This window comes from Lichenostomus cassidix, chromosome 2 (assembly GCF_008360975.1).
Source record: "Lichenostomus cassidix isolate B80296 chromosome 2, HeHo_3.0, whole genome shotgun sequence".
In the NCBI taxonomy this organism is placed as follows: Eukaryota; Metazoa; Chordata; class Aves; order Passeriformes; family Meliphagidae; genus Lichenostomus; species Lichenostomus cassidix.
The window spans coordinates 30,802,872-30,874,960 of NC_139482.1; the positions used below are offsets into that span (position 1 = coordinate 30,802,872).

General features: G+C 42.4%; 1 protein-coding gene and 1 long non-coding RNA gene across 2 annotated transcripts; one reads left to right on the forward strand and one right to left on the reverse strand.

The window, feature by feature from the left end:
- Positions 1 to 9,482: 9,482 nt before the first annotated feature.
- On the forward strand, positions 9,483 to 19,528 carry LOC146441058 (uncharacterized). Its single transcript, XR_014850395.1, has 3 exons — positions 9,483 to 9,546; positions 18,805 to 18,876; positions 19,428 to 19,528. It is a non-coding gene; the product is annotated as an uncharacterized LOC146441058 (long non-coding RNA).
- A 27,407-nt stretch (positions 19,529 to 46,935) lies between these two features.
- On the reverse strand, positions 46,936 to 50,138 carry SP8 (Sp8 transcription factor). The gene has a single exon (XM_085050896.1). The coding sequence runs from the start codon at positions 49,908 to 49,910 to the stop codon at positions 48,468 to 48,470; it is 1,443 nt and encodes a 480-aa protein (XP_084907022.1). The 5' UTR covers positions 49,911 to 50,138; the 3' UTR covers positions 46,936 to 48,467.
- Between the last annotated feature and the right edge of the window lie 21,951 nt (positions 50,139 to 72,089).

The following is a 72,089-nucleotide window of genomic DNA, read 5'->3' on the forward strand; positions in this document are numbered from 1 at the left end:
AAGGGATACCGCTGGGATCCAGGGCTGCTGGCAGTGCCCTACTTGGGCCTGCTGAGCAAGCCTTCCCATGGCTCTGAGGGGGAATAGGGTCATCTACGTTTTCACCTTGATTTCATATTAAAATAACCCAACACCCAACTTTCTAGCAATATTAAAGCACCACCTTTCCTCCTTTTTTAACCTAGGCTCAAAAACTCTCAGTGCCTTTTAATACTTCAGCATATAGCCAAATATTTTTAACTTGCCATAAATCCATGTTTTTAGGCAAAATAGGTCTTGAGCTATGTTTTCACAAGAAATTCTCTGGATCCCCAATACAGGATATGTCTGAGATTCCTGAAGAAGGGCAGTATTCACTGAGCAAGGTGATGATACTCAGTCTGCACCTCCAGCTTTTCTTATTGGTATGAGAAATGTTTCAAGGCAGCTTAAGTTTAAGGAATTCTGGCTTTTGATGTAAATTCAGTAGCTCACATGTTCCAAGACTTAAAATCTAATAATTTACCAGAAAGTCTTTTTTCATTTGGACAGCAAAAAGAAGAATTGGAAATAATAGCCCTAACTTAAATTCTCATCTATTTTTTTCCTTTTATTATTTTTAAGTATATAACTTGTGAGTTGCATGAGATATGATATGAATAGGGAAGGAGAGAAAATGAAAACAAACAAAAAAATACAGGAGAACAAAACCTTCCCACCTATTGGGCATTTTTGTGCCATTTACAATGCAAATTCCTCAGGTCAGAGTCTCATCTTTGGGGATTTTCCATTTCCCCACTCTTGAGGAGTGCAGGGGCTATTGCACATCAGCACACACTGACCCCCACAGAGAAGTGAGCTGTCAGATAAGAGATTGCTTCGGTTCCCTGCAAGCTCCCAGGAAGGTCCGCAGTGCACAGAGCAATGTTTGTATTACTGCAGAAGGGAAGGATTTTGGCCAAAAGAAGCTGGCAGCCCTGGCTTTCTAATGAACCGTGTGCTGACAGGCCTGCTTGTGAGCTGTTACAGATGTGCGCTGGACAGTCTAATGAGGCACAGGAAATTCAGGAAGCCAAAAAATCTCTTTGGATTTTCTGATTATGGTGGTAGTAGCAAAACTGCTTGTGTTCCACCTGGCATGGCCAAGCAAGGGGTATGTTAGCTGTCCTTAATCAAAACATTTCCATTTGGGGTAAAAGCACCGATGTGTGTTTGCTGCCATAAGGGGGAATAAAAGAAGGGCTGAGTCACTAGTCAAGAATGAGAGCAAAGGCAGGACAGGATCCTGCAGTGGCACATTAATTATAGTAACATCTTCTGTGATTCCCCTGCTTCGTAACCACAGATGCATGAGTGGGGGCTGCAGGGTGAAAGGAATTGTCCAGGATGAATGATGTGGCAAGTAAGGGAAAACAAACCCTCGGTGAGAGAACAAAAACCCCTGAATAATTCTTCCTGCAGAGCGGAGTCTCCCGCTGATGTGTCCAGCATGGAAGAGGCACCTTTTCCCAGTGCTTTAGCAGAGGAGTGCTCTGGTATTTCTCTTAAAGCATGAGTCAGACCCAGGGATTGCCAAAAATACATGCCAAGTCCTGCTCTCAGTTACATGTGCCCGCAACAACTTGGCACATGAGCAGATAGTATCAGCACCAAGCAGCTCTGCAGCTCCTCCATTTCACCTCTGCTCTCCCTCTGAAGTCTGATTAGCAGCTGGATTGCAGATGGTATTGCTAATTGTCAGGCCTGCAAATTCAATCAGATTGATGTTAAAAGTCTGCTTTTACTGTTATTGGACAGATAAACATTATTTATAACTATTTAACTGATGAAGCACTATCCAGAAGATGCTCCAGTTCACTTGCCCTTTGTCATATGGACAGGCTTAGATATAAAAAAAGCATAGACAAGAGTCCATGAAAAGAAACAGGACACATACATAGACTTTCCCAGCAGAGCTAGGTCTGATAGCACTTGCCAGAACTGTAAAGCTACATAAGACATGCAACACTGACACCTATTGGCACATAAACTGGTTTCTGCTTGTTTATTCTCTGGCAATATTTTTAGCCTTGTTCACAGTGCCGTGAGTGCAGGTCCCACGCTGCTGCAATAGCATCCTGCCAATCCAGGGCACAGCACCACAAGCTGGTAGGACTGCCCTGTAAAGAGCTTCTGTGATAACTTGCCATTAGGACACTGAAAAATTCAGTCTAGACTGCAAATGCACAATATGAACTGCAGAGAGTCCATGCTTCTGCAATCTCCACTCACAGTGGGCCCCCTCTTTTTGAAGTGGTTTTTTTTTTGTTTTTAAGACATTTCCACTCGTGTAAACATTCGTTTGTAGCAAAAACATGGACTTGTGACATGCTGCATTCTGAGGAAAGACTTCACTTCAAGAATTTCTTCCCTCTTGGAAACCCAGGGGGGTTAGGAAGTTAGGAACAAAACTGTTAGTAAAACTATTTCCTCTCTTTAGCTGTGAAGTCCTTGAGGCTGCATGTAAGGCCAGCCTCAGGGTACTATATGATCTTCAACCTCCTGATTTCCCATCCCAAGAGAATTGTCTGTCACCTTGTGAGTTTTCAAAGTCCTGGGTTGATGCTTTTAGATCACTTTATTTGCCACTCCAATATGTTTCAATCTGACAAAATTTGCACCTATGGTGTAACTTTCCTGAGGAAGAGTCCCAGGGAATTTTGAAGTCAGTTCCTGGGCCACATCTGTTTGCTAATAAGCCTGTTCACTGAGAGGGCAAGTGAGATTTAGTCAAGGTAATAGTTAATATTGTGGGCATTAGGGACTTTATCTGCTGCTCCTTGCTGGGCTGCAGACAATAAGCAAGTGGTTTTATTCCCTTTCTTATCATTGTAGTCTCAACTTTTCTGATTTAGAGTGGCATGCTTTGAGTGTTTAGAGGTTTGCATCTAACTGAAGCTGCCTGCTGACTGATTCACCAAAAAAAGATTCTAGCTGAGTATGTGGTTTTATAACTATTATTAACTCCTGGTGATCTTTTCTCTTTTTTCCCCATAATTATATCTAAACCGTACAGTTCAATGCAAAAGGGTAAACTGAGTTCCTGGAATAAAGTATGTTTTAGTATTTCAGGAACATTCTTAAATCAGTTTAAATCTCCTATTCTGATAGGATTTTTGGGGTTTAATACGTCAATTGGAGAGTTGGCAGAATTGCTCTAGAGTCAAGAGTATTAATCTTGGGGAAAGGTCTGGGTGGAATCTCTTCAGAAAATAAATATAATTTACTGTTATTTTAAAGAAAAAGTGCAAAAAGACAACAATGCTCATTAGCCAAAAGCAAGCCTGTAAGCACAACATGGAAAAATAGATCACAGCTCTTTTTTCAAACAAGTTAAACTTTAAAATCAAGAATTTAATTAATTCATTAAGAAAATATCATATGCTGACCCAAATCTCTGTACTCTTTCTGAAGAAACACATGTATGTATATCACCAGCCAGAAGAAAATACTAGTTTTATAAGGCATACATAGTGTATAAATATATATATCACATGAAATTATGCATTTAGTACATTTAATACATTACATGTGATAAAAGTATATAATAAATATGTATTAGTATTTAATTGCAAATACATAAAAATGTGTAAGTAGGTTTATAATTTCAAATTTAAAAAAAAATAAGGTAATTTACAGAATTTTCATAGGATCGTAGGATCAGTAAGGTTGGAAAAGACTTTTAAGGTCATCAAATCTAACTGTCAATCTAGTGCCACCACCATGTTCACCATTAAACTATGTCCTCAGGTGCCATATCCACACATTTTTGAACACTTCAGGATGGTGACTCCACCACTTCAAATAAAAACCTTTTTCAGAAGAATATATTTCTAACCATAGCTCTTTGCAAATCAGGTTGTGTTCTTGACATCTCATGTGAGTGGCATCATTTACATCATTATGATGTTGTATTTATATGTGTGTAATTTATAGATTAGCAGTCCTAGAGGTGCTCTAATATCAGGTAAAGGCACCAATGAAATAATAATTTCTGGTGGGAGTGTCTTTTTTTATATACAAGATTAGTGGCATGAATCAGTAGCTTTAAACATGAACTTCATATACCATCTGAATTTAAAAGAGTTACAGATTTCATTTTGACATGCCTTATGACTGGGATATGCTGGTGGTGGTGGCCACCAGCATTGTATTGTAACAGTAATTTTTTTTTCTGCATTTCCAGGTAATCTTCATCCTTGGGCTAACATAGAAAATTTGCACCAGAAACTTTAAACAAATCCCATTACATATTGAAAGATTCTCTATATTTAACCTGCTGATTTAAAATTAAATTTTTGCTGATGTAGGAAGAGTTCATTAAATTAAATTACTGATTATCAAATTGGATACAAATTTACTTTTGGATACAAATTTACTTTCCCTTGATTCCTTTTACACGTACTATTTATTCAGTAAAATAAATTTAAGATTGCCTAAGTCATTCACACAAGCCTAGAATATGACTCAGTCACTTCTAATCAGTTTCTTCACATCCAAAAAAAAATTTGTAATATCTCTTTTCTGCCAAGTAAAGCACGCAATGTACCTCTGATGCACCCAGAATGTCCCAAACTGGCTGCCTCTGGGCAGAATCACAGATGTCATTTCCTTTCCGGAACAGAGATTATCCAAGCTGAGCCCACGAGCTCCCTGACCAAGGTCATTTCCATTTCCATGCTGTCTGACCCCCTAGTGATTCTGCCTTTCCCACATACATGACATCATCAGCTTCCTGGAAAGCTGAGACAAGGTAAAAACTTTGTAGTTACCTAATCTCTATATTATGCAGTCGTGGTGGAGGCAATTATACACAGTGGCCTTGCTGCTTCTTTCATTTTCTATCTTTCTGTCTTGAGAACCAGCTAACATTTGTTTTAATTTTTTGCAATATCCCAATCTGCTTGATTTACCATTATTCTCACTTATGATCCTGACATCTAAAATGCATCTACATTTGGTGATAAATATATTTTTCCCTTTTCCCAGGTTCTTTGTTCACCTCTAGTCTTTTTTTGAGATGAGTAATTGCCATGAGGCAGTTGAATTCTTGGTAGTTTTTGCTTCTTCTAAACATAAAGACCTTTCAAATTCAATCCCTGAGCTCTATAGCCCAGCTGACATCACTGGATATTCAATCCACCTGAATAAAAACTCATAATAAACTGTTTCAGTTAGCATACTTATCATCCTGATGATGGGTGAAAGCAATGGAAGAATGGGCTATGATGGTTGGAAAAGGATTCAATTTGTCTTTCAGTTTTAAAGACATATGCCATCTATTGCTAAATTTGTGTTGCCACTCATCCTAAAATTAGTTCAAGAAAACTTTTTCAAGATTACAGCCTTTCCTGTCTTGGTATGGACTGCACTACTTAGATGCTGAAATTCATGGATTGGTTATAGTCATAAATTTTTTAAAGGATCTTCAACCCCTTTTTAATCTCTGTCTTGGGCATTTCATCCCATGCTCATTTCCCTGCAGTAGAATTGAAAGCAAAGAGGTGTACCAATTTTTCTTACTCTGCAGTGCCTGTCATTTTTTATACTGACACCCTTACCCCTGTCATACCTCTGACAGCTCTTTTCAGCTCACAGGTGGCGGCAGCTGGTGGCGTCCTAGCACGGCTTGGATAAGAATACTCCATGAAACAACTCTGTAGAGTGGTGTTGGGGTTTTATTTGCTTCTAGAGGTAAAACACAGAGGTAAGAAAATGCAGATCTGGAGGTGCAAAAGGTCTCAAGAGGTTGATTTTGAGGGATCATTCAACCCTCAAAGCTACATTGACACAGGACAGCCTCAGTGGTGCTTGTGGGACTCTCAACCACTGTCAGCAGCAAAGGCTCAGGGCCAAAGGAGCAATCCTTGTGAGTGCCCTCTTGTCCACCACATGCAAAGTCAGCAGCTTGACTCTGATTTAAACTGGGATTTCCTGGTATAGATAGCACAACAGACCACATCTGCCTGTTCTTCCTTTATGTTTTTCTTATCAGCTCCTAAGACTTCACTTTCATAATGTTTTGCACCAGCTCTTTCAATATGTCTTTTGCCATGATTTTTGCTTGTACAAAAAAAGGCAACAGTATTATTTCTACCTTTATATACAGTCTGAATAAGTCCATTTTTCTAAGTTAATGTTTGCTTTGATAAGCTGAAGAGTGTGCTCCTGCAGCTATCACAACATAGTAAAGAAATAATAACCAAGTTAAAAATAGATTCATGCAAAAGAGTGTCTCAAGGTAAAGGAAAGGAAATTGGTTGCAGTTGAACTAATATTTCTCTTGAAATGATCTCTAGCTGCTATTTGCTGCACAGCTTCTTCTCTCCCCTGGGCAATTCCGGATGCCTTTGGAAAACCCTCTGAAACTTCATGCTGCGCTGCCTAAATATGGTGTGATTCCTCATGTTTGTAGCCCTTTGGTACAGGAGAAATATATGTCTTTATATGAGGCATGTAGAAAGTGCCTATTGTATGAGATGACTCATTCATAGTATTTCCCCTCTGAGTGAAGAATAAAGGAAGTGCATTCCAAAAATGGGAACTTGCATTCAGGCTTGCAAACTTTTCTCTCTTGGATGTTTTAAATAGATAAACAGAGGGAAAATTACACAAAAATACACTAATGGCTCAGTTCAATGTAGACTACTGTACAAATTTGAAACAATTTTTGGAAATAGATATCATGATCACAAACATAAGTGAAACTTTGTTTACTAGTTGATGCAAGATTACAGATGAAACAGTGATGTTTACAACATAGCCAATGCAAAACTTGCTGTAATCATAACTACTTCTGTTAAGCTAATAAATATTTAATAATTAACTTCTTGCTGTCTTTTTGTGATAATCATGTTTTCTCCACAGGAGATGAATTTCCTTGAAAGCAATCTATTCATCAGTCTCTAACATTTCAGCCTATAAAGCATTCTTAGTTTAAACTTAATCATTTTTACAATTCATGTGGGCATTATTTTACCTGGCTTTAGCCATCCATCCAGAAGTTTGATGTCTAACTATCTGCAGGCATATTTGAACACCCACCTAAAGCAGACAAACCATTACCTAATGATTTGTTAATCTGATATCAGATTGCCCTATCACACATATCAGTCTGATTCAGAGGTGAGAGGCTATAAAACGGAATCTTGCACCCTGATAGAGAGTGGGATGTTTTCTGTAGCCCATCCTGGAGGAACATGACCTAAAAATCATTTAACTCAAGACATTTCTGAGAACTCATAGGCATGGTCAGCCAGGCAGCCATTGGTTTTGGAAGACTATTAGAACAGGTGTAAGGCATGGCAGAGAAAATGCAGTGTATTAAAAAGCTGTAATCAAAACAAGGGAAGAATCTGTTTGTGTTAACCTAATGGATCTTCTGTAATGATATTCAAATTTCTTTCTTCCTGGGAAATGAACTGACACAAAGTTCAATACTGAATAGGAGCTAGGGGTTTTGTCATGTGTGTAGTGGAGTTTTGTGTGCTTGTCTATAAACCATTTTATCACTAAAATTTAACTTTTCTCTAAACTCAACGAAATGAAAACCAAGGGGTTTAGAAGCACACTGGGAATAGAGAAATTAAGATCAGCTGGGTAATAAGAACAAAGTCCAAAACTACAGAGCGGCTGAGTGAATGTAAATGCAGTAGAAATATTTGAGGCACATCAAATATTACATCATATGATATAGAATATCAAAGGAGGGGGAAGGAAGGTTGTATGCCAATCTCAAGTGGGTCACATCTGCCTCCCTGCAAATCCAGTAAAAGCAGAGGGAGAGCATGTGTGTTCCTAGGAATTTAAACCAAACACTGATTTTCTGCAGCCACCTTGTGTCGAAAATGGAAAACGCATCTCTCAAAATCTTGAAATCACAGTGCCCTGCTTCAGCGAGGTGCTGCACTCAAGGGACTCAAGGCTCATAAATGTCACTGCTATTGCCAGGGGACCTGCTCACACATGGAGAGTTATGTCAGTGGGAAAACACCCTGAATTAGGGTGGATTTTCACTGATACTCAGTTTCTAGGAGAAAATGTCTCATAGCAAGAAAACATTACTTTTAGATCCCACTCCTTTGAAACTTTAACTTTGCAGAATCAAAGGGGATCTTGCCATTTATCTTAATGTTCAGTTGGGTCCTATTAAACATTATTTGTTCACAATGCAAAAATTTATAGGTCTTATGGCCATCTTTTCAAAATGTGCTAGCATTGTGATTGTAAGAAGAAATCTGCAGAATTCAGGGGTCAGAAACCTGAAATGGCTAATGATTGAGCTTCAGTGTGCAATCCCAAAATTCTCTTTCTAGACAACACTGCATCTCCTCAAGACACAGGCAACACATTACTAGCTCACATTGGACTAGGAAAACTAAGTGCTTTTTGTCATTGATACATCCCTCATTTCTCTTTTCTCCAATCATGCATTTAATTTAAATTCAGAGAGAAGACACAAGTGACAGGTATCATTTTGTATGACAGGTTTGTAACGAGGACAAGGATTATTTCCCATTCAGGGCAAAAAGCCCTGTTCTTCTGTGACAATATTCTCATCTCTTCCACCTCACCACCACTGAAACAATGATTTCCACCTGGCTCATCTAGCTGGGGGCTGAGCTGGCACCATGTGATGGCCTTCAGAGCAGAGGAGTCCTTGCTGCAACACCCCAAACAGCTTAACTGCACTGAGCACTTAACTCCCAACAGTTCATTAGGAAGAAAACTGATTCAGATGCATTTTGGAAAAGGTCTTGGTCTCTGTTCTTTGGTTGGATAAGCAATCTGCAGGTACTAACCTGTATGCTTGTTTATTCCTGGAAATTTGGCATTTGTGCTTATGTGAGGTGAACAGCTTTCCTCCATAAATTACCAAACTGTAACCTCTTTATTTTTTGAGTGGCAAAGGAAGCCCAAAGCTGCCCATTTAAGGCAAACAGATTGCCTTTATCCAGATAATACTGAGCAACCTTTACCAATGGCAAATAACTGGTGTCATGCTGTTAGAATCAGTGACACTGGGAGCAGACACATGTCCTTCAGCAGTGAGCCATTCTCTATGGAAATGCCCCCAACTTTGTACACCATGGCTGGGCTTTTCCATGGCATTTTAAACAGACATACTCCAAGAAAAGCAGGAGCAGACAATAAGCCAAAGGGGAGAACAGGTGATGACTCCAGAGTGCCAGGGAAAGGAGCAGGTTATTGGTTAAATCAATTGAGAGAGAATCACGGATTATACGGATATTCAGCAAATGGGATCAATGGTATTTAACAGCAGTATCAACATGACAAATTAGAGGAATTACTCCAAACCACCAAGCAACAGGGGACATGAATTACAGTTTGGTGTTTTGTTCACAGGCCAGGCAAGGTCAAACTACTCTTATTATTGCTCGTTGGCTCTCCACTGCTCTGACTGCTAATGTAATAGTGGGCATTGTGGATGGCACAGTTGTTGAAATGGGATCACACACAGAGCTGATGGAGAAAAAGGAGCCATATTATTCACTTGCAACCTCACAGGTATGTTTCTTTTCACTGTATAGATATAGTATGCAGGATAGATATATTATGGATCAAATCCCCATTGAGCCATATTTTAGATATGGGATCTGGAAATATGATCATGCACAGATACACTTGCTACTCAGCAATTTTACAGGTGCTGGTTTCTTGTATGTACCACTGTGAATTTGTTTATTTCTGAATGTCTCACATGACCTTTAAAATGCAACGTGACTCATGATTCAAGCACAATCTGGCATGTGCTTTAAAGTGACACATGCACACAGATGTGGACACACAAACCTAACACCCACATCATGGCCATCATCAGGAAACCCCCTTGGTGCTCTGCCATTAGTGCTGCCTGGTACTGAGATACCAAAATCAGTGCACCTCCAAATAAGGTTGCACCTCTTTATATCATTCCTCTGCAATCTCCTGGCAACAATTTTTCCTCTAGTCTCAGTTAGAAGTGTGGGCAAAGTTTTCCACAGTTCAGAGTGGGCTTAAAGACAAGAGCAGTAGCTGAGGCTGTAACTCTGAGCCCTGTATGTGTGTAAGACCCAAACTGAAAACAAAATCTATAGGACACAAAAATCATTCCAGCCTTATTTTGTGCAGAAATGTTAACAATTTGGATCTCTTTTCCATGCTGATCTACCACCAACAACAAAATGAAAAGTACAAATGAAAGTATTGGAAAGGGTTAAGGAGGCTGGTTATGGGCAGGATCTCCACCACTCCATCTAATGAAGTTTGAGTGATTGTCAACTCTGACAGGCAGAAAGGTGCTGACAGCATGATAGGGGAGAGAGAGACAATGTCTTGACCTGGCACATTGTCAGTTCACATACTATTTGTAGGAACATAACTTGAGACACTTCTTTTTAGCACAACCAAGTTAAAATGGACAATAAAAGCAGCTGGACTGGATTTCCAGAGATTGCTAAAGCACAGTTTAAAAGCTATGTTCTGGAAAATTACTTTAAAACATATACTGATCTGGGGCTGCCCAGGAACGCTGTGTGAGCCATTTGATAGGTGTGGCTCTGCCATGGCTGGCAGTGTGCTGTGGCCAGGGTCTTTCAGGCATACTGTCTAGAATTAATTAACTTAGATATTTGTGGGTGGAAAAGGTAGACAGAACTAGAAGGGTACACAAAGAAAATGACTCCAAAATTCTCAGGGTGAAATCTTGCGTTACTTGACTTAATGTTAGCTTGGGTAAATGGTAGACACTGATAAAAATGTGCTTGCAAATTGCAGCAGCCACAAATGCATTTCATCAAGAATTTAACAAAATTCCAGAAAATGGTATTAAAAGTTATGCATAAATATAAAAATCTTTTGTTTGCTTACAAAGATTGTAATTTGAAAAGGTACTAAGTAATTATTACATCATTGTAGTCAATGGATATTTGCAGGAACCTTTCAAAATCACACAGAATTAATATCACTGAGGAAACACAAGCACAGTTTTCCTAAGTCTTTAAAAAACATATTTGCCTATTTTTTTATGCTGTAGACTTGTATGTGGATTCTTAATAACTAAGGGAAATGTTTATAATGTTACATAGAACCATGGAATTTTTAAGGTTGGAAAAGCCATCTAAGATAACCAAGTCAAATAAGAAATACCTTTTAGAAATGAGGCTAATTTGATGAGATGAATAAATCTAAAGCTAGAGTACCAGAGTACTTATGTGAAACTACAAAGAGAAACTTATGCACTTTCCAGAGCCACAGTGACCAACATAATACATTTCTGACTGAATTTTTTTCATGTCTTATCCTCCTTGAATTAGTTTGAATGGATGTTACTAGAGGAACAAATGACCACAGAAGATCCTAAGGGTGGATCAACAGTTTGAAGCCAAATTGAGCAAATGAGAAGTCATGCTCCATAATAAGAAGACAAAGAGAAAGAATAAACCCCTCAAAAAATAACAAATTACACAGGCTAAAAAGTCCAGGGATCTCACTGAACCCTAAAACTACTAACATGAAGAGGATAGACATTTGTCAAACTGTGTAAATATGGACTGTCCATCCATGGAGCTGGTGAAGACTCCAGAAGTGAGGCCCCTGGCAGCTGGCTCTGAGCATAGAGTGGACTGGATGACCTCGAGATTCTTTCTGACCAAAAAGGTTCAGTGAACTTATGACAGCTGGTGATAGCTCCTGCACACCACTTCCCCTTTCACACTGACATCACTTCTTCAGAAGAACACGTCAATGACTGTTTCTGTAGTGATCAAGAGGACTGTTTCCTTATTCTAAAGTTAGTGTCACTGATGCAGCACAGTTATTAAGGTCTATTCTGCTGTTATTTGTGGTCCTGAGGTAGCATTACAGAATGATTCAGACCTCTGTCCTCATCCTTGTTCTCTGCTGCTTCAGGTTTCTTCTGCGTGATTCCTCCTGCACCTGAAGACAGCACTGAGAGCAGCTTATCCTAAAAAATAGAAATAACTGTAATTTCAAAATATGTTTTAATTTCTTATTTCTGAGGATAATAAAATTAGAGCATGAAGGTTCATTTACTGGTCTGTGAGCACTGGCCACAGTTTGAAAGTGGCCTGGTCCCCTGTTTTGCATCACACTTTCTGAAGGTGTAAAGAAATTACTTTTATTCCCATGATTTATTTGAAAAAATAAATTCAGTAAAGTGACATGGTAAGTACCTTTAACAGTCTTTGATTATCGACACTGCAGGAAAATACCAGTTAGAGTTGTTTCTTAGACTGATTATTAAACATTATTGCCAGCTCTTCCTTGGTCTTTAATCCCCCAACTTAAAAAGGATGCAACTTTGATTTCCAAAATGGTCCTGAATGTGGCCCTGCTTCATTCAGGGCAAGAATGACTGGGTTCTACTACTCAAAATAGTTGCTCTTGGCATAGTTGTTTAATGGTGTATTGAGTCTAGCACATATATGGCACATTTCCCATCTACAAAGCTTGAAGAATTAATGACTGATCTTTTACAGTATATTTGTGAATGTGTTTTCCCAGGAGTACACTTTGCTATGTCTCAGAAACATATGAGGCTTCTGCTCATTTTATTTACTACTACAAATGAATCCTGGGAGTCTCTGACTTTCAGTTGTTGTGTTTACATCTCTAAATCATTCCTTTTTTCCAGCATTCCCTAGAGCAAACAGAAGTATTTCTCAACAGAGAGAGGCTCACAGCCCCAAACCTAAACTATTGTGTGATTTTATCTGATGCAGACCTTGCTCAAAGCAGAGAGAACTGTGAAGCAAGGTCAGGTTCCTCAGGGCTCCTGAATGCAGTCCTGAATAGCCCTGGGGCTGGCAAACCCACAGCATGTCTGGACAGTCTGAGCTACTGCTTGGCCACTCCCCTGTGAATATTGGGCTCCCGTTACTCAGTCAGCATTTCCTCTCTGTAGTTGGCATCTTTTGCTCATCATCCTTTTTCTATGCACCCCTGAGAAGAATTTGGCTCCAGCTTCCCTGTATATTCCCATTACCCAGTTGTAGAAAGCAACCACTGTGTTTATTTTCTCCAAAGAGAACACACATTTCTCTCAGCATCTCAGCAGCTTCTCATACACAGTGTGTTCCAGAACCCTCTTTATCTTTGTAGCCTTCTGTGGGGCTCACTTCAAGTATGTCAATGTCTTTTTTTTTTTTGTGGTGGGAAGCCCAAGGTTTGACACGGTGGTCCTCACATGCTTCCAGTTTCTGAATGGAGGAAAATCATTTCCTCCCTCCACCTGCTGACTGCACTCCTCCACTAGTCACAACCCCTGTGCCATTGCCCTCTTTTCTGGAAGGGCACCCTGCTCATCATGCCCACTTTGTTGTCCACCAGGATCCTCAGATACTTATAAAATAAGGCAGACTGATGATCCAGTAGCGAGAAGCTGAAAACTGGCAGTAAGACAATCTCACTTAGGATAGTCAAAGCCACGGTCAGGGAACCTTAAAAATTTAATACAAAAAAATATGTGCATTAAAAGTTTTCTTTCATGTGACTGAAATGTGTACCTATATGTATATCTAAGTGTATTTTAAATACATTTACTCAGTGTAGGTAAGCCCAAAATATCCTTGGGAGGTCTAAGCAAAACTATAATAACTGCATATTTTGAACAAAGCTACATATAATCATTTTTCCTATGAAAATACTCTATGTAAATATAATCTGTTTTCAGAATCAGTACCCTAACTTTCACCAGAACATCCTACTTTAATACTCCTATCAGCAAGGGTGAACTAATTTTTTTGATCAGTGTATTGGGGGGGAAAAAAGCAAAATTAATCTTAATATAAACCTATGAAAAAAATTCCCCAATACGTGTTGTACATGATCTAGAAAAGTCCTTCTCATTTCCATTCTCATTTAATTTGGGCTTCCTTTTTAAGATTTCATCTAAATATTCATCCATGGGAAACAATTTCCATAAAAGTACTATATATAAATCTTTAATTCAAATTGCAAGTTTCTCCATTTTTTCTAATGCAGCAAACAGCCAAACCCTATTACCCTGAGCAGTTTGAGATCATAAATATTTATCTGAGCCCAGTGGTGATTTGTTATAGTGAGGTTAGACTGTGTCTTCAACACAAATTTATTTCTGCAGTTGCAGTTGGAGCTAATGAAGTCCATATTGTCGCACTGATGATGTTCTTTCAAAATGCACATTAGAACCCAATGTCTTTTACAGAGTTTTCAACGCAGCTGCTTTGGAAAATTTTATACTGAGTGCTCATTCCCAGTCTGGAAATAATCACTCATATAGTATTTTCTTCCCTTCTCTATTCCACTGTCAAGACTGTGACTGAGAACTGCATAAAATCCATGAACTACAACACTCTTTTTTGAGTTATTAAATATAATTTTATTGTCTTTTTTACTTTTTGTATATAAAGAATGATAACTGGGGGACTCAGAATGAACCCAGTGCCTTTTCTACTACATTAGTTGTACTTTGCTAATCACTTAAATTTTGCAGAAAATACTTAGGTTTAGTAGAATAACATTTAGAAGAAGCAGTTTCTAGTCTTCTTTTTTAAATTGGAATAGATTCAGTTTTCACAGCTGAGGGATCATGACATAAGAGGCGAGGAAGTGTTTGGCTGTGCAACTGTCCTTATCCAGTCTCTTTAGGATTTACCTGTAATGTTCTATTCTTAAAGGCTACTGCAATAACCTGTACAGAGTATGCAAAAAGGCAGAGTGGCTACAAGTGTAAAAGGGGAATATAGTACACAGTTGTTTTCTTGAAAGGATTTCATAATAGGAAAATGAGAGAAATTCTAAGAACATTGCTCAGGTGTATAGAATTTAAAGTCTTGCTTAAATGGGTTGTTGTCAGGCATACTAATGAACTCAAAGGTTCTTTTATTACAGAAAAACTTATTTTATTACAGAAATTAGTAAGAAATAGGTCTATTCACATTTTACTCTTGTCCAGTTCAATTTTATTGTATCAACTTCTATGGAAAAAAAAAGAAAATACAGTTAATACTTCAAGCATTTGCTAATTACCTATCTTTTGGTGCATCTGCCAGTCTCAGAGCAGATATTTGCTAGGAACACCCACAACTAAACATTGTCTTCTCACACAATTTTCCTGACCAATCATGGCACTAAAATGCAGTGGGAATGGAGTTCATCTCTCTTTTAATAATTGATTTAACTAGCCAAACATGTTGCATAAGGTTTTGTATGTTTATCTCCAACACACACCACACACATACTTGCACAGAAAGTTTGCAAGAACCTCCACTGTTTGGCCACCATCCCCATTTTGCTGATTAAGACACAAGACATTGTTTCTTATTTTTAGCAGTCGTAACTCTGCCTGCCAAGAGCAAATGATTAATCAGGTCCTTAAAATGACTTAACAGCTGTAAATCAAGTAGTAATTTTAAGAAGCAGAGCTCATGGACAAAATAGCTGTTTCATTTGCCAGGGAGCAGAAAGATATATTTAGTCACCTCTGGATGCTAAAATTGCCTCCCCATCAGATCTTTTAGAAGGTCAAGTTGATTATTCCTCAGGTCTTGTGTGCATGTTTCTCCTGAAAAAAAATCTCACTGCAACATGCATAGATTCACAATTTTTTTCAAGATTTCTGAGTATCACAGCCACAAGTCTCTTTGAACTTGGTCTTGCCTGGGAAAATAGGAGGTGTTTCCATGTATTTTTGGCTGTGTGTCCTGGACTTCGTTTTTCATGTCTCTTGGAGGCTCTGCTTTCCATGCTGCTCCTTGCATCCTTACTTCTGCCAAATCTATTAGCTAAGATCAAACAAGAAAATCTGGCTGAAAGTCATAATTTTTGTCCAGAATTACCTGTATGTCTCCCCATCTTATATCCCAGCAAGAATGATTATTCTGGGAGCTCATTTCTGGCCATCTCAGTGCCAGATTCAGCAGGTTATTTCAGGGCACTTAACTGAAAACCATTTCCAAGGTGTTCATGGTACACTAGTGGCATGCACTTCCCTGGGTGGGCATGAGAGAGCTTACAAATGTGACCAGGGTAGCAATGTAGGCTGCACATTCAGAACGGTGAATGGTTGAAGATGGAGAAGTATTTCTGTGTATTTACTGCCCAGGAGTATTTGCCAAAGCCAAATTACCTGCTACAGTTGATCCTCAAAGGACAGTTTATATCATATTCTGGTTATTTTACAACCAACTTTTGTTTGAAAGGCCTGTTTCTCCATCCAGTGGAGCCAGTGCAGCATCCCTGTAGTCTTTAGGGTCAGACCAATGTTATCTCACTTCAAGAAAAATGGCATTTTGTATTTTACAGGCTCTGCAATACATCCACTGCAAAGCCTTTAAGAATGATTTTGAAACTATTCCTTTAAACCTCTAGAAGGCTAAAAACCTAAACAACCTTAAAAGCCTATTTTTCAGACTATGTTGATGTCATTTGTACCACAACATTCCCTTATCAAAGGCAACATGGCCCGTAGCAACACAATGAAAGAAGTCTCAGTTGGAATCAACACCTGCATCAAAGTAGGCTGTTCACTGTTAGAGTGGAGTTTAAGCTGGAGAAATATTTGAAAAATTAAGCATTTTTCAGGGCTTCATTTTGCAGTTACCTTCACTCCAGCCTTGGAATCAGACTTGCAGGTTACAGGACATGGTCTGAACTTATAGGGAGAAAGAGGAGCTTCAGCATCTTGCAGACAATGCAAAATCCAGACCATCATTAGAGTCAGATACTGTCTTTATTAACAGTGCCAAAAGTCAGCTTTTTAAAGCAAGCCTGTAACTGCATCTATAAATCTCCAAGAATGAAAATTGGCTGAAAAAATACCATGGAATAATTCTGTAGTGAATATAAACCAGCATAGTTTGACTGAAACCTGTGGAGTTATTCCAGTTTAGTTAGTTCCACTAGGTTAAGATCTGGCCTCAGCTGGACATTTGCATGCATAAATCAAGAAATTGTATGCACAAACTGATAGTTATTTTGATTTGCATGTGTAAGTGTTCACACTAATTAGCAAGAGCACTATTGAACTAATGCATATCATGGGTTTTTCATGTGCAAACAGATGCATTTGCAGACACTGAAGACTTTGTTAATAGTAACAATGTGGGAAGGAGAGAACAGGCTTCTTACACACCAAATAACCTCTTCTTTCTCTGCCTTTGCTTCTAAAGTCTGTTCTTATATGAAACTCCCTCATTAATTAAAAAAATAATATTGGACCTTTGGGGACAAGGTTAGCCGGAGAAAGAGAAAAAAATTCTAATGCTGTGTCTGTTTATGACATTTCTCTGTCAGCTTTACATTAACATTAAATACGGGTCAGTCTTAAAGGATATTAATCACGACAAACTTACTACAGAGTGCATATTTCTACGGTGAAGCATTGCAAAGCAAGCAATGAGTCACACTAGGGAGAGAAAAAGAGGCGGGTTTTAGACAGGAGGGAAAGTAATCAAGTGAACCCAAAGTGTACTTGCAAGAAATGAATGTAAAGCACATGTATTTCAACCAAATTCTAATGAAACTCAGAGAATGAAGAGGCAAAACTCATCGAGCTGTGAAGTTAAGACATTTGCACCACAATTTGGCAAAAGCTTGAGTCTTCTCAGATCTTTGATTAAAAGGTCAGGCAACTGCAGTGAAGGATGCCAAACGTCAAGGTTCTTCAAATTTAAGGGTACCAGTTCCAAAAAGTGCAAGTTATCAGTGAAAAGGAAGGAGGCAGAATGCCTGAGTTAAATGTGTTTCAACTGAGTTGTTACAGAAATCCATCCCAGACAGGGGAAAAAAAAAAGGCAAATTGTAAATCTGCCCATCCAGTCACTTTTCTCAAGAATCCAAACAACTTCTTAAATTCAGCAAGGGGTAGAAAAGGGAAGAGAGGAATTTGCAAAGGGCAAAACATTTTATTTTGTTATTTTCAAGCTGAAACATTTTGTTTCAAAACAGTATTTGCAGTTCAAGCTGAACTTCAACTTTTCAAATATCACTCAAGGATGGCCGAGTATTTAAAAAAAGGAAAAGAAAGAACTTTGGGTACTATGAAACAATTTTTATAGCCATTATTTTTTTTAATCACTGAAAAATACACTGATTTTCTGATTTCGACTGACTTTGAGCCATACATAATTTCCTTATTTTGTGGTTCAGCTGCCAGACTAAAAACTGACATTATTTTCCATGTCTTTAATTCTGTATTCCAGTCTGAATGGAAGCCAGTTAATAGAAAATCCTGAGGCAGGTTATTTTTCAAAGGCTGATGTTAAAATGCAAGCTAGAATGGGAGAAGAGAAATTGTTTCATCTCAGAATGTCCTAACAAGGATGGTGTTATCCTGTTCTCCAAGCACATCACTTCCAGCTCTGTATAACCAGCTGTTCTGTGCACACACACTACAGATGCACACAGCCCAGGAGGGTGTTTAAAAAAATGGTCACTGCCTGGTTGACAAATTGCAATACACATTTCTGTCAAGGGAGATGAGGCCGTGGAGAATGACTTCTATGACATGTTCATGGCCTCTTATTTTTCTCCTCTTCACAGCTCTCTTACAGTTCTTGCTGTGATCTAGAGGATGAGATTTTGAATTAATATTAAACACTCAGTGGCAGACTGTTGTGGGGTTGGGTTTTTTTTGTTTTTTTTGCAATTACCTGATTATAGCTTACTGGCACAAACTTGGATCTGCAATATAAAACATCTCTGTCTTCGGTATTTATGTCATTTTCTCTTTTATATATGGATAACTGCTGATCTTTTCCATAGCATCTGTGCTTTCTGTCACAGGAATGCTATAGATGATGTAAGTGCCATGGACAACCAGGATGAAAAGGGACTTGCAGGCATTAGGGAAGGAAAGTGAGTACCACTCCCAGTCTTCAGAATTTAAAGGTTCTGTGCCTGTGATATGGCCTTGTTAAAATGTGTTTTTTGTACAGCTTTCTTCTTCTTTTTCTGTACAATACTTGTTACAGTGAGATCCTACAAATGAAGCTCTTCAAGCTACCACAATGATGAAAGCACTATATCAGCACAGTAATACAAATGACCCAATAACTATCATATTTTACATATAAATATTTTATACAAACTTGATAATATTGTCAATCAATTGGGGGAACATCCACTTTACTTTTGATAAAGAGAATGTTAAAACTCAAAAAATCCACTAGAGAATTACAAGGGACAAGTCAAACACAGTCAGCAAACATAGAGACAATTTGTGCAAATCTTGGGGGATGCATAGGCACATTCCCTTCTTTCCCAGTCATATAACCTCAAGGAACAGAGCATTTCTTTTCCTGTACCTGATACAGCAGCTACCAAAATACTCCAAACCCTAGCTAAGAAAACATCAATGCAAGATGTCACTGGAAAGAATGACTGACAATTTTTCCATCTTGTTTCAGGTGATTGCTTTTCCTGTTTCACTAAAGGAAGCAACCAGAGATGTGAAATACATCTCATTAACAAAAGAATACTTCTGAAAAGAGGAATGAAGAAAATCCACAGATGCTGTATGCGTCAGAAATTATTCTGGCAATCAAGTCATCAACCTGAGTGATCTCAGTCATTCTTGGAAGCACTGAAGTATGCATTGTTTTTTTCATCATTTTTGTAATCATCCGTTGACAAAATTAAATATTAAATCAATTTGTAAATTCCCCAGAAGCGAAAACAAGGAGGGAAAGTCTAGCAAAAATCTGTACTAGTATAGATGTTGAAACAACATTTATTTTTGTAGTTCTGTGACTTCATCCTGCAAACACTCCTGCTCTTCTATATGAAAGAAAGGTATCTTTTCCTTTTGATACTCCAAGGAGATTGAGACCAAGTACCTGTTGATTTCTGAGAAGTAGAAGTGTTCAGAGTAACTTACCTCTCACTGCAACTGCCAGGAATACACTGACAGACAGGCTTACAAAGAGCATTGGTGGAGGCACAGGTTGTTAGCAATCATTGCCCAGATGCCTTGCTTGAAGGATGCTGTTTTTAATGATTCCAGAAAGCTTTTCTCATCCTTCTTCAGGTGATAGGTGGCTTTGATGACACGAGGTCTGGACAGAATCAGGGGATTATAGAATTATAGAATCATACAACAGTTTGGGTTGGAAGGGATTTTATACGGTCATCTAGACTAATCCTCCTCCAATGAGTGAGGATGTCTTCAACTAGATGTGGTTCCTCAGGGTGCCTTTCAACCTGATCTTGAATGTTTCCAGGGATGGGGCATCCACCACCTCTCTGAGCAATCTGTTCTGGTGTTTTACTACCCTCAGTGTAAGAAACTTCTTCCTTATATCTAGTCTTAATCTGCTTCCTTTTATTTTAAATCATTATTCCTTGCCTTATAGCTACAGACTGCACTAAAAAGTCTCCCCATCTTTCTCGTGAGACCACTTTAAGTATTGAAAGGCAACTACAAAGTCTTCCCAGAGATTTCTCTTCTGCAGTCTGAACTGCCCCAACTCTCTCAACCTGTCCTCATAGGAAACATATTCCAGTTCTCTGATCGTTTTTGTGGCCCTCCTCTGGATCTGCTCCTATGTGTCCATGTCTTTCCTGTCTGAGCACTCCGGAGATGGATGCAGTACTCCAGGTGGGGTTTCACAAAAGTTGATGTGTACTTGTGGGTGCTCTGTATTAAAAAATGTATTTTCAGGTTTTTCACTGGAGTGACAATTCATCGCATCTTATGCGGTTCCCTGGTGAAAGCAATGGAAGAGATTAGGCAATATTATCAGTTTCCACTTGTGCATGCAGTCTGTGTGTGGTGCACCTTACTGTACACAGGATCTTCCTGCATATGTGAATTACATCTACCAGTGAAGCTGTTTCCTTTATGGAACTCCCTGACTCTTCAAATTGAGATGGTGTTGAGTTTCCTCAAGTGATTTATGCTTCTAAATAGTGAGTATTTCAGAAATACTTAGAATAGAGCTGAGATAGGTGGGTCCTGTTAAGGATTCCGTCTTGATTTTCTGTATTTCTCCTGTACTAAGGGACTCAGGTTGAGGGTGTATCTAATTATTCATGTGAGACTGACTGTGAAGGGTGTTTTCAGGCAAGCTGTATAAATTAATAAACATAAATGTGTTTATTAAGAATGTGCAGATTTACACCTCCCTTCACATCTTGGAAAATATTTCACTGTCACCAAGACAAATGGCCTTCTGAGTGGGAGGAAATAAATTCTAGTTTACATCTGCATTCTTTAAAATACCAGAGACTTTCTCAAAACACTTCAGCTCCTGTTTCCACAACAGCCTTTTGGATAACATCAGAACTTAATTTAGCCACTGCAGTTAAAGAAAAAAAAGAAATTTCTATAAATACATTGAAAACAAAAGGAGGGCTAAGGAGAACCTCCATCCTTTGCTGGATGCAGAGGGCAGCATAACATCTGGGGATAAGGAAAAGGCTGAAGTACTAAATGCCTTCTTTGCCTCAGTCTTTAATACCAAAACCAGTTGTTCTCAGATTATCCAGCTCCCAGAGTTGGAAGTTAGTGATGGGGAGTGAAACCTGCATAATCCAAGAAGAAAGGATTGGTGACTGTAATGCCAGTTAAACACTCACAAGTGTATGGGTACAGATGGGATGCAAGAGTAATGAGGGAGCTGGCAAAAAACTTGCCATGCCATTTTCAATTATTTACCAGCAGTCCTGGTTAAGAGGAGAAGTCCCATGTGGTGTCCATCTGTAAGAGAGGTCAGAAGAGTGATCCAAGGAGCTACGGGCCTGTCAACCTGATCTTGGTACAAAGGAAGGTCACAGAGCAGATCATCCTGGGTGCCATCACACAGCACATGCAGGACAACCAGGGAATCAGGCCCCGTCAACACAGGTTTACAAAAAACAGGGCCTGTTGACCAACATGATCTCCTTCTGTGACAGGGTGACCCACTTAGCAGAAGAGGGAAAGACTGCAGATGTTGCCTATCTAGACTTTGGTGAAGTGTTTGACACCAACCCCCACAGCATTCTCCCAGAGAAACTGGCATCTCATGGCTCAGATGGGTGTAGTCTTTACTGGGTGAAAAACTGGCCATGTCCAGAGTGGTGGTGAATGGAACTAAACACAGTTGACCACAGGTCACTATTGGGGTTCCCCAGGGCTCAGTGTTGGGGTCAGACATTTTCAATATCTGCACCGATGGTTTGGCTGAGGGGATTGAGTGCACCTTCTGTCAGTTCACAGACGACACCAAGTTAGGTGGGAATGTTGATCTGCTGGAGAGTAGGAAAGCTCTGGAGGGGGATCTTTCATGGGCTGGGTTGATGGGCTGAGGACAACTGCATGACATTCAATAAGGTGAAGCTCAGGGTCCTGCACTCGGAGCACAACAACCCCCAGACAGCACTACAGGCTGGGGGAAGAGTGGCTTGAGAGCTGCTCAGCAGGAAGTGACTTCAGGATGCTGACTGACACCTGGCTGGATATGACCCAGAGTGTGCCCAGCTGGCCAAAAAGGCCAAGGGCAGCCTGGCCTGTGTCAGCAATAGTGTGGCCAGCAGGACCAGGGCAGTGATTGTGCCCCTGTACTCAGCACTGGTGAGGTTGCACCTCAAATCCTGTGTTCAGTTTTGGGCCTTTCACTACAAGACACTGAGGTGCTGGAGAGTGTCCAGAGAAGGGCAACAGAACTGAGAAAGGGTCTGGAACAAAAGTCTTACAAGGAGTGGCTGAGACCTGGGGTTGTTTAAGCTGAAGAAGAGGAGGCTTGGGAGGCCTTTTTGATCTTGATTGTGACAGTAGAAGTTTATTAATTCACCACAACTCTGATCCCAGTATATTTGCACATCCAAAAGGCAAAACATGCCTGGAATTGCTCTAACACCACATAGTGTGTCAAGCACACAAATAAATTGAGGCTGGAGGAAAGGATTTGAACCTTTTTCGGGAAAATATGAAATATGCATTGCTAAGAATTTTACAGTTAAATTGGACCTACCTAAAATAATTTTCTCAGCTTGTCAATGTTTATTTATCCCCTCTTCAAGCATCCCTTCTGTCCCCTTGCTACTTTGCATTTTGTAGTAATTACTAAAATATGTAAAAAGATATTTATTTTAAACTGAAAAATTAGAAGTCTGGGCATTCTCTGCATTTTTATCCAAAGCTTTTCTGTGGATGACACATTTTTGGATCCTGTCTGATTCTGGTTTCAAACTGCTGGCAGTAAAATGTATTTACTCTTGTTGTGCCTAACCATATACGCCAGTAATATCTGGGAAGATATTGGCAATGTAGGTGAGACAGATCTGAAGGGCAGATGATCAAAAAACATAAATAGCTCCTCAAGAGGGGGAGTGTCTGGCAAAGAATTTTGCCATCTTAAAAATGTTTAAGTGCTAAACATAAACATATCTTGTTCCAGACAGATATGTCTATTGGGGTAATATGACCACCTAGAGCCAGGGAAGAGAATTGTATCAGTGGATGGAGTACAGCAGATCAGCACAGTGCAAGAGAGAGGCCACTGGTGTGCAGGAATGTGGTTTTGGCAGCTGATTATTAAAATGAAAGCTTATGAAATTCATTTTTGTCCTCATTTGTTACCTGGTGTTGGCAACGTTGTTTTAAAAGGAGAATTAGGCTGAGCAGTAATTTTGCTCCTCCTTTTTGCCATCAAAGGCTGAGGCAGCCTTCCCAAGCCCCATGACAGCATCAGTGACCCCAACCCTCGGGCACTCCAGCCATCTGCCACACTGGGCCAGCATCACAGAGGACCTCTCACCAGCACTGAACAAGGCTTCTTGCCTTGAGGCTTCTTGCCCATCCCCACCCCATGCCCCCTACAGATCCACACAGGTCTCATCACCCCAGGCCCTTCCCCTGCCAGCATGACTCCCAGGTGTCCTGGTGCAAAGACAGCATCACCAAGGTACCATTTGGGCTGGAAACTGGCTGTTCAGGGGAAGTTCAGGGGAAGTTCAGCTCTCTGCCACCATGGCCAGAGTCTGAAACAACTCCTGGGCCCCTAAGGCACCATGTCCTCTACAGCCCTGGAGGAAAGGCTGCACTTGGGGTCCTGGGGCAATAGTGGGCTCTGAGCTCCCTGGCCAGCCTCACTGGAGACTCACCCTCCATCTCCTCAGCCCTTCAACACAGCAGACACAATGGGTCCTGCATTAGAAAAAAAAAGTACTTTCCAGAGTGGAATCTAGTGTTGAATGTGTGTCCCTGTACGTTTCCATATTTTTCTTTTAAAGACAGATAATTGTAAATGTAGTTCTAATTTTTCCCATTCTGTGAGAGATAATGAGAATGCTGAGAAATAGAGTGATATCAATGCCAGAGCACTTCAGTCCAGTAATTCATGTCCCTTGTACCAGTTAAAAAAATATTTTAATCTGGACTATTCTTTGGAAACCAAAATTCTGGAAAATATTGTTTCATATGTCACTTGAATCTATTTGCACTTTTTGCAGTCGTTCACTATCTTTCCAATTACATATCCAGCTTTAAAATGTCCTTAAAGCAACTTAGTGCATTTTCAGATGGTATAAAACTGTGAGAAAGATCAGTATGTCAGATAATACAGCTGTCATTCAGAGGGATCAAGACAGGTTGAAGAAATGGGCTGACAGAAACCTCATGAGGACACCATACTTGGGACAAAAGTAATGCAGTGTAGCAGGAGAGTTTGGGAGTTGACTGGCTGGAGATTAACTTTGTAGAGAAGGACCTGAGAGATCTTGGTGGATGGTAAATTGGTGATGAAGACTAATCACATGCTGGACATTATCTAGAGTACTGCACCAGTTAGAGAAAATCTATACAGCACTTGTAAGGCCACTCTTAGAGAGCAGTGCTCAGTTTTGGGGTCCCCATCAAGAGTTTAACATAATCATATAATCATGAAATTATAGAATGGTTTGGGGTGTAAGGAACTTCAAATATAATCTAGCTTCACCTCCCCTGCTATGGGCAGGGATGCCTTCCATTAGACAACCTTGCTCAGAGCCTCATTCAGCCTGGCCTTGAAGACTGCCAGGGATGGGGCATCCACAACTTCCCTGGGCAACCTGTTCCAGTGTCTCACCACTGGAACAAAGTCATAGCAAAGAATTTCTTCCTAACAAACATCTAATCTAAACCTATTCTCAGTTAGAAGTCATTGCCCCTTGTCCTATCACTACAGTTCTTACCAAGAGTCTCTCTCAAGCTTCCCTGTAGAACCCTTCAGATACTGGAAGGTTGCTATGAGATCTCTACACAACCTTCTCATATCCAGTCTAACAGCCCCAACTTTCTCAGCCTGTCTTTGTAGGGGAAACACTCCCATCCTCTTATAGACTCCATGGCCCTCCTCTGGACTTGCTCCAACAGTTCCATGTCCTTCTTGTGCTGAGTGCACCAGAACTGTAATACAGTATATTGGATTAAGTGTGTACTGGGAAAATGAGAAAATATGCAAAAACAAGGTTCTAACACATAAGTCTGACTGCTGTGGGGTGGTTTTTAAGTCAGACATTCAAATAGAATCACATATAGAGCTCACAAGCAGCACAGCATCAGGTGGCTGCTGGGAAGCAGAGTTCAGGCAGCAGGTGGATTTGGCAGATATTTTGAATGAGCTTCACATAACACAAGGCATATATGGAGAAGGGCTACAGTGTAATGTTGCTTTCTTCTGTAGGAGGACAGCTGGGTATGTAATATCCCTAATATCTTTAGTCCATTTAAGCCTACACACTGCCAAATTCCATATGAATCAGAGGCAAATCTAGCTGTTTGATGAACTTACCTTTCTGTATTTTGTTTGAAAAGGCAAAATAATCCCCTTGACTCCTACACATTCAAAAACAGAAGAAAAACAAGGGAACAAAGGCATTTTTAATATTTCTGCTTTCTGAATTCTCTTCAAAGGCACATTTTAACAATGTAATTTCATGTTTCCTTTTAAAAAATATAGCAGTGTTTTTTGCCAAAATATATTATTATATCAAAAAGTGTCAGTTTTCATTAAACTACAAGATACAAAAGAACTGAGTGGCACTTTAACTGGAAAATAAGGAAATTTCTTGGACTATGGAAGACTCATTTCCCTTCTTTGCCTCATTTTAAGGGTTTAGAGGGTAAAAATAATTATTTAGAGTCATTTTTATTTCTAATCTTATCTGCTCTGCAGTATTTTTGGTGGAAGAGCTTGATTTTGTTCTGCATGCAGCCTAAAAATTCAATTTACTCTGAAACTTTGGTGTCTAACCCAAAATAATGCTGTTCTGCTGGTCTACCTTAGAGCTCAGTGTCTCAGAGATGATGCCTTGATACTTTCTTTCTTCAAATGGGGTTAATGCAGAAACAAGTGGTCACTGTTGTTTCAGTCACTGACAAGAGTCAGAATCTACAGAGAAGTTGTCTGAGACACAAAAAAATACTTGATGCACAGTCATAAACCACTCAGGAGAGCTCCTTTTATTTGTTATTTTGCATTACTGTGAGATGCCCTGCTTACTTCTCTATCTCCTTTTCTACCTAGTTCTTCAAAGTAGCTGCAGTACATGTGGTAATCCTTTTAAAGTAATACTGAGTTTTCCTCCCATTCATAAAATCATCTATTTTTCCCATGAATTCTTTAACTATAGAAAATCAAATGAAATAAGGACTGTTCCAAGATCAGGCAAGACAAAAAAACACCCAGTGTGCTAGACATGTTATGAACTTTGCTGTTAAAAATCAGATGATGAAAAAATGGAAATTTTCAAATTTTTTTTGTGATGTAAAAATTTCTTTGTTGCAGAAATCAGCAACATAAAACAGAAATAGCCTAATGAAAAATTATTGTATCCCACTGTCCTCTTCAAAAAACAGAAAATATGACCTTTTTCACAGCTAGTTTATAATCTATAAAAATTAAGCTCAGATTAAGCATGATTTAACTGAAGTAGGTGTTTTAATTACACTTACAGTAGTACAGTACAGTATACAACCCTTATTCATGCTGCAGTTTTATTGGTGACAAGAACACCTGATAATACCACATTATATTGAAAGATAGCAGAGTCACCATGTCCTGGAACAATTTTCCAGCAATCATAGATGACAAGCACTCAGACCTCAAATGAATACTGTGGTATTTAAATCTTAAGAGTTTCAGGGCCCAGGGGCTGGTGTAGCTATATAATTGCATCCTATTTGAGTGTTTTAAAATTGTTTTGTTTGGGAAGGACATCACACATTCCCCTACAAGTAGACATATATGGTCAAGTTTGCCATTATTTTCCATGCAAACACTCAACAAATTCTTTTCCTGTAAGTGTTAAGAATACAGCTTCAGACCTAAAATTAAAGACTGATTATAGCAGAATGAAACTGAAGAACAGCTAATAAGGGTTATTCAGAATAGTTAGTCACCATTACACCCACATCAGCCTTTCAGGGATATTGCAGAAATCTTGTGGTGAATGTAATACTTCAGGGCATCCGAGTATGATGGAGCTACCTAACGTAGGTCTACAATAGATTCTTAATCCAACGTGAGCATTTTAAGACAAATGACTAAAGGAAATTATTATTTTCAGAACATAAAGTATCACGTAAGCATTGTTGATCGCATCTCAAAGGGTACATTTGATGGAAGTTTAGAGCTCTGTGACATTTCCTTTGTGCATCTATGTCACTCAGATATCCTCATTCTAGAAGGCTTGTCTCTTCAAGTTGAAATTGGACGTATTATCACCTGTGGATGAGGGAAAAGTGCTTCTCTTCTGTTGCCCTGTAGAAGACTGCAATTTGCTGTACTGATGGTTTCATTGATTTATCTAACTAATGTCACAGCTGTGCAAAGAGAACTACTGTCTAATCTCAAGGGCTTTGCAGGAAAGGTGATTACTGCTGTTACTTATTATTAACACAGTGAAGTTTAATATTGTAACCTGTAAGAAAACAGGCTTTATTTTTCCTTATCTATCTTTAAAATTACTATCAGCAAGTTGCAGATTAAGAGGAGGAAAGCTGTTATTTTGTTCTGCTTCACCACGAACCCACAGACACCAATTATAGTATCCCTGTTTGTATCACATAAGACAGATAAACTGCCACCATGTCAGTGTGGGTCCAATTTTACTGAGGAATAAGTCCAGTTGATATAAGTGGAAATGAAATGCTGCTTTTATGCTCTATGTCAGGGAGGATGATGAAGATTTAGTAAAGGGTGGTTCAACTTCAGCAACTGCCATAGCTTTGGAATTTGGAAACTTCTTTCACCCCCTTGTGTTCACATCCTCTCATCCTGTGAACCTTCCTGTCCTCGTAAGTGTTCCACTTCACCAGGGGATATAGCAGGACTATTCTTGCATTTCTTACTGCTGATATCCAACACAGAAAATCATATTATCATGCCAGATTTTCTTGGCAGGCACACAGACAACTGTTTTTCAACATCCACTCTTCCCTGCCTTCTCTACAGAAAAGAAAAAAAAAAAAAAACCTTGTGTGTTTTTTCACAGTAAAGCCCTAACATAAAAAAATAAATCTTGAAAAACATAATTTTTGAGGTCTTGCATAAAAATGTACAGAGTTCCTTAGCAGTGTAAAAGAAAAGGGAAAAGACAAAGACAACAGGATTAATTTGATCCAGTGTGAATACTCCAGATGGAAACGCTAATTTCTAACCTTGACACAGTGGAAGTACAAAGTGGGTAACAACTGGTCCCCAAGTTTCTTATGTCTCCCTACTGTCACCCCACAGCTATGTCTGGTTATTACCTTAGTTCCTTATTCAGACACGTGTTCAGCTAAAACACTGCAGGGCAAATGCAGGGTCTTGGTGCAAGTTCCATGCTTACTTCTCTTTGAAAATAGTTTTCCTGAGTTTGTTTGTTCTTCCCTTCTGGTTTTTAGATGCTTATGTTTTTATTGTAATTTTGTGTGTTTAAGGTTGCTACATGTCTAACATTTCTTACATAACCACGAAATGTTTCCCAAATTGGTAATTCTTTACTGTGTTTTCACCCCTTTACCAATGTCCTTGAATGGAGAGAAATTACAGCCATTGTCATAAAAGCAAACCAAAGCCCAGGATGTTAAGAGCTGTTGAAACTAAGTGCTCAGGAATTTTTTAAAAACACCCTAGACCTTGTTGAAGCCTGTTAACAGCCACTTTCATACAAGTAGATATTTCACTGCCTTCTTTCATAGCATATGCTTCGATGTTTTAGAGTTTATTTGGGCGCAGGATATTGCAATTGTTCAAATTATTCTTGTGTACAAATCATATTATGCAAACTTCTTTTTTTATTTTCCAGAATATATACAGGAGAATTTCTGAGTATTTTGGGGTTTTGTTCGGACGAAGACAGGCATTTAAATCTTAAAAATATAGTTTAACTGGTACATGCCCAAAGCCTTTAAAATCCAGCAAAAGCCAGTAAAAGACAGTCATCAGTTTGCTTAGCATCAAGAAGCTCCAGAAGGTGATTTCAGTAGTTAACACCTTGAGAGCCAGATTTCTGGCCCAAGGATTTCTGATCTTCGCATGAGTAGATGACAGAGATCAAGGTGTGAATTGGTGTGTGGTCCAACCCTGACACTTGAAAGATTTTCTTGGGTGGATAGCCCTCTTCTAGTTTCTACTCAAGATACTTAAGCCTAAATTCACATAGAGAATTCACTTTATTCATAGTTTCTGATGACACATGGACCTATGTGTGCTTCTTATACCTTACATTTTACAAGAGGGTCTAAACAAACAAACAAAAAAAAATCCTGTGGCTCTCAGTGAGATAAGTTGCTATCCTTGAGAATGTACTTAGAAGTGGGATACCAAAAGTAATTTTAATGCATCTTCTGTCATTGGTCTAAAGTTACTCTGTCAGTACATATGTGGTGTAGAAAAACATAACTATTTCTCCAACATACATCTAAGATGAAAAACAGGAGAATGGGATTATAGCCAGATTCCAGTCCTACTCCAGCAGAAAAGGTAGAATAGCTTTCAGTAAATAGTTACTCATATTTAAACCTGCACTTCTAACAACTTTACTGCACAGTTTAGGCTTAGGTTTTCTGGGAGAAAAAAGATTTGCCGGTTTCCTCTAAGAGTTTCACAAACTTTGGGCCAGGGTCACAGAGAATAGTGCTGCTCAAAGCTGGGCTGAGGTGGAAATGGCACAAAAAAACATCCTTGTAACACAACTGAAGGTAGTTTTCTCTTAAACTTGTTTGTTGTGTGTGTAGGTATAACCAGAACCTGATGAAAGTATGCATGCATATATCTACTACTCCCCCAGGAGAAATATTTAATTTAGCAGTGTTTCTTGAGATGTCTGGACCTGTCTAAATAGGAATATTTACCCGCTTAACTATACCACTGTAATTCCCTATGGGGATGGAAGGTCTAAGTGTATCCATGAAGACAGTTGTAGTTCTGGCAGTAAATTTCACTGGGTAGACAAACCCTTCAAGTTTTGCCCATAACTTGAAAATTCAGACCTGATGTTCATAACACATAATTGATGAAGTTGCAACACAGAGACAACACAGCTGCTTAACCTTAGGGGAAAGAGCAAGGAGGCCTGTTTGGTGCTTTACAATATATCCTAGGATATGAAGGACTATCTTCATCTCATATAGTGTTTTGTTTTAGAGCCCTCTCAATGCTCTGTAGATCCCCATTTATTTGAATTAGAATTGAATTTGAATTTGAATTTGAATCCCTGTTTTATTTGAATTAGACATTGACTCTTCAAATCAAACTCAACTGATTTGGGTCATTAGACTCAACTTCAAGAAGTAGCCTGTGCTCTTCCCATCCCTGTGGTGGAAGATTCAATACAGAACCAGGTTTTGCCAGCAGAGGGTTATCTCATGTGAGAGGGATTATACTGCAATTCCAAATGTGTGCAGCCTATCCAGTGAAGCAGACCTACAAAAGCACACTCTTTTCTTAGCTAGTCAATGACAGATGTTACACAGAGATGCCTTGCAGGCTCATAGAAATTGATCCTATCCATCCTAATTCAAGAGAATTTGCACATCCAGAGCTGCCTTCAGGGGCTTCCAAACCCATTTCACTTTTTGCTGGACTGTGTAGACACATTATAACTTCTCTTACTTTTCTTCAGATGGTGGAACCAGCTCCCACCTGTGCCCAGAACAGAAGGACCTGCATTGTGACTACTTACCAACCATCGCCAGCACTAAGCACAGTTGTTCTTCTCATTACCAATGAAAAAATAATAAGAATTCACCAGCAGTAATGGCAAGACATGAAGCATATTTTAATTTAGCAAATGCACAAACATTGCCATAAAACATCAGTAGCTTGAGGTCTTCTTTAGAAATGAGCTGTCAGAAGGGGAAGGAAAAAAAGAAAGAGCATTTAGCATCAAAAGGGTGTTGTCTGACCTGCTGGATTTACAGGCTTTTTTCCATAGTATATAAGTCCTGTTTAGGACCAGAAGTCTTTCAACCTGATCAGTATTCTTGCCTTCAGAGAATAAATACACACTTTTTACATTGAGCTGAATATGAATGTGGCTGCAGACAATTTTTCATCTTTTCACTCAAGTGCTTACTCCTTCTTTTCCTCCTCCATAAAATACACAACTGAGCAGACTCCCTTGGAACTAACAGTGACAGATAAAATTAATTAGCTATATAATCTTAAATTGTTGTTCTAGTTTTTATGCTAATTTTTGTAAGAGGAGGTTTAAATCATTAAACTGAGCTCTTGATGCTAAGGATTGTAGTGATGGACCTGATTTGGAAGATCAAATTAAACAAATTAAAATCTGTAAAATAGTTTGTTCTGGTTTCAGACTGCATCACAACTCAGCTCCAATTTAACTTACTATTTCTTGCTTTAACCATTTTCAGTCCCAATTTAAACTGCTAGAGGTGGCTTTTAGAGATTTGTGTTCTGCTCCTGAATTGTCTGTCCCTGGATTTCTTAAATGTTTGTATCCCATGCTTCAATTTCTATTTGTGTGCATCTGTATTACTGCTAACCAGTTCAAACTTAAAAGCGCCTTAAGAACAAAGGATGCAAAAAAATCTAATAAGGAGCAAATCTGATAAAAAATATTTGTTATGATAATGACATTTTACAGAGAAGCTTGAGGATTATGATAAATTTTCATTCTTCACAATCTCTTTTCTTGATCTGTATTTTCTTTTTCACAGTTGTAGCTAAATTATAAGGTAATTGTCAATGTAGTTAGTGCATATTGTGGTAATATAGAGTAAGTGTAGGTGCACTAACTCAAGGTTAAATTTGGCCTCTTTAAGGGACAATTGGAAAGGAAAAGAGTTTTTTACTGGTTTTATCAGTCAGTTTTCAGCTTATAGCAACAATAAAGTTTCATCGTTTCCTTCTGCTTATTTCCTGGAGGAAATATCTTTTTACTGGTTCTGATGAAGTATCCTGCAGAGCTAAATGCCCAGAATAGGAAATGTCAACCCATAATAGAAAACTACTTACTCTCCTAGACATGCACATAATCCCACAGCTACCAAGCGTATACCAAAAGATCAAGAAGCGTTAATAAAACATGTAGCCTTGACAAACTGGACAAACCATCTGAAAAACAGGCTGCCTAAGTGCTCGAGTTTCAATCTCTTGTGATGTTGAATCCTTCAGTGCACCCAGTTCAATAAAGATCATTACTACAATTATTAGGAAAATGGTAGGGTTTTTGGTTTACATTTATTGTGTGACCCATGGAATTACTGAAGTCACACAGAGGAGGAAATGGCAGTGGGAAATACTTTATTATTAATCAGTCTGATTATGACTTAGCCATGGGTTGAGAAATTAGAAATGCATTTTCAGATCTGTTGAAGCACTAAGGATCTTTAAAAAATTTGTGTATAAATAATCTGTGCATCTTTTGAATGTAGAATAATCTTAGCTGAAATACATATGTATTGATAACTGAGGCACTTCTAAACATCCTATGCCAGACATGACCCACTTCTGAGTTTAGGGCAGACTTATCTTCTAAAAACATTTGCTGAACCGTAACCAATTCACATTACAATGTACAAAGCCTAGAATAAACACAGATCAATGTCACTTAAAGGCTTTGTTAGACTTGCAGGTGGAGTGTCTAAAGCAGACCTTCATCTTTCTGGGATACAAACAGGTATTCAGTGCTGACAATTCCTAACCATCAGCAACTTCTTCTTCACTCTCCTCGTTGAAAGGACTGCTTTGTCCTGATATCTAACCTAAATCATCTTTGCTGTTCATGGTTTTCTGCTGGATATTTTCCAGCTGGCACTTACCCTTAATGAAGTCTTTTGCCCAAAGCAAGGTTTCATACTCTAGCTGAGGCATTTGCAGTGCTGAGCAGAGCAGGATTATTTGCCACGCTCTGTAATCTGTATTCCTGCCTAGTGTGTGTCAGGAGGGTGTTTTGCAACAGCAAGACATTGTTGCAACTGGTGACTCCCTGCTCAGTTTAGTTCCTAGAACTTGTTCTTATTGAATATTGCCCTATTTTTTAAGGGAAATTATCCAGTTAGTCAAGGTAATTTTGAATTCTAATCCTGTCCTCCGGCATCCAGTCTTTCTCAACTTGACATTTTCTGGAAATTTAATAAGCATGCTCTTCTTCCCATGTAGGTCATTAATGAAAATATTGAATATAACACAGCCAGGGCAAACCCTTTCAGAATTCCATTTATGCATCTGTTAGCACGACAAATTCATGGCAGAGCAATCAGTACAAGTTAGTAGGCAGATACATCTAACTGTTAACAATTATCTCTTCTTCTAAGTCAGCACACTTTGACTTGAACACAAACAATTCAGATTCAGGCTGTACGGTTTAAAAATCCAAATATGATTGCATCTGTTCTCATCTGAGCAGTCTGTTTCACAAGGGACCCATTTCAAAGCTCATTATAGTTAATGAATAGCTCCTATAAATTTCAGTGGGCCATGAATCAGGTTTGAAAAAAAGGCTAAACATGATCCTTCACTGACACTAAAACAAAGTTCTGCAGAAGTCAGCATTTGATTTTTTTAAAAAAATATTTTGATTAATTAAATTAATGAGTCAGCAAAACTGGTCAAAAAATTATTTTTCTCAAACTTCGTATTTTCACCAAATGATAAAGGAATAAATTAAGCACATTTCAAATTTATTATGCAAACATCTAAGAATGCATTAATAACCCACCCAAACCTAGCTATCTAAAAAATATCTCAGCATGAGCTGATGGTGGGCCTCACTGGAACAGATCTGTGAGTTCAGAGTCAGCCTCTTCTAGCTCTCACAGAGTTTGAAATGTCAAATACAGATTAGAGTTTCCTACAGCCTCCAGCAGTCAAATAATTTTGCAATTTTGTAGCTTGATGGCTTATCTACATTGAGTCAGAGATAGTAAACTCATTTTAGAGGAGTGCTGTGATTACCTTCAAAATATGTACCAGGGAGTTCCTTAAACTAATTTCTGCCTAGACTACATTTAATATCCTTTAAAAAAAAAAGTGGTTAAAGAGTTTACACTAGCAAGAATTTTACTGTAGCCATTTTGATGATTCGAGAAAATTGTTATTTTAATTCAAATGAGTAGTAATCATCACAGTTAAAATTTTGCAGCCTGGAGTCTAAACTCGGTTCATTTCAGCCAAGTTCGCAGACAATGAAATTTGAAGGATCACAAGAGCCTTTCCTTTTTATATTTCTGTTTTCCATACAATTACTTCAGGTGTAACCCCTTATTCTCCTCTTTCCCAAGATAGAAGTAAGTGTCTTGAACAAGACAGGGTTTGTAAAAATATCTTCATTTCAAATGAAGGTAGTGAGACCCTGGAACAGGTTTCCCAGACATGTTTTGGGTGCCCATCCCTGGAGGTGTTAAAGACCAGGCTGGAAGCATCTTTGAGCCACTTGGTCTAGTGAGATGTGCCCTTGCCAATGGCAGGGAGTTAGAACTAGATTATCTTTAATGTCCCTTGCAACACAAACCATTCTATGATTCTGTTGTATCATGGTCCGGGAGGGCAGCACAGGCCGGTTCCCCCCCGGACCGGGTCTCTGGTTCGTGTAAATCCCACCGGATCCAGGCGGGCGGCCCCCGAGGTTCTGTGGCATGGCGGCAGTCTTCTAACCGCGTCAATTCAAGCAGGAAAATAGTGATACGAAGGAAGAACTGGACTGCATCTCTGTTCTGCTAGAGGTTTATTTGGGGTAATGGGGAAAGGGTCACAGGGAAGGAGAAGGGGGAAGGGAGACAAGGCAGGTAGCAGATGCTAGCAGCCCAGAGATGCAAGACCTCGAGCAATCTGAACATCACCTTATAAAGGGAAAGGAAGGGGAGGGACTGTCTCCCCTTGAGCCAGTCCCGGGGAGTCTGAAGGGAAGACAGGCATAGGGAACCCACCAATAGATTTCGGGGTACAGCAGAGCATATTTCAAAATGAACCAATGGTATACAGAGCAGAGGAACAAAGGAGCACATGGAATCCTAAAACCCACGTTGCTACATGATTCTGTGAATTACTACTAGATGTCTTCAACTTTCAAATTCAAGCCCTCTGCCCTTACACACTGGAGGCAGGCATTACCACAGTTTCCCATGACTTATCTCCTACTTTTTGGACCACCTTTACAGATCCTTTCAGCTGCCCTTTTCTTTCCTCCCATATTCCAACATCCATTTCTGTACCTAAGCTTCCACACTGTTATTTATGTGTGCATTTATTGACAAAGATCTGTTGTTTTCTATTTGTGTGAACTTTCTCAGACCAGGGTAGCAGCAAGAGAGCAGTCAGTGCAGAGCGAAGGGCAGACCACCAGACACGTTGGGCAGGAGACTGTCCGGTAAAAACTTGGAGTGACAAAACAAACAAACTGCAAACCAGACTATTCTTTCAAGAGGAAAATGGGAGAGAGGATGGAATAGAGTAAAAGGAAGAATAGTGAGAGACAGGCTAGAGTCACATCTTCAAACAGACAAATTGTGTTTGTTAAAGATAAACTTATAATACTTCCCCTTTCGATTTTTTATGTCTAAACTTACAATACTTCATCTTGCTCTATTTTTTTTTTTTTTTTTTTTTACTGTAGGAGAGTTATCTTTCTCTGAATTCCAATTACCTGGATTGTCCCCTTCAGGATGCCTTATGTGTCAGGTCTTCTGTTCATCCATCACTTTGGTATGGGAAGTGTTCCTCTTCCTTGGGTATAAACTGAGAATGTCAAGAGGGTTTTGCTACTAGTTTGAATAATGCTGAATATTTTTCTTGTGCAACACAGTTTAGTAATTTGGTGGTCTAGCTGGAAATATCCAATTTGTAGTTTGGAATCTGGAAAAGCTTAAACCATGGAGCAGCTGTGAACCTTCAGCTGGGAGAGCTACTTATGTACCCTGCATGTAGATACTGCTGCTCACCTGGGCCCTCCACCCTCCTGTCCTGCTCACTTGTTTTGACTTGTCTCAGATGCTTTAGGAAACAAACTGTGAATATGCCTATAGGGAAGGTGTTTGGGGTTTTTTTTTGCAAAACCTCAAGTAGACACTTGCTGTGATAGTGTTACTTCCACATGATCTTTGCCAGAGAGAGGCAGTCTAGCCTATCATCCTATGAAAACATACTATTTATCTTTCAGTCGACAGGACAAGTATTGACCTGAGCACCCAGTACAAGACCTGCAATGCTGACTGAAGTTTTCATGCACTCTTCCCATGCTAATAATAAATCTAATTAGCAATTAGAGAACTTTTTTATGTCAAAAACATAGGAAGGGAAAAAAATCTATATATTGTTACAGACTTCACTTATGATTTTTAGCTAGCTGCTTCAGCTCTATTTTTAATTTTAATTTCAGGAAGAAAAAGTTGGCACTTTTTTGTGGAAAGTACTCTGAAAATGTGAAAACCCTCTCAAAATGGTTTTGCAAATAAAGCAAAGTAAGACCTGTCTTCTCATAAAAATTACCAGGTTCATAACTTGGTGAAGACAGTTTTCCTAATTTAGATTTCACTTTCATTACAACACAGTGTGAAATAATCCATTTCAATGAAAAGGCATCATTCCATAGTATTTTTTCAGCCAAAGCAACTGAGATTTGATAGTTGCAATTCAGCCTAGGAAAGGAAGGCTTCCCAAGGCAACCATGTGGAAGTGAAAATTGCCTCTGACAGAATTGTATTACAGGCATATTTGACGATTATGCAACAAGCATGTGTGACTGAGACTCCTTCCCTCAGCATGTCACTCATTTGGCTACAAAGAGCCACTTTATGCCTGGAGGCACAACTGCAGTGCCTTTTTGTGTGCCCACCAGCACCACCCTTGTGAGAGCAGGCATGGCCATCCACCAGCACCCCTTCCTCCTGCCGGTTTAACCAAGCCTCTGACTGTTCAGATTTATTGTGAAGGTCCTAACTCCCTGTGTTGGCAGAGCTCCATAGACAAGAGGATTTGTATATTTAGACACATAACGTTCCAGTTGAATTTTGAAGTGTCCTGCATATCTCCATTTCTCTTCCACATAAATGTGTACTTCATGTTGCCGCTTTAAGTCTTCCAGTCTTGGAAGAAAGATCAGAGCTGCTCCTTACACAGTGGGAAAGAGTTTCTTTTCAACAGTCCTAAATCCATCCTAAATATACTGCTTTCCACAACTGCTGGAGTCCTGTGATACAGAATGTCATTACAATACAGGTTTTATCCTCCCAACTTCCCACAACCTGGGAGGAATGCAACTGGTCCTGGTGGCAGGACTTGCAGTATGTGAGATGTTTTACCATCAAAGTGAAATCCAAGGTGCTTATGCTCAGGGAAAATCAGTGACTTAACTTTATCAAACAAAAAGTATTCCAGAATTTTTCCTGTAAAACCAGGTTGTAAGGCAGTACATCTTAAGAAAAGTAATCTGCAACTCAGCGACTTTAGTCTGCAAGCCTATTTGTATCAGATTCTGAATTGAATGGTCTTTTGTTAATTAATTAGTATATAAGTCTGAGTTAAGTGTGCTACAATTCCCTTCTGAATTTCACTTATTAGAGCAATCCATCCTACAGCCTCAGTAACACAAATCAGTTTTATGTAACAGTAAAGGTACTCGTCAAAAATAAACACAACCTCAAGAAAACAGGCAGTCTCTAGTCATACTAGGGACATATCCTTGTATTAGTCAAAAAATGTAAAGATAACTCTGATAAACAGTATATTGTTTGCCAGTGTGCACATGTGGAAATAAATTTGTCTGTAGTTTGAAGTGATTTCTTATGGAAACAATTCTCATATGATCAAACCACCAGTCTGCCTCTGTACCTCTCCTAACAGGAACTCTTGTATCTGTTGACTTTTGAAAGGTGCAAATTAGCTTACCAAAAATTAAGAAAATAAGCAGCTAGGTAGTGGAGTTTATTACTGTATTCCAATTAAACAGAAGGCCAACCTCATGTCTTGTAACATGTTGGAGTATCTCTCCAGCCCGGCAGTTTTCGTTACTGCTCCCATTTCAGAAGAAGCTTTCATCAGCATTTACATCTCTGTTGAGATACAGATCTCTTTGTTGTTTGGCAGAAATACAAGAGAAACCACACATCATTTGATCTCTGGAGCAAATGCTTAGTTTGTCAGTGTGCATTGAGCAGTTAGACAGCGCCCGGAGGCAATGTGACTGAAATTCTGCTCACTTCTCAGCTTGGACACCTCTGATCTGACTACTTGGAAGCCCTACCTGGTTGAGTCCTGGGCCAGTGGCGAGTCACAGGAAAGGGAGGCACACTGCTCTGACCTTCCTCTCATCATTCATTAAAAGCAGTTTCCTGTCCACGGTGTGGGGAGCTAAATCCTGATAGTGTACATAGGGAATCCTCAAAGTGTGTCAACAGGGTCAAGCTCAAAAGGGACTGAGAAGGATAAGACACCGAAGTGGCCATGTAGAGCCTGAGAGCGTGAAGGGCACCTGTAGCATGTAGCATGTAGCATAGGCAGGCAGGGACCTGTAAAGTAAGGTGCTTGCTGAGTTTGGTGGCAGCCAAGTGTCTGTGTTCTATTTCCTGTTTCTAATCTCTTCACTGAGTTTCATCTTGACTTTTTTGGTTTTTTTTTTCAGAAAGTGAAAAATTTTTGCCTACTTTCTCTGCTGGTATTGTACTCTCTGGAAGTGTAGATTATGCCTCAGAAAACAGAAATAACGTAGAAAAGCCCATGCCATCAGGGGAAGACCACAGTAAGATGAGCCTTGAAACCTGCCCATAACCAAGATCCTCCCTTCTCCCACGTGCTTGTGTCCTCAGGCACATTATCATGAAGTGATGCATTATCATGACATGTTATCGATTCTTCAGCTCAGTCTTCACCCAGGCAAGGCCCCAGTAAAAACAGTGTTTCATGAGAATGAAAATTTGTCCAACACAGACTAAACACAGATTTTATCAGAGAAGTTATTGCAGTCGGGCTAGAAATGATAGCTGACAAAGAAAACATAAGGGAAGGATACCAAGTGTAGTGAGATCATGATGACTGCTGCTAACAGGGGAGGTGTGGCTAAGTTATGTGCCAAAAATGTATCTAGTAGATGTAGCTATTCCCTACTGATCTCTTCTGTGCCTGAAGAAACACAATAAATTTTATGAAACTATTTGTAACAGAACTTTCTTGAATTAAGCCAGACATCAGAAGTGCATTTTCCTCTGCTACCAAATGGCAAAATCCACACACGTAAATTTAAATATATTGCATCAGGTAAGATGTGCATTCAGCCCACAATCAGTAAGTACAATTCACCAACCATTTTACAGAAGGCTGAATTTTTTTCATTTATATTTATCTGTTGAATCTCTCCCTCACTCCTTTACAAAAAAAAGAAGTGACAATGTGCATATTTTCTTGAGGTTTTGGGTGTTTTTTTAACTTTTGTTAATTCTCCCATGAGCATTTTGATAGCAGGTCAGCAATTACATTACAAAACAAACATGTCTTTTTGCCACCAAATTAAAAAATCAAAACAAAATAGATAAATACTACCAGATGAAAAACTTGTTATTTAAGACATTGACCATGTTTTTTTCATAGTTTTCATCTTTTGTTAAGTTTTGGTAGAAAAATATTGAAAGTAAGTAAGTCTAACCTGTAAAATGTGTATTATCTGTAGAAGGCAACATGGCTTCTCCTATTGTCCACAATCATTTTATGTCGTATTATTGACAACAAGATTTCATTGCCTACTGTACATTTAAGATCAAAAACCACTGAGGCGAGAGGAGGAAGACCTTTTGTTCTGCATATCCATATTTCAATTTGGATGTATATGAAATAGGGATTTTTACACTCTCTCTATGACATGCTACGATGCTGAATACAACGTACCATGTAACATTTACCTCACGATGGATTAGAGGATACTGATGTGGAAACTTAACACCTCAGAAGTCCATCATCTTTCTTACCTGACTCATACAGTCAGAAGAAACCTAATGTCTGTCACAGCAAGTGAAAATTAACAGGGCCTGGCATGAATTCTAGCCAGGTTGTGATTTAATGTCTATAAAAAGTTATGAACTCTTACTTAGTGTGTTTTGTAACTGAACTCGTGTTTGGATACACAGTAGCTCTCCAGAACAGAAACAAGATCCACAGCATGATTTTGACATCAATTAAGCTTTTCTCATTTATGAGCATAAACAGGTCAGACTGAATTTTTGGGTTTCTGTGTCATGAAGGGAGAAGGATTAAGCAGAACCAAATATATTGCACTTACATGTTCAAGGATGTCCTTGATGAGAGCAATTTTTTTCAGGATCCAAGTACTTCAGAATTCACGGAGCTTTGAAAGCTCTTTTTTAATAAAGATATGCTGTTTGGATGTGTTTTCAATTCATTCTTTCATTCATTCTTTTAGAAGTTCTGTTCTTGGCAAAACAGGACGTAAGTTTAGTCTGCAGCTGTTCCCACAGGCTGTTGAGTTTAATTGAAAGTAGAAGTGACCCAGTGTCAAAGCGAGCATTAAAACAGAAGTCTGCTGGAAATCTTGGGCTTGGTGCATGAGGCTGATAAACTGCCTGGCTGCTGAGCAAGGGCTGTGCTACAGCACGTGTGAGTGACACCAGTGCTCTGGAGGAAAGGAGTCCTGCTCTGCACCCCTTTAGAAGATGAGACCTGTGTTTGTCCTCACACAGAAATGGCTGTACAGCGTTAGCAGTGTGCCGCTGCACTCAGCACAGTAAGCAATTGAAAACTGCGTTTGGCAAGTGCTTGCTCCGTTTGGCTTTGTCCTTTCATATGTATATGGATAAGCAAATTAAACCCCATTCTTAGTGTGGTAATGGTTGGACTACCGCAAGCAAAGCAAACACACGCAGCACACAGTGATGCTGGCTCTTACTGACATTTCAGGTACAAACTTATTACCAGGTAGGCATTTCCTCCTTGGGACAGCCTGTTTGCATTGTCCACCTAAATTCCACAACAAATATAGAACCCTTTGCTGTTCAGCAATTCCACTTTATAGGTTATTTGTTTATCTGGAGAAACTAAAAATTGCTATTGGCAAATAATTGTGGCTTGCCTGCTTTACCCTGACGAAAGAGAGGTTCACAGGACTCACCTGGCGACTTTGAGAAGAAAACATTACTACCATACCTCTTTGCAATAGGCAAGATTTGCAAGGATAGGTAGAATCCTCACAACAGGTCGATTGCTTTAAGGGAGAAGAAAATCTTCATACCTGTTGCCGGGCATCCATGTCTGATCTTCAGGTCAGAGCATGAAAAAACCTAAAAACAAAACCCCCACAAAAACAAAACAAAAAAAAGCCACAAAACAAAACAAAAATCCCAGACCTCTGAAGAGTAGAGGAGAGAAGGCGACCAACGGGTTAAAAATTCGAGAGCTGTGTAAGAAGGGACAGCAGTGAAAAGGGGAAAACCGCGTAGTTCTGAGTGTTAAAACTTCTTCCTCCGTGTAGTTAAAAATCCGACCGCCTGCTCCTTGCAATCGGAGGCAGGGAAGCAGGCGGCGATAGTACTTTAACACTTTATTTACGGGCTGAAGGGGTTTTCCTTGCCGATCACCTTTCGTTTCAGAGGACACCTTTACCCGCTGTGCCCATTCCTCTGCATTGCCACCGTGTCGCTCCGGCCCCCCGCGCCCCGGGACAGCCGCCAGTGCCTCCCGCGGGGCTACCGTCTGCCCCGGTAGCCCTTCCCAAACCAGGTGCCAACGGGGCTGTAAGAATTTAATAACACGATATACACTCTGAGTGGAAAAAAAAAAAAAAAAGAGCTTTCTAATGCAACTCGGGAGCAGCGTTAATTAACTGTGGAGCAACTTTAATTGTCGCTTTCTGCCTTTCGCACGCACAAGTCAGTGAAGAGAACGCCCGAGCTTCCCTGAGAAGCTAAATTTATAAAATATAGGAAAGTACTTTGGAGCGTCTCCTCGGGACAGGATTTTCCACAATAAACAACGACATTAATGAGTTTAGCAGCTCAGCCAAAAGCCCTTATCACCCTGTCACCTCTCCCTCCCATCAGCTTTCAAAGAATTCGGCGTTGAAACACCTAAAATAAATCCCAAATCCTTCCCCTGTGGCTGCTTTAGCATTTCCAGGGTCTCTTCATCTGCGACAAGGACGTTGTCCTGCTGAGGCAGGGACCCCCGGCCGCCCTATGTCCAGCCGCCTCATGGATGCTCGGCAGAGCCTGGCGGACTGCACGCACCTTCTCCGTCTCATTTATTTCCAGGCGATTTCACGGAGATTCGTTCTCCCGTAAAGGCGTGGAGCTGCTCATCTGCCCGCAGAAACGAATTCTGGACCATTTGCTCTGCGAAAAAATAAACCCGCCGTCCTAAAGAGTGTCCCGGTGTGCCGCCTGGGGGAAAGCAGGGCACTTTCTCCAGGGGGAGAGAAGTGGCTGTGATTTGGCCTAAAACACCCTGAGTTTGAAGGACACACCGGCGCCCGGTGCGAGGACGCGTGGTGCATCGGGGGCGGCCAGCCCCGCGCCTCCCTGCCGCTCCCGCCGGCACCACACGGGTCAAACACAGAGCTCCGCGCAGCCTTCGAGAGCTCCCCGTCCGCCCCAGCCCAGCAGCCCCGCCGGGGCGGCTCGGTCCCCTCGGGGGTCCCGCTGCCGACGGGGCGCACACGCCGGGTGGCGCTGCGAGCCCGCGGCAGCCCCGGCGCGCCGCCGCTCTCCGTGTGCGCGAGTGTGTCTGTGTCCGGATCGGGGCACAACGGGGAAGGGGAGACATGGGGAGGCAGGCAGCCAACCGCTCTCGAAAGAAGCACCGGTGCAGCGATGGGGAAAAAGTCCAGGCGAGATGCAGAGCTCTCTGCTCAGCAGCAGCAGGGATGTGCGAGTGGCCAGCTTTACTGCCAGCGAAAGGAGAGCTGGTAAGGCGTGGGACAGCTGGAGGTTGCATCGAGTGCACAGGCACACGCATACATACCCTCTTGTCTCAAGGCATGAGGACAGGGGTAAAGAAAAGTATGTTGCCGGCAATAATAATACTTTAAAAAAAAAAAAGTTTAAAAAAAAAAAAGTATTCCTTTCCTCGGCTCCGCAAAAGAAACTTGCACGGCTTAACATCGCCCCAGAAGCAAAAACTGTTCAAAAGAACCCTCCCACCCAACCACCTCTCTATCCATAACAAGGGCTGAACGCTCACACGCCTTCCTTCTGCGTCTCCGATCCACAGGGCAGCCGCGAGGCTCCAGCCGGCTGCAGGGGCTGCTCCCAGCATCACCGCCCTGGGGACACCGACACTTTGCGAAAGCGTCCGGGCTCCGTGTCTGCTTTTTGCACTCTGCAGAGCAGTATCGCTCAGCCTGAAAAGTAGAATTCTCCGATTGCCAAGACTAAGATTGCTCCCCGGGAGGTTGGTCTATTATTCAGCTCCTCACAGGGCCTCACAGGCAATATAAATATGTTTCTTGGAAAATTGTGCTCTTCTCAAGAAGTAATGCAGGATCCAAGTTTGTTTCGAAATCCACAAGTGTAAAATGGAATTACTCTGTATTTAGAGTGCCCCGCTAAAGCTCCTATGCACTATTGCTTGCCATTATCCCCTATTTCCCTAATCCCTTTTTTTAAAAAGTAATTCCAAGTGGCAGTTAGAAAACCATAGAACAGGAAACACAGTAATTGTCCTAAATAGTGCAGTTTTTCTCGATACACACTTGCCTGATGTGTAATAATTTCTCCATATCCTTTAGCAAAAAGACAGCCAGTTTGCTTAAAATGATACCACAACAAGTGAAAAGTTTGTGTTCTACGTTTTAAAGCAGATAGGGCAAAATGTGCTTTCCTCCGTGGAATTGTTGAGGAATTTTTAATATATCTTTATTAAAAAAAAAAATGTAATGAAGTGAGCTGAGAAAGCAGACCCCGATTTATTCTAAGAAACATAAGGTTATTCTGATACAGCAAAATAGTTTTGTTCTTTTATCATAATCCTGGCGAGAGCATGAGCAACTGCACGCCTAACTCGTTCACACCTTTTCCCAGCTCCTACTTTGCAAAGCTAAACCAGAGGTCGCTTCACGGCACATAACTGAAACGTGGCAGGTTTTGGCAAGTGCATACTTACTTTCAGCCATTCGTACTGAAAGATTTGTTGGACTGCATCAAGTATCCTTACTCCATCACCTTTACAGCTGTGAAGGTGTTGACGGCTGGATTAGCCTTCGCATCCACAAATAAAGCATTTGAGATTTCATTTCTTGTTTTCTGCTTTCACATTCCTAGACTGGAATCGAGGAGAAGTCAACACCTTTTCATCGCTGTTTAGTCTCGTCAGGCACAGGCCGAGGTTAGCAGGAAAGGCACTACCAGCAGGCAGAAATGAAGTGGTGTTTTAAATCACTTCAGCTCCACACATCTCCCATCACTGCTCTATTGAAAATTTAAACTAGAAAATGACAATAAAAAGCCGGAATAATGGGTAAAGCAGGACACGAAATTCGATAGACATTGCTACTAGCTTGAAGGGAAGCGACTTAAAAGGTCAGAGAGCAAACGGGAATGGCCACAATCATCTGAAGGCAGTTGGAAGGTAAGTTGATGGACACCGGTTTGACCTGTAGGTCAGCAAACTAGTTTAACTCTACCTTGATCTGCACAACGCAGAGACAAGTTCCCGGCTCCTATCAAGCAACTCAATGCCCTTATCTGGAAGGGTTTAGTAAAAGTAAATCCACTACTAAAAGGAGCTATTCAGCCTTCAAGTGCTGGGTTTTGCTGGTAAAAGAAAGGGAAAATATGTGTGTTCTCACACAGCCTGGATCCAAACTGGCGGCTCCCGAACAGCAGAAGCTAATGCTTCTTCTAGGGGGAAGTAGGAGTTTTGTTGCTGCCTCTATCCCACTGCCAGACAGCCCCGAGACGGTGCAACCAGTGCCTAAAGAAATCATCAAATCCTAGACAATAGCATTTTGATAGCGCTCTCTTTTCAGGTGGATATCAGAGAAGCAGTATTAGAAGTTATCCTCTGCTCCATTACCCTTTTTACTGGGTGCTCAGACCATTCCATCAGGACCAAAATTTCCAAGTAACTTAACCACTGCCTCATTCCCAGTGGGGAAATCAGGTCCTGCTACACCACCCCATTTACATGGCATTAAAAAATAATTTTAAAAAAATCAGAGCAAACTGTTGCTTTGTTTCAGTACTAAACTTCGCAGGCCTCTCCTGGTTGTACTTGTAATGAAGTAGAATCAGAATGCAGCTCAAAAAAAGTCAAATAGAACAACTCTCTTTTCTAGTGGTTGGTAACAGTCCCCTCCAACCCCTACACCGTGCAGACGACCAAAATCTTGAACTCATCTGGACTTGACTCGTCTGTGCTTTTTTTGCCCTGCATTTAATACCTGCTGCTTAAGGTACTACTAACAACATGATTTAAACGTATGCACAAAAGATCATTCTGCTATGCAGATTCCATGCTCTAGCTCAGATTTTTCAGTACCTCGACAGAGAGCATCACCTTCCTGTGTAACACAAGAGGCCAGATTTCCAAACAGAAGCAACACATCCTCCACACGCTTCCCCACCTCACCCCCAAAAAAAAGGTAGTAAAAGAAAGTGTTAAGAGTTTGAGGGTTTTGGTTTGGTTTTGGTTTGTTGTTTTGGGTTTTTTTGCCAAAACGCTAAGCTAATGCCAAAGACACTCACAATTGCGTTTTTATTGTTGTTCAGGGACAGCTTGTGGAAAAGATTTAAAGGACACAGCAAGGACGGCAGTGCTGGAGCGGCTGGCTGACAACACCCCGCAGCCCCTGAAATTGCCCAGATTCGCAGTCCTGTGGGGAAAACGCCCCCGAACGAGAAGGGAGTTTTCACATGCAACCGCGAAGTTTCCCAGCCCTGAGACCTGAAGAAGTTAGTGCTCACCACGGGAATTAGCATCGCTCCCAGCCACAACCTCAAAACAAACCACCTTACCTCAAAACAAAAGCAGAGGTCCACTTTTTATTTTGTCTTTTAAAGCAATAATGACCCCCAGCATTTCAATATTAAATGTCCTTTCACAATGGATCTGGCACGATACGAAAAATAATTTCACAGAGGAGGTATATGCAAAGCAGCTTCTCAAACACACTCGGGTCTGTGAGAGGCACTGTATTATTAGTCTGATTTAAAAAAAAAATTTGAAAGAGCTAATGTATTTCACTTAGTTTCCTCTAACAGTGCATTGTAGAAAGCACGAAACAGAACAACTTACTCATTTTAATGCCTCAAAGATGCTCTCAGTAGGTTCTACAATTTACACTCGTTGTGTTTTCACTTTTCTCTGAAACTCTAGGGAACAACTCATGCCATATGAGTTCAAAGTAAATCATTGACTATAACAATAGACTTACAAAGAAGAAAAACAACTGGCTGACCTAAGGTAGAATGTTTTTCTGGAGTTTATTAATACCATTTAAAATATTACAGATAAAAATCAATTACATTTCATGCATTTAAAATGCAAATCTAAAATGTTCCAGCGAAGGGCTTTTCATTTCAATGTGAAATATCCAAATTATTTCAACATTACAATGAGACAATTAGTTTGCAGCATTGCAAACCGCTAATGTAGTGTCAGGAGTGTTTATTAACATTTATCAATATTATTTTCAGGAAATACACATAGGCCAACGTTAGTTCAGTTTCACTTGGACAGTTTATTTAATACATGGGTCGTGGCAAACCCACTTTATGAAATATAGGAGAACTCTCACCGTAACTATACCTGAACTGCCAGCAAATGCAAATAAGTACATGCTCCATTAAATTAAATGTCATTCAACATTTATCAAATATTGTTTGCTTAATTACAGTTGTATGCCTAGCTAAATTAATATTCAAGCAAAACCTATATCCTGAAGTGTGATTTGGTGCACGCTTCAAGGAAGGAGTCCAGAAAAAAAAATGCAGTGAACCAGGACTGCAACAAGAATGTTTTCTCGTGACAGGAAAAGAAATAAAAATAAAAAAGAAAAAAGTTCAAGTGTACTTCAATATATTTTCAAATATTAACTGGAAGTAATTTACAAGAAAAATACTATACAAAATCGTCTCCTGGACAACTGCACCTCACACCGATACATTGGTGGAGTTTTATTTAATTGTTAGCTAATCTAGAACGATTCCCCAGTGGTACAAACCTATAGGTTCAGACGTATTTTACAAATATTTAATTTTCCTATTCCCCCCAGCCTCCCTTTTTTGGCATTGGAAATACATCTTCGCTTGAAACCCACGGTGCTTCTTCTTTCGTCTGAAGATAAAAAAAAATATATATATATACGACTTTCAACCTAATTATTTTCACCGTATTTCGCTATTCCTGCTCAAACGAGAATCATACAAGTGCGCTGGCAAACGCAGTAAAATTTGGAGTCGAGGAGGTAAACGATTCGTTAAAATTGAGAAAAAAAAAAAAAAAACGGGGGAAGGGAAATAAGCACGCTGCCGCTCCGGTGCCGGGGAGCAGATGGGCTCTGAGCAGTCACCGGGATGAGCAGGTCCGAGGCCAGCTGGGCGCTGTGCGGGGCTCGGCCCGCTGCTGGCGGCGCTGCCGTCGGAAGCCCCGCCGCGGGGCAGCCCCGGCCCGCCCGCCCGCCCTGCCGGGGCACCGCGGCTGTACCGGCGCCGGTGGCGGAGGGAGGGAGCGCGGGCCGGTTTCCAGCAGCAAAACGAGAGGGAACGTGGGTATTTTTCCGCTCTAAAAGCGATACGAGGCGGGGGGTCTCAAGGCGAAGGGGAAGAGAGGCGGCGGCGCGGCCGCCCCACGGTGGGTCGCGGCTCTCCCCCCTCTCCGAGCCGCTCCCGCGGGGGTTGCGCGGCCCGGCCGCTCCGCCAGCCTCGTGCGGGGCTCCGGGAGGGCAGCGGAGCGGCGGCGGGGCTGAGCGTTGTTCCTGCGGAGCCGTGCCGGCTACTTACGTGTCCGCGTCCCCGCCGCAGGGCTGCGCGCTCGGGGGGCTGCGCGACCAGGAGGGCGGCGAGACTGAGGGGCGCGACGGCCCCGCGCCTCCGCCCGTCACTCCAGGCCGTTGCGGTGGCCGGGCTCGGGGGGCGGCAGCAGCTCCGGGGAGTGGCACGGCGGACTGCCGGCCGCGCTGTGTTCGCTGTCGGTGTCGCTGCCCTTCTTGCCGCCGGGGCCGGGGCCGCCGCCCGGGCCGCCGCCGCCGGGGCCCCCGGCGCCTCCGGGGCCGCTGTGGGTTTTGACGTGCTTGCTGAGGTGGTCGCTGCGCATGAAACGCTTGTTGCAGACGGGGCAGGCGAAGCGCTTCTCGCCCGTGTGGGTCCGCAGGTGCCGCTGCAGCTCGTCGGAGCGGGTGAAGCGCTTGCCGCAGAAGAGCCAGTTGCAGACGAAGGGCCGCTCGCCCGTGTGCCAGCGCAGGTGCGCCTTCAGGTGCGAGGTTTTGCCGTAGACCTTGCCGCAGCCGGGGATGTGGCAGCTGTGCAGCCCCTTGCGGCGCAGGCTGGCCCCCGCCGGCCCCAGCCGCTCGGCCTCCTGGCAGTTGGGGCAGTCGCAGGTGGCGCGCCCCGAGTAGCGGCGGGCGGAGGAGCGCGGCGAAGCGGCCAGCGGCGCGGCGGGACCGCCGCCCAGCATGGAGCCCCCGGCGCCGGCCAGCGGCGAGGGGGCCGAGTCCGGGTAGGAGCCGGGCAGCACCGGCTTAAATCCGTCCATGAGGTGCTGCCCGGCGGGGCTGAGGAGGTGCGAGGAGGCGCCGCTGCTGAAGGCCGAGTGGCCCAGGCCCGAGTAATCCGAGTTGTAGCCGCCCAATGGCGAGTGGAGCGAGGTCTGGAGTCCGCCGGCCGCCGGGTGCAGCGAGCCGGGCAGCGCGGCCGCCCCGTTGGGGCTCTGCACGTCGATCCAGCCGGCGCCCACGTCCCACCAGCTGGAGGCGCCCGCTGAGCCTACTTCGCCGGCGCCGAGCCCCGGGTGCGAGGGCTTGAACCAGGACTCGTAGGGGTGCGCCATGCCCACCCGCGGGTAGATGCCCTGCAGCCCCTCCACCGACGTGTGCACCTTGGAGATGAAGACGGGCTGGTGCGCCGCCGCCTCCTGTCCCGCCGCCCCGCCGCCGCCTCCTCCTCCGCCGCCGCCGCCACCGGCGCTGCCCGGCGCCTGGAAGACGGAGTAGTCGTTGGCGAAGGGCGAGCTGGCGGCCGCCGCGCTGCTGGAGGTGAGGGAGAAGGCGCTGGAGCCCGGCGAGCCGCCGCAGCTGAACGAGTCCGAGACCAAGGCGGCCGCCGCCGCCGCTGCCGCCGCCGCCGCCGAGGAGCCGTTCCGCGCCGCGCCCGCCACGCCGAAGCCCGGGAGGCCGGAGCCCACGGCGCCGCAGCTGCCCGCCGAGGCTGAGGAGGAGGAGCGTTTCCAGGGGTGGAAGCCTTTGCCGAAGGAGGACGCGCTGTCCGAAAGGGCGGACGGCGAGGGGCTGGGGCTGCCGATCTTGTTGCAGGTCGCGGCGAGCATGGCCAGCGGCGTGGAGCCTACCCGCGGTTCCTCCTGCGGGCACAGAGGGGAGAGGGCCGTCCCGCCGGCGTCAGGGATGGAGCGGTCCCGCTCCGCCGCCCCGCGCCCCGCGTTCCGCGCCCGGCACCGCTCCGCCGCCCGGCCCCGCTCCGCTCCTCCGCCGCCCGGCCCCGGGCGCAAAGTTTCGGGACTCCCGCGGGAGGATCCCTTCGCTGGGGCCGGCACCGCGGTTCTGCCTCCAAACGCCTTCCGGGGCTTTTTTCAGCATCCAACTCCCCTCCCCCGGAGGAGCTCGGAAAGGGTTAAAAAAGGGGGAGAAAAAAAGGAGAGAGGGGGAAAAAGTTGCGTCTGTTGCGGTAGCTTTAAAGATGCCCCCGGCACGGCGGCAGCTACGTTTCAGCCTGCTCCCTTTCCCCGGTACGTGGCCGGTCACCGTCCCTCAGGCCAGTTAGGCTGTTTTCTTAAACACAGAATCGCAGGACTATCAAATTACTGATTTCTTTTATGAAAAAGAGTCCTTAAAATCCGCCTAATTTACGTAGCAACGATAATGAAATATATATATAAATTTAACATATGTAAATATGTATGCATACACGAGTTGAACGTACCTGCTAGACACGGTGGGTTGTGTTATTTTAAAGGGAAATAAAAAGCCACAATCTGTTGCAAATTTGAGAAAAAAAATTGCACGCAAAAACCCGATAGTTCTGGGTTTGGGGTTTTTTTTTTGTTTGTTCGTTTTTTTCTTCCAGCAGTCACATGTAAAGAAGAAAAGCCACTTCTCCGGGGGCACAGGAACAGCACAGCCCAAGGCGCTGTAGGTTGTTTCTACAAATGCCCTTAAAACCTTTTCCTGCTCACTGAAAAGTGACTCTGCCCCTTTTTCCCCCTCTCACTCTTTCTTTTCTCCTAAACTCACTTGTGCTTAAGTTAAAAAAAAAAAAAAAAAAAAGAAAAAAAAAAAAAACCAGGCTGAATAGAGGAGACTGATAGCCCCGGTCAAGACAGGGGTTATTTTAACCCCCTCCAATCGACAATAAAAAGAAACCAATTAAACCAGCAAGAGAAAAAAATCCTTAGACTCACCCCTAGAAGTGAAGTTGCCATCACACAAAAGTGCCCTCCTCTCAGAGGATCTTTTTTATATTGATAAATCAGAGGCAGTGTTTTTTTTAGAGGTGTGCAATACAATGATCAGTTCCGCCCATTCCACCACAATTGTAGCTCCCTCGCCGGCTTTGAAGTGCCGCTGAGCCGCCGCCAGCCAATCCCCGCCACCGCCGCCTCGCTCGCCGACGTGAGTGCGTGAGGTCAGCAGCGCCGTCGAGCCCGGCCGTCGAGCCCCGCCGCCGCCGGTGACCTCACGCACTCACGTCGGCGAGCGGCGCGGGCTGCGCTCCCGGTCCGCAAGGACCGCTCACCCCCCTCTCGGGCTGCTTCGTCCCGGCTGCCCCTTTCCATCACCCCCCCGCGTGCGTGATTTGACAACAGGTTGTTTGGTGTTTGGTTTTTTGGGTTTTTTTTTTTTTTTTTTTTTTTTTTTTTCCGCGAAGCGTTTTATATTTGAATATTTATATCATCATCATCGCAGCCTATATGATTATCGGCACGCACTGGCGAGAGCGGTAGCATCCCGTTTCTCCACTGGGCACCCCGCCCCCACATCCCGATCCCCTCTGGTCAGTCCTCTTTCTCCCGTTGTCCCAGCAAGGGGGGGAAATTCTTAAGGCCATTGCTGCCTGTCCTTCCCTCCCTTCTCGCCCTCGCAGACCCGCGGCTTCAGGCGTGATTCTTGGCGGTGGTGTCGCACAAGTCCGGAGTCCACCCGGGCGGCAGCGGCACGATCAGGGGCTGGCTGCCGAGCTGCCCCGCCGCCTCGTCCCGCAGCACCTCGAAGGTGCGCGCTTTGCACCCCGCGGCTCCTCGCCCGGCCCTGGGCGGCTGCGGGGAAAGGCAGAGCTCGCTCCCCTCTCCCTGGGGAGCCATCCGTGAGGGCAGCCCCGGCCCGGCCCCGCTCGCCCAGGTGCTCTCACCCCCACGGCTTTTCCGCGGCTCTGCTTAGCTTCCCAGGGGATGTTTTTCTCTTTCTCTCGGCTTCGGTTTTGACCCGTTTCCGTGTCGTGGGGATATTGACTGTACATCATATCTATTGATCAAGGGGGTAATGTACATTATCATACTTTGAAGTAAGAATGAAGAAAATTAATGAACTGCTTTCTTTCTCTGAAGGCTGACGCTTACCATAAATGTCGCGTTTCTCTCCGCGAGCTGCTCTGAATGATTTTAGCCTGTTGAGAAGGCGTGACAGGCCAGCCCAGAAGGAGGAAGGGGTGGGGGAAGGAGGGAACTCCGTTTAACAAATAAAAAAGAATTAACTTCATTGCTTTGGTCTCCTTTTATGATGATATTCATTTTACAGACCTAACGCACACTTGTTTAAATTTCGGGTTTAATTTAATCAATACTATCACCCGCAAAGAGGGGAAGAACATTTCCCGGAATACTCCCTTGTATGAATGCTTATTAACTTTTTATCTCCACTTTCTTTATCTGCTGGAGATGGGGAGGAACTATTAAGACATAGATCAGAAAGCGTAAGAGCAAAACAAGCATTGTGAGCATTACATTTTAGAGGAACACAAAATCGCATTTTGTGGTGTGCCAGGTTAGGTAAAAAGATCGACACGCATTCCTTTCAGCCCCAGAAAGTCTGAGAGACTTTGCCATCCACAGGGGAAGTAGAAGCCTTTAGTGATATATCTCTTTTTAGGAGAGCCTCGCCGGGTGGGTCTTCCATTCGGATCCATATTTTGTCTGCACTTGTCTGCCCAGAGGAAACGTGCCTTTTTTTTATCTTTTCATGTTTGTTTGTTCCGATGCTTGCCCTGACTCTTTTGATTTGGGGTCGAAAATCCTTAATTCGCAATGCGCTTTTCCTTTAAAAGCACCGTGCGGGAAATTATGAAAAAGTCGTTGTAAAAATAGTCGTGGGAGTCTTTACCAGGGAACTCAAGTGAGAGGGAGGAAAAAAAGGACAAATCCATCAGAACAGAAATCACAAAACTCCTGCCAGTGGGCATCCTCCTGCTACTCTGATAATTTCCCCGAAACTGGAAAAGCAGCAGCTTCTGAACTTTGAGAGCGGTGAGCTGATCTTTCCTGAATTCGCCACGGAAACATCTGTAACCCTCCTCCTTTGCATACATTTCCTGGTGGGCAAAGGATTTAAGCAAGCTTACAATTTTGTTTGCATTCGCCTTATTGACCACTGCACTTAAGGGTGCAGTACATCAACATAATATGCAGGTGGGGGGAGCGGGGGGGGGGGGAAGCCAGCAAAGAGAGGTTTTCCAGAAATTAATTAAAACTTCCCCCCCCCTCCCCATTTGAAGTTTAATGTACGGGAGGAGATAAATGTTCGGTGCCGTTTCTTGAAAACCTGTGGGATCCACTCTCAATAAAGCTAAAATCTATTAGCATTCTGTATGCATCTGCAGCATAAATTTCATTTGAATTTCAAATTTAATAAACCAGGAGGTTTTTAATCATCCCTGGTTTTATTTGTTTGATATTAACATGCTTATTGACCGGGTCTGTTGACCAGTTTGATCATTACAGGACAGCAAAAAGTTAATTAAAACGACCACAGCTCCTTAATCATATCATCTGTCTCATCCATGTCGCTCCCTTTATTACAGCCTATGATGGATAGTCTCCCAGATTAATTTCTCTGTTTCTTCGATTTGGACAACAGCTTTTGGGACCTAATTTACATCCTGGGAACAACTTGCTCAAGTCTACCTAACATCTTGAGTCTACAATGTAGATTAGCAATCTCGGAACTTTAGGCACAACGATAGCTGTCGCTAACCTTTCGGGAAGGGGGGTGTATTTTCCTTGGAGCAAACTCCGATTCTCCGAGCTGCGACCGGCGAGCGGACAGAGATGGATAGACCCTTGTACCAGAGGTCCTTGCCTGTCTACAGGCAGCGCTACCGGGGTGTAGAGGCAGATTTCTCTTTGAGGAAACAGAGGTCTGCGCTATTTGAAAATGCATAGCTGGAAAAATTAAACTGCAGGCTAACCACGCCGTGTGCTGGATGTCCGTGTTAGAGAGGGAAAGCGTTTCACGCCACCCTTGAGCGAATTTAGGGGCACACGGGTGGGATCCAGACTCTCCTGTCGCCTTCCTGGCCGTGCGGCTCCGCTCCGCCGTCTGTGAAGCGTCCAGCGAGGAGGAAGCCCCGCGTCCAGCGGCTCCTAGCTCCGCTCCCGTGGGCACGGGGAAAGCCGCTAGGCAGGGACCTTGTCCTCACCCTACCTGGGCTCCGTGCGCTGGAAAAGGCTGCGTTGCCCCCGTGTTTGCCCCACCGTCCCGCACCTGCTGCCCTGGGTAGGTGGGGGCCAGGAGGTGTCCCCTTCACCCTCCACCTTCACCTGGAATCTGTCACCTGGAGATTTACCGAGGGGTGACAACCAATTCTCCAGGCGGACGAGGGCTCGACTTGTTCGGGGAGCGGAGGAAGGGTAATAGGACGTAAATGAGACAAAACGGCCACCAGTCAGAAAAGACCGCGCTGTGCCTGGCGGTCCCTGAGCAAAGGGGGTGGTTAATGTCTTTCTTGAACCTTTATCTGCACCTCTCCGTCGCCGTGCTTTACCTGGGACGTTTCTCTCACTGCCTCACTGGGCACTTTCTCTGAGACCGGAGCTCCCTGTCGGGCACCGGGTGCAGCGCGGCGGGAGCGGACAGCGCGTGTGCGCCAGTGCCTCCACCTATTGCTATGTAGGTTTTTTATTCCGTCGGTGCAAACGTGTCCCAGGTGCCAGCCAGCCCTGCCGGGGTCCCCGTCCCGCTGCCCGCCACGCGTTTCCCAGCCTTGAGCGGCCTGGCTGCTCCCTTGCAGCCGGCGGAGGGGATTCATACCGATGTCTTTCGTCGTTTATTTATTTATTTATTTATTTGTCTGGATCTGAGCTGGGGGGAAAAAAAAAAAAAAAAAAAAAAGCTCGCTGCTGAGCCTCCGAAAGGTCCCTGTAATTAGATTGGCCCAGGAGAACACCGTGCACATGCTGGTGTATGCATGCCTGGGGAGGGAGAAGAAGAGGCACGTTCACACCCACTCTGTTTACATCGCCGGTGTGCTCCCAGATCCGATCTGCATCTCCCCTTTTTTTTCCCGGCCCTCTCTACCCCCCCTCCACCCCCCTCCCGCCCCGCTCTCCCGGTACGTTATCGCTGTGCACGCATCGGCTCCTGGGCGGTCATGTAAGTACCGGGAGGCGCCGGAGGGGAGAGCGAGCGCCCGGGCTGAGCGCGCCGGCACCGGGCGGGGCAGAGCGCGGAGCCCCCGCCGCCGGCCCTTCGGTCCTGCCTAGAATAGATTTGTTTAAGCTGCTTTCTGTTTTTTTCCCATTATATATCACCTTCTCCCAGGCACCACTTACAGTTAAAAACTACTAAATTCTTCTCCTCAGCGGTATTGATTTCTTTTCATTCTGCTCCGTTAGGAGAGGAGGTAATGCTTCCAGATTACCCCGCGTCTCCTCCAGACGGTTGACAATTGCAATCGCAGTTTCGGGAAGATAAATGTTACTTTGGGAATTGTGCTTAATTACAAATAATCTAGGAGCTGCTCTGGGTCGGACGCTTTAACCACACGTGTTCAAATCATAGTACAAGCTTTACAAGCGGGTGCCAAGATATAGTAAACGTTTGGAAAATCGGTGTGTAAGACAGGACGTTCCCATTAGACGGGCTGCCTGAAGCTGGGTCACGCCCCGCAATACATGCTATTTATATACAAACATACAAATATATAAATATATATACACATGGGCACCTGTAGATATGTGCGTGTATATAAAAGTGTGTGATAGACACTCTCATACGCAAATCCTAAAACAGCCAAAACTGTAGCCTGCAGAGAACACAGAAGAAAAGAAAAGCTTTCTATGCGTGTATGTATGTACGTATGTACGTATGTACGTATGTATTTCTTTGTTCTCCCAAGTGCACAGAAGTGTCAATCTGGGAAAAATAAATAAAAAATTTTACTTGCTGCAGTTTGTGGCGTGGAAGAACTCCATGTCTTCCGGGAAAGACGTACCTTCGAAGCACTATGCCAGGAAGGTTTTGCCTACGTCCGTTCACACGCTCAGTGTGCACCATAGCCGTCTCCTGAATGCAGAACTACTGCGATTTGACTTGAGAGACCCTAATATTGATATATTTACTGTTCCTCTTACAATGTAGCTGCCACCTTTCCCTGTCGTTATTTGCCTATATGGCAGAGCAATTAGGTCACCCCCCTCGCGCCCTTCCCCCCCACCCCAGCAGCCTTATTAACTTCGGGGGAGGGAGGCAGACGAGCAGCGGGAGGGAGGCAAGGTGGTGAACAGGTTATTCTCTTAACCCGACCTGGCTGCAGGAGCGAGATGAGCAACACTGAACAGATGTCCCCATTTAAGCCATTCTTTTCCCACATGCCTGCTGGATGCTGCCAGGGCGCAGGAAGCTTGCTGCAGACCTGGCCCATTCCCGGCCATTATGGCCAAGTTATTCTGGACCAGTGAGCACGAACAAAATGGGCTTCAGATCGCGTGCTTGAGAATAATTCGACTCCGAGCCCTGGAAGAGCCCCCTCCCCCCATTTTTTTAAGTATTGGGGGGTGGACAGGGACGTGTTTCAGGTCTGATCGTAGCAGAAGAACTTCTCAAAAGCCCCTTCCCCCTCCCTGTCTTCGGCAAATATGGTATAATTTACAGAGCAACTTAATAATCCGAGGGCCACCGCAAAAGCCCTTTGCGTTGTAAACCGCTTCTAATTACCTGCCAGAGCAATTAGCTGACTATCACGAAGAAATTAGATCGCTCAATGTAGCATAAATAATGCGAATAATTTTGTAAGGAGAATGGAAAGCGAGACCTGGTGTTTCTTTATAAGGAAATAACACCTCGTACTGTACGAACCCTACATGAACACCTATTAATGTCTAGGCATGCACGGAAATGAATCCGAACATGAACCCTCTGGCTTAGATTCAGCACTTTCTTCATTTACATATGCGGGGTGAAAGTCGGCTTCCAGGCGTTTAGATACAGAGCTCTTCCAGATCACAGTAATTAACACATAGCGACTTCAATAGGAAAACCTGTTTTCCAGATGATTTTTACAATGCGGCTTTATGTCTCATTTGGCAGTTTAAATAGCTGGAGTTGTTTTCTGGCTGCATCTCTGCTATCATCTGTTGAGCATATTTTGCCTAGAATATTGACCAAAACTTCCGAACCCAATTTTTTTTTAAACATAGATGACTAATATACTGGGCATGCCTAGGGTTTTCGGGAGGTTTTTTTTTTTCCTCATGTGGTTAGTTCCTCGAGAAAATTTTATGAATCTCATTAGAAGTTTAAGTTTATCCTATTTAACAACTATTTTTTCTTCTTTACGCATTTCAACTCGAAGGATCACAAGCCTTTACTCCATTCTCACTGCTTCAATATTTGATCTCAAGAGTAAAACGCTTTTTTTTTCCAATTTAATAGGTATTGGACAGTTTGCAGGGATTTAAACGTACGTGTATAACAATTAGGTTATTAAACAAAAATGTTGGCGAAATATTTGTTCACGCTGCTGGATCTACAGCTGCGGAGTAGAGGAAGGAGATTGTGCCCACCAACGGCTGGAGTATCGTGTAATGAAAGTGCCTTTACAGATGAATTCAGCTAAAGTGGATTGAATTTGTTTCTGTTGCGTTTCCCCCCCTGCCCCCGCCCCCGTACTGAGAAAACTGCTAGTCATGAAGCTAAACTCGAAGGTGCCTGATCGTAGTGAAGATCATCCCAGCCCAAACCACAGCTGCTCACTCCTCGGAAGCACTCTGGGATTTAGCATAACTCGGTAGGAGTCCTCGGGGCTAAGGATAAACACAATTGATTTGGTTTATTTTTGATAAATAGGAGCAGCAGAGTGTACTGTGATTCTTTAAATGCCTCTTCGAAGGGGGGCAAAAGCTGAGTGTATGATCATATCTTTCATAACTTTTCAGAGCTTCCCTTTCCTCACGGTCGGACACTAACGCAGCAGACGTGAAGTGACTCGTCTGACACCCTTGTCCTCAGGTTGTCCCCGGAAAGTTGGAATTTTCTCTGAACACGGTTTCTAAGCTTCTCCAGGTCTGAAGGGGACTGCTCAGCTGTTCCGCAGCTCCCACGTAGCACACTCGGAATGGTACAGCATGTTTAACGATTCTTGCTCGTCGGCTAATTAGAGAAGGCTTTGAAGCTCCATTACCGGCAACAAAATTATTGCGGTCAGTTTAGGCCAAATTCTGCGGTCCTTAATGGAGCGAAACTCCCATTGAAGTCAATGGGACAGAAGTCAATGGGCGTTGTGCTCTATTAAGGAGCACAGAATGTGTCCCTTTGTGATTTAGAGATTAAAAATCGGTATCGGCAAAATGTGCGTTTAAAACGGTCACCCTCCCAAGGCAGGATCCCACCCTCGCCCCGGGGAGGGCCGATCCTATTGCACGGGGCGGGCTGAGCCCCGCGGCTCCCCAGGAACGATGCCGAGGGCAGGATCAGTGCCGGGGGTTATTAATCATCAACCGGGGCCAGACAAAAGAGCTTTTCCGGCGGTATTGAAAGGAGCAAAACTTCGGTCTCCCGGGGGCTTCAGACCCCCGGGGCCGGCGGGACTGCCAGCGCTGTGGGAGGAATTCGGTCCATCCCGCGGCCCCGGTGCTGAGGGGGTGTCCCTGGCTCGTCCCTTCCCTCCCCCTCCACGGCGCTCTGTCCCCCCGCTCGCCGTGGCTGATGTCCCCAGACACTGACCAAAGAGGTTCTTTTCCCCAGCGAGACTTTGGATGCCGAGAGTCCTGCGTGAGGGCACAGGAAGCAGCCACTTCAGAGCCCGCAAGCAGCACATGCACCGTTCGGACACCAGCACAGCAGGGCTTGGGAAGTCCCGTTCCTAACCCTGACCACCCACTCACTGCTATCGACGTGATCTGACAGCTAAATTCTGAGCTCGGGTTTAAGGCGCAGCTTTGGGCTAACCCTTGATCTCTGAAATGGAGCTTGGTTGTGCATTATTAAAAATTTCCTTATTATGGGCTCGAAATAGCCCTAGACAAGCGGAAAAGTCCTTTTTACAAAACTGAAGGAAATGCTGCAGGTCACTGAAATATGACTATAGTTCAATATCTTTTCTCTTTGAGAGAGAAGAGGGGTGGGATATAGAGATCTTCCTTTCTTCTTGTATTGCCCCAATGGAAAGTAAAAGCCTTCAGGAAAACTTCACAGCGTTTTTCCCTGAGCGCAGAGGGGCACACGCAGCTGATCCTTTAGGAAGCTGTGCACAATTAAGACTCATTTTCTTTCTGCTGGAACAGTTAATTGTACAAATGAAAGGTCAGGCATGTGCTTTTCCGATGTTTATTAACCACAATAATGAGCCCCTTCTATTTTTTCCCCCAGTGCATTATATTGCAATAGAGCGCTACTGCAATGCCGTCTCTCTGGATAAACATCTCCAAAGGCGATGCAGCGGAGCCGAGAGGTATGTATATGTATGAACGTACATGTATTTCAGAAGGGCGCAGTGGCCGAGGCGAACGCAGACGCGAGGTGTGACAAACGAGGCTCCTCCAGCCCCGCTGTTCCCGCATACCGGCCAAGGAAAGGCACCATTTTCCCTGGAGCGCTACAGGAGTGCCGCCGGCGAGGCTGGCTGAGCCCAGAGGGAGAGTCCTACCTCCCGAGGTTTCTATGCTCCTCCCGGTTTGGGTTACTTTTGTACAGGGAGGGACGAATCCTGCCCTACTTCCCCGAGGATCCAAATCACCTTGGCAAATTCTTCCCACTTGCCTCCACATCATAAATCCCCTCCTGAAGAGATAGGCTGGCAACACCTCCATACCCGTGAGAGGTTTTTCTTTCCGTCGCAGGATACTTCTGCTTACATCTTCAAGAATACACCAAGATACCTGCCAAATCCTAGAAAATTCAAAGGGCTCCACTTTTCCATGCCAGCTTGGTACAGTGTGGATTCACTGGACTACATATAGAGGTAACCTTTGAAACAGAAGTATAATATTTGATATTTTCACCAGCAGGTTCACTTATTTTCCCTATTACTTGGAGAACAGGCAAGTCACCACTGGGGTTGTGCTTGGGGGAACACAACTAGTCGACAAAGTGTTTTTCTCCCATGAAATTTGATGTTGCCCTACATGCAACTGTCCAGAACATCTATCCCGTGTAACATTCTCCTTAACCTCAATCTGCCCACATTCACAATAGATAAATTTTTCGCTCCTGACACGTGTGAGAGGATGGAGGAAAATAACCCCACTGCAGCAGTCTAACATGTTATGTTGTGTCTGTCCAGGTGACCGGGTCTACTTTGATTTTTTGAGTCATGGTGACCTAAGATACCCAGAAGGTTTCTCAGAAGGGTCAGTCTCCCTCAGGACCCAAAACGTGGGTCTGTTTCTCTCTGGGTAGCAATCATTGCCCTATTTCTTACAACACTTGTAGGAGGGTGCCCTCTGTATACCTGGCAACTGTGGAGAGGCAAGTCTGGTTTAAACCAGCAGGAAGCTCTGAATACCTTAAGCTGGCATTCGGATTCAGCATCACTGCCATAACCAATGCAACAGGAACATCCATCTGGAAGAGGAAGAGCTCCGCTGGACAAGATGCAGCATGGCCTCTTGAAATGGCCGAAGTGGTGACAGGACTGCATTCCATGAGCCCAGGTCCAAAGAGAACATGCAGACTGAGACTTAGATCCAGTGGATGCAGAGCAGTGGTGCCTGCACAAGGAGAAGACGTCTTTTCTCCTGGGGTGTTCAGCTAATTGTCCAGCAACTGCTCTGTAAAAGAGATATGGTAAAAGGCCACAATGATGTCTGGTAGAAAAATTCATTACTCCTCTGAAAGGATGCTCATTTTTGTGCAAGTGTAAAATTGTTCTTCAAACACTGAGCAGTCTCAACCGAAGTTTACTGTAGTGGCCTGTTTCATAGAGAGGGGGAAAAAATGGTGATGTGCAAGTACTGACTTTTGCCACAGTGGCGTAGAAGGTTGTGCCCGGGCTGGAAACAACATTGGGATAAACACTTGGGCCACACTGAGACGGCAGGGACAAAGCACGGAGAAGCACCCCTACCCCCGTGGGAGGGACTTTTGAGTTCAGGCGCAGAGCCTGGACTTCCCTGACACACCGCAGCCGTGACCTGTCCGACCCTCAGAGCCCCTCTCCCGAGTCACAGAGACGCACACAGGCCACTTGCACCTGTATGTAAAGCGCTGACCCAGCGGCGCGTCCAGAGCGAGCACACTCGTGTGCCCAACCCCTCCGCCACGACCCGCTGCCTCGGTCCCCCGGGAGGGCATGCGGGCAGCCCGAGCCCCCGGGCGCAGCCCCGGTGCGCTGCCCCGCTCTCGCTCGCAGCCTCCCCCTCAATCACGGCCGCCCGGCTGACAGGCTGGGAGGGCGCCGCACAAAAGGCGCGGGCGGGCGCGGCCCTCCCCGCCCGGCCCCCGCCCGCCCCCCGGCCCACCCCTCCGCCCGCGCCCGCCCCGCTCCGCCCCCGCCGCGGGAGAGCCGCCCGCACAGGCGGCAGCCAGCCCGAGCGGCGCAGCGCTGCCAACGCCGGCAAGCCCAAACCTCGCGCAAGCTGAGCTTGTGCAGGTGGATGGATAGCAGTAAATCACACGCCTCCTGTGCTCGGGTCTGGCCGCCGAGGGCTCAGTGTGATGATAGGTAATAGTGACTAGGAAAGATGTGTAATCGGACTATAGTTTATTTCTGTGTGGACTCTGTATTTCTCAGACACTGCAATTCAAAAGTGACTTTTATGGCATAAACTACTTTTTTCCTTAGGTGTTCTCGGCTAATGAAAAATTGAATAGTGCTGTAAAGAATGATCCTTTAAATATCAGTGTCATGCTATATTAAAAGTAGATAAAAGAGGTATCAAATACTAAATGGATTTTCTGAAATGGTTGAAGTCCATTCTTTGGTAATTAGAAATCTGTTTACACAGAAAAAAAAATCTCTCACAGGCAGAAACTTTAAAGTTATTTTTTATTAGGATGCAGTCAGTGTTTTTTGCATGACAGCAGTAAGCATTAATTAGGTCTTGCACAAATTTCAGGATGGCTTCAAGTACAAATTTAGGAGCCTGGTATGTTCAGTAGTAAAGACACATTTCATTCCATGGGGAAAAGTGACATTAAGTCTATGCTACATTTTTGTGGAATTACTGTTTCCACAGAATCATTCAACAGACATCATGTTAGTAGTTATTAATTTATTCATCTACTTTTGCTATGCTAGGAATACTGCCTTCAACTGCTAAAGAAGCAGCTGGCTTTTTTATACAAATAAACTGGGCTCTGAGACTGTCAATCTTCTTTGTTTGACAGAGAGGAGTTCCTGCCCGCACTGAAAGAATAGCTCAACATCTGTCATCCCATTCTCTGTGATGGCCCAAAATCAGGAAGACTACAGCTGTCCTCTTCCTTTCAGATACTTCTGGGAGAGAGAGGTAGGAGGACTGTGTATTTGGTCAGCATGTTCATCATGCATTAAGCAAGTCCCTACAAGCCCTTGCATGTAATTGCATTGTTTTCCACTGCTTGAATTTGCAGTGTAAAAGGTCTTTGGAATTTTGATCCTATTATGAGGTTTTTGGGGTTTTTTTTTGCTTCTTTTTTAATATATCTAATTAGTTTAGTTTGCATTTGTTAATAAAACACATTTCATTGTAATTAAAGTGTTTAGCAATAATTTATACCTAGGCATGTGGCCCATGGACATGTAAATTGCAGATACATGAGCACAAAGCAGAAAATATTTATTCTTACAGGTTAGGAATTACGCTACAATTCTCAGTGCTGGAGGAAGATGAAAATGAGGGATGTAAGTTAGCTTCTTCCTTGCAGGCTCTAAAGTGGCCTCTTTTGACATGTCTGTGTATGGAGCAGAGGAGAGAGGGAAGGGATGGAGGAGGAAGAGAAGGGGATGGAAGAGGCTGGGAAGAATGTGTTATTATGTAAAAGAAAAGTTTAACCTCATTATCTTTGGTTTATTATCCAGCAAATTAGACAAAAGCAAAAAACAAGCAAACAAAAATATCAAACAAACAAACAGAAAAGAACCCCAATCCCAAACCCAGAATAGAAATTCAAGTAATTATTTAATTACTTGCACTGTCTTCTTCCAATTGTATACAAACTAGTAGTCAATAGTAGGATGTGCGTCACTTTTCTTATTACCGCAATTAATAGCTACTGTGATAATCTCAGAGTTCCATCCTGCAGCAATTGTATGAAGCACAGGCCTCTGTGACCTACAATTTCAGCTTCACAGTCCTAGGATTTGGGGAAAGCAAGAAGTGCAAACTGCTCAGAGGGATTTAGGCATTGTGAAATTCAGCTCTGCTGTCCAGGGGAATCCACAGCCTGAAGTTAGGCTTTCAGGCTGCCTGTTGTGTGCCTGGTGAGAGTTAGGCTGTGGTTACATGGGGATTTTGGTTTAACTTACACCCATGCTGCCACTGAAAGAACAGCTCAGCAGCTCAGTCACACTGTTCCCTACTGCTTAGATTCTTAGAGCTCTACCACTGCTATCTGTTTGTCTTAAAAGAATGCAGAAAGGAGGCAGTTAGTAAGGCTGGTATTGTTTCAATTAGAGTTTTCTAACTAAAAAGAAATGGATTACATTTTCCACAGAAATTTCCACAGAAATTCCAGTCTAATCTCAAGACATTTACTGATAGCAAGTGCTAGAACAGGACCTGACTAGATTGTATCAGATCATATTTAGGGGAGATTTTAAAGTGTCACCACCAATTGCAAAATAGTACCCAAGTTTGCATAAAAAGAAAAAAAAACCAATTCCTATTTACAGATAGATAAACCATCTTCGATCCATAGCTGGACAAATCCAGAAAAAAATCCCACAGTAACAGGAAAATCTCCTGCACTGAAGAAGAGAATCATGAACAATGAAATCCTACTTTCCTTTCAGTCTCTCTGCTTCAGGAACTAAATCTATACCTTCCATTTCCTCTTTTTCTTTTTACATACATACAAAACTTTTCTCTGCCTGATGTGGAGTGACATACTTGTCTTCATCTGGGCCCTCAGGCTTTTAGAGACTGCAAACCTCCTCAGGTCTCTGTTTCCATACTGTTGGAATCTTAGAGCAGGAGTGAAGACTTTAGTCAAAAGGACAACAGTTTAAAGGAAGGAAAGGGACTTGCTAGACCTCCCAAAGGTGGATATCTTCCTGCACATGACTGCTGGGGGAAACAACGTGTAACTGAACTAATTGTTGGCCTTCTCTTATTGCTCAGAAAAGAGAGTCCTGTTGGCTGTCTTATTCAGAAAGCAAACCAAGCCAACCCTGGCCTGGAAATTTAATTTTCCAATATCCCAGTAAGTTTTCTCCAGATCACTGTGTATAGGAGTTTCCTGGGCTAACAGAAGGCAAACAAACCACTGACAATTCTGCACTGCCTTTTCAGGAGATGATACAGATTAAATATCTTGCGTTTTCCTTCTGTTTTATGAGTTTCGGGTATACACTCATTTTATTCCTTTTTTCGTAAAACAGTGCAGAATAGAATTTGGTGTGCATTTTTAAGGAAAACTGTGAATTTTGCAACAGCATTTTATTCTGGGGTCTACAGCTTGGGAAAAACACCAAATATTGTGACACAATAAAATTGCAAGGGTTCTAAACATTGTAACTAGCCTTGGGGATGTTTTGACTGAGTCCGTCCTCCAAATCCTTTCGAGGAAGCAGATCCTGAAAGTTAATAAGCTTAGGAAGATTTTAATGAGTACATAGACGGTGAAGCAACTCAGAGCCTTTGCTTTTGTCATGTGAAAAGGAATCACACTTAAATTCCTTATTACTTATGACATGTAGTTTGTGCTTTGGATTGACAACCTTCAGATCATCACACCCCCATGATTTGCTAAATTATGGGAAATAGGTAGAGAAAAATTTGCAGCCTTTAATGACCTGGCCAATCCTGTCACTTTATCAGGTTCCAGAGAATAACTCTTGAAGTAAGGAGCAACATTACCATTGACTACATCAGAATCTGACAAAACCACATTCCCATTTTCATCATGACAGAATAAAAAATAATGAAACAAAGCAAACACCTGTTAATGTGGTTACCCTGCATGCAAGTCAACAACATTCAAACACCTGTGACTTGGATGGTTGTGCGGCTTCCATTTCTGGCTTGGATTGCAGAGTGGCTTCTGAGAGCCTTTAGCATCCATACTATCCCACAGCCTATAGAAGCTATGCCATGAGGTGTCCTCTTGCTATCTCTGTGATCCCACTGAGAGTCTAACATGCTGAGGATTGTAACACTAACTCACTGGATTGCTCCAACCATAATCCAGTCCATTTTATTCTGTGCTAAAATGCAGACAGCAGCTGATTTTAGGAACTGATTCATTCTCTCCAGCCCTGTCTTTGTTCTATCAAGCAATTTTGCTGCTGGGGTTGAGGTCCTTGTCTCTCAGATGAAGGACATGCAATTACCTCTAAGTTTAAGACTGTATTTGTTGTTATTTTTTTTTTTTTTTTTACCACATAATTTATCTAAGGATTAAATTATGGTCTGAAAAGTGTGAAAATAGAGCTCTTAGATAAAGAGGAGCCTTTGAATCCAAAGATTATTTGGGGGTCTAGCCCTTCTAAGGAAAAGAAAAACAAAAGTTGAGTTCCAACTGTATTGTTAATCCTGAACTTTACAAAGAGAGTTTCTGCATGAAATAGTGAACAGGCAGGGACCACCTTTAGGGACATGTGTCATGGGTGGTTGCACAGGTCACCACAACGCAGGGTTGCTATTCACACAAAGTGAGAATGTTGCAGTGTCATGCCTGTGCTGCTGATTCAGCTCCTTATCAGCTCCTGGCTTGGAGCTTTGATAGCTGATGTGACAAACCATAAATAATGGAAGGTCAAACTGAGCAATGTTGTTCACTCTGACCTTCTAATACTTCTGGCTTATTAGATCAGTCATTAGAGTTTCAACAGGCTGCTGAGAAACAGAGTACAGTGGCTATAGCTGCCAAATCCTTTCCTATTCACAGACAGCCTCTCTGTGTAGGTATTAAATGCATCCCAGGGAAAAAGACATATGTTCCTTGAAAGGAAATCAATTTACAAAATAAGGTGAAAATCACAAAGTAACCAAATATAGAACATGGCCATGTATAAAGAGAATCTGTCACCAAAATACCTCAACCTATCACTGCCCCCAAAAAACCCTCTAAAAAATAACCAAAAAAGAAAAGATCATGGTTATCAGGGCAAATAATCTTTTCTTTTTTAATCAAAGGGGTATGAGTAATAGTGTAAGAAAAGAAGGCAGTGAAGACAGTCAGAATCTGACAAGGAACAAATATACTGTCATTGTCCAACCCCTGCCTCCTCCAAAATTCTGAAGTTGAGGAAGCTTAGTAGTTTCCATTTTAAGGATCTGTTTTTATCCTTCTTATAATGTTGGGAATTTTTCCATTAAAACTAGGAAATTTTCCATACCAGTAGTCTGCCAAGTCTTAAAACTTTTAAAAAGTTGAAAGAAAAAACAATTCAAAATTTAAAATCTCATTCATTCAAAAATTAATTTTAGGAACAAGCATATTTTAGCTAATTTTAAGAATTATTTTGCAATTATTTTCTTAAATACATCTAGATGTACTTAGAAAAAGGAAGATGTAGGATCACAAGTGCTATACTAGAGGGAGAAAGACACACTACTAGCACAAATTCCTCTCAAGATTTGCTTCAAGATTTTATGGCTGCAAAGCAAGCATCTGTAAAATCGACAGGCAGAGTGCCATGTACCCTCCTGCTCTGGGCTCATATGAAGCTCCATGAATACCATTGCTGCTGCCCCTATGTTATCTTGTCTTATAGGAGATGATGTTGTGAATCACAAGCTGCCAGCCATGCCAAAGAGCCACCCTGAGCAACAGTGTGATTCTACACAGCAGAAATCCTGTTTAGTGGGAAAAAAAATGAGATTAAAAAACTGTATAATAAAAATTAGCATTAAAAAAAAAAAACCTGTGAAGATTGTACATTCAACTGAGAGATTAGAAATGGACAGAATTAAGCGTTCCTTGCCAGCCCTTAGTGTTCTCTTTCATGCTATGAATCAGTCTTTAAACAAACAGTCTTTTTGTTTTCCATTTTTTTCTACAGCATTCACTCTTTGTCAGGCACAGGGGCTTCTTGGAGTACTTTAGCATAAAAAGCTGTCATCTGCTGGAGTATCATGAGAAGCTGCCATAAATGGAACCAGAACAGGGAGACAGCAAGCACTCTTGTGAAAACAGCTCTCTGTTATGATGGATAAAAGGATTCTCCTGGAACTGCAGCTCCAGAAGTGAACCCTCATCTATCCTGATTTTCTTCCCTTTGTAAACTCAGATTCCTCATATGATTCAAGTGAAAGTTTTATAGGTGGAATGCACTTGTTGTGTATTCCTTATTTCCTGAGAGAACAACTTCAGATACTCAGGACTGAATCACAGAAACACTGAGTACTCACAGATGTTGCTGAAATCAATGGGACTTATGCTTCAAACACATAAAATACCATAAAAATGCTAAGTATCTTGGAAAATGTAGCTCTAAGCACATCATTTTGAGGACCCCAAATTAGTAGACATTTTCATCAATCTTGGCCAGCACTTCAGTTCCCCATCTATAAAGTGAGTGCAATAGTATAGACTCACTTCTCAGGTTTAAAGGTAAATTAATTAGTATTTGGGAATCACTCAGAAAACCTTGTAGAGAATGCTACAGAAACACCCATACAGATATTAATAATTCAGTATTCTGCACAGGGTTTGAATGATGTGCAGTAAGGAAGGCATGGAGCCACATATTGAGTGATAAGAATAAAAAGAATATTGAACAGCTGCTCACTCCGGGAGCATCGTCCATCCTATGAACTGAATGATGTATGTGTCTCTGCAGTTAAAGACTTATTATCATGCATATGTGCAACGAGCTCAAATTAAAGTTGCAAAAGCAAGCTTAATTCTGATTTTTCTGAAGTTGGGGGGGCTTAAATTTGCAACATGAACATACTTTCAATATAAATATTTTGTGTGACTGTCTCTCTATTTTCATGTTTTCCTCCTGAAGACATGAAAAGTTTCTTGTGTCAGTGAACCCAGTGACCACTTACATAAAGCAGCCATGTGGCCTGATTCACTCTGGGAACAAATATATTGATTTTCCGGGGACCGACACCAAGAGCAAATTTGGCTCGGATCATCTTCTTTGTCTGATTGTATAGCTTTGTGGTGGCTGCTGGGTAGAAGTGAGGCATTAAATGTGTTCAGGGACAGAGTAACAGGCTTGTCTTTTGGCTTTACTTTGTGTCAGGGTTTTTTGGTGGTTAATGTAGCATTTGGAGAATCACATAAACTTCCATCCCAGAAATGAAGTTATTGCCAAAGCAAAAATTCCTATATTTACATATAAATATCCCCATTCAGCATGACTGAATACCTTTCTCATTTGTAATGAAGTAGCAACATCGACAACAATCAAATTCTAAGACAGAGATGTTAGATTAAACTGACTGTACGTATCTTTGGATGTAAACCCAATCTTTCAGAAATTCTACCTGATCCAAATGAATAATCATTACTGAACATGTTCTGAATTATGACCAGATTTGGAGAAAAGATTACTTATCTCAGCTGAAGACCCCTATAATAGACAAATAAGACTGCTGGCTCCTTCTCTCTCACTCAAGGATGTAGGTCTATTTTTAGTATGTCATCTATACTTAAATCAAAGACCAAAGGCTTGGATTTTCATAGTGACCTGGAGCAGTCAGTGGACATTGTGGTCTTCTATTATCTGTGACCAAACCACAATCTGGTCATTTCAAACCTGTCATCTGCTTTACACTTTGAGTACTGGAGAGAACAAAAGTGATATTTTAAATTTAGTTTCACTGGTCGTGTAAAAACAATCAAAAATATCTGCTTCTCCCCTTGCTTTATTCTCAATTTATCCCAGATTTCATAAGAAATATACTGGATTCCTAACTAGATACAGCCCTGTTCCACATTCCATATTTTCTTGTTATGCTAACTTAAAGATTATTCCAGAGAAAGCTGTATCATCCCTCATCAGGAGAGGATTTAAACTATTAAATCGTATTGTTTTAAGCAAGCTCTTAATTTTGCTTCCATTTTTAAATGCTTTTCTGGACATAGATACATTTTTGAGGAGAAAGCAGTATTGCTTATTTACACAACTCTCTTTCCCCCCCCTTTACCTTTTTTTTTTTCAGAAACATAACTTATTATATACTCCAAGATTAAAAGCATTCTAAACCATATCAGCTGCGAGAAATAGCTATCTTGTTGATTTTCGGAAAGTCTACAATACTCCATCTAATGTATTCAATGAATTATTTATTTCTTAAAGAGATACAATAAATCTTTACGTACTGTATTTGATGATTTTCATAGCAGGAATAATAAGTAATATGATTTGAGTGTGATTGGAACCAGGTTCTGTGAGGGGGGGAAGGGAAGTCAATTTAGACTATTTACCAAGCACAGTGGAAGAGAGCACGTCTGTAAAGGGACTGGACATTGCTACTCAGTTAAAATTTCCAGGTGAAGAAGAAGTAGATGTAATTCCATTGAAAATAAAGGGCAGGAATTACTCAAATACTTATATTTTAAAGGAGAAGCTTAGGTGCAAAAGCACAATGGTGATGTTCAGTGCCATTGTTCTCCGTTACATTGGAGTGAATCCAAGTAATTCCATTGATTTCAGTGGACTTTCATTGGGCTAACTGAGAATAGAATCTGACTCCATGTTAGCTGGGGGTGGGGGAAGTGACAAGAATATAAATAACTTCCGATAAGTATTTGAATTACAAATACTCTTCAACGTGGTTTCTATCTTTTGAGACTGGTCTTATACCAAATCACAAAAGTCCTGGATACATCCTCTCCCTTTAAGTTCTTACTGTTTAAAAAAAGATTTAAAAAAAATTAAAGCACTGTTTTTTGGGCAGCTGTTGTACTGTATACTGTTGATGTCATGCCCTAAGGCATCCATCAGAGGATCTCTAGAGTACCTCAGGAGTGTGAAGACCTCGAATCAACAAAAAGTTATAGCTTAGTCTAACTTTTCTTGACAGGTGGTGAGGGGAGTTGGTGAGTCCTCTGTCCCAGTGCTGTATGTTTGCACAGTGGCAAACAGCAGAAAAAGCAGTTAGGAGCATGAACACCAAACCTTTTGATTTTAATATTTTCCAAGATATTCAAAGGAATCTTGCTGAATGTTTATGTACATTACATAGGAATGCAGGGTTTAACAATTCCTCACCTTGCCTTGCCTTGCCTTGCTTTGTCTTCCCTTTCTCTCCCCATACAGATACTGCAATTTTCTCTAACTTTTATTGATGGGATGAAGCCTCTAGTTCATACAGAGCATAAGATTTTGATATAATGCCTTACTCCTCTTGCCTTCTCTGCAAGAAGGTATATTTTACATGGAATACCTGCAGTGGGATCTTGCTCTAGATCTAGCTAGAATCAGCAGCAAAGCACAAACTCATACCAGCTCTCTCTATATTTACTGGTATCCATCATCCATTCACCTCTGATGCTTCTTCACAGATGTATGTAGACTTACACAGAGTCTTTAAATCCCCTTGAGGTCTGGTTCTTTGAGATCACTGGTATTATATAAACATATATTATCAATATTTTAGTCATCAAAATATCTGACCTTCAGAGTATGCTGTTAAACAGCAAACAGACTGACGGGTAATTTTGCCTTGTACACTTTTCTACTTAAATCTTCTGTAAAAAGCTATTCCAAACATCTGTTTGCAAAAATACCCTAGTCATTTGCAACTATTGACTGGATTGCAGATTCTGTTTTCAGTTTTAGGAATAGTTGACTTTAATTTCTGTGTTAGTCAATGACTTTTGGTTGGTAATAAGAGTGGTGGCACACTAAATAGATGAATTCTTGTTTCACTTTTTTTCTTTAAATCATGTTCATCTTTTTCCTGTCTTTTGCATTAGAGATCTGAGTAACTATCCAGTTAATACTTGTTCTGCTGATACTCTGGAAAGCTTTTCTTTAACAACACGAATGAACTTCGCATAAATGTAATCCTAAACTTTGGCTGACATAGCTCAATAAATCAAAACCTTCATCTACCAGTCATACACTTAGGTTCATTACATACATAAGAGTAAAGCTAGTTAACAGTATTAACATGGCAAAAATATTGCCTATCAATCTGTTGGAAAATCCTCACAAATATACCTAAATAGATACTGATGCCATGAAACCATCTTATTTTGGGTATGCACATTCAGGTGGCAGGACATGCTTGCTGTATTTCTTTTACCAGCTGTGGTAGGGAGGGGGAGTTTCCTGCTGGTGGGGTCTCTTGCAAATCATTGAGGATTTTTTATTGTTGTAAACATCTGAATGCAAATGTCTCCCACCAGTTCCCTTAATGTTTCAACCAGTTCCCTCAGAGTAAAGAATTGGTGTCTGTGGAGACCCCGTAGGAAGGGCAAAAGGGCCACGGTAAACTGCCACTTACCTACCCGGGTAGGCACAGGGTTATTGACCTCAGTAGGCAGCCCTTTACAAGTAGCATTTGAAAGAAGATGTGGCAAGATAATACAGGGATTTTGAATCTATAATCTTAGCCAAATAATTTGGAAGACCTGGGCAAAGTCAAAGATCACAAATTCTCTCCCAAAGAAGCCATTATCTCTGTGAAAATAATCATGTCCATGTAGCCGTACAGCTGTCACATCCAGCATTTATTGTAGTTCCTTAGATTTGTCATGGGATATAGAATGTATTTGCAGTGAAAAAAAATGAAAAAGCTCTCTTTTATTTAAAGATGTCTTATTCAGAGGATGCACAGCTTAGCTGCAAGTCTCTTGTCTTTATTAAACTAGAGTACACAGGGAATCATGATGAAATAAACCTTCAAATTTTCTTGCTCATTGCTAGTTCTTTTGGCTTGATTCTCCATCTTGATTTGTCTGATGATGTAGGTTAGGGACCAGGAGTCTTACTTTTTCAATATATGTAAAAT

Coding starts and splice junctions, on each gene's coding strand:
- SP8 (XM_085050896.1), bottom strand. CDS start 49,910: ATGCTCGCCGCGACCTGCAACAAGATCGGCAGCCCCAGCCCCTCGCCG.